This window comes from Triticum aestivum, chromosome 2B, assembly GCF_018294505.1.
Source record: "Triticum aestivum cultivar Chinese Spring chromosome 2B, IWGSC CS RefSeq v2.1, whole genome shotgun sequence".
Classification (NCBI taxonomy): domain Eukaryota; kingdom Viridiplantae; phylum Streptophyta; class Magnoliopsida; order Poales; family Poaceae; genus Triticum; species Triticum aestivum.
This window is the reverse complement of record NC_057798.1, coordinates 134,280,146-134,352,234: the sequence shown is the minus strand read 5'-3', so window position 1 is coordinate 134,352,234 and position 72,089 is coordinate 134,280,146.

Here is a 72,089-nt window from a genome sequence, read left to right as displayed (position 1 = left end):
ACACTTAGAGGGTTAGTCTTCATTGATAGAAGAAAAACGTTACTTTGTGTGTTGCACATCAAATCATCAATTTTGCATAAGTGTTAGGATGAGTGTCCTTTTCAAAGAACATTCGAAGATTCTAGGATATTTAGCTCACACCTCAACTTGCTAAATCTCTTCTCATCCAAGGGCTTAGTGAAGATATCGTCTAGCTGTTCTTCAGTCTGTACATGCTCAATAGGGATGTCGCCCTTCCACACATGATCACGAAGAATATGATGACGAATATGGATGTGATTTGTCTTCGAGAGCTGAACTGGGTTGTGAGCAATCTTGATTGAACTCTCATTTTCACAGTAGAGAGGCACATTCTTCATGTTGACACCGTAGTCCTTGAGAGTTTGCTTCATCCACAGCAATTGAGCACAGCAAGAACCATCAGCAATGTACTCAGCTTCAGTTGTAGATAGTGATACGCAGTTCTGTTTCTTCAAGGACCAACAGACCAAAGATCATCCGGGGAAATGGCATGTGCCAGATGTTGACTTGCGGTCCACATGATCACCAGCATAGTCAGAGTATAAATATCCAATGAGATCAAAAGCCGAGCCCTTGGGGTACCATAATCCAAGTTTTGGTGTGTGAGCTAGATATTAAAGAATATGCTTCACAGCCTTGTGGTGTGATTCCTTCGGTGTAGCTTGAAATCGGGCACACATGCAAAAACTAAGCATAATATCTGGCCTAGATGCACATAGGTACAATAAAGAGCCAATCATGGAGCGGTATACCTTTTGATCAAAGTTGATACCATTTTCATCAGTGCATAGATGGCCACTTGTGGGCATTGGAATTTTGACCCCTTTGCAATCTTGCATGCCGAATTTCCTCAATACATCTTTGGGGTATTTCTCCTGAGATATGAAAATGCCATTGCGTTGTTGACGAATTTGAAGACCTAAAATGAATTTGAATTCTCCCATCATAGACATTTGATATTCTTCACTCATCATATAGGCAAATTCATCACTATAAAATTGGTCAGTACAGCCAAAGACAATATCACCAACATATATTTGGCACACAAACAATTCATCATCATAAGTCTTAGTGAAAAGAGTTGGGTCGAGTGAACCGGGTTTGAAGCCTTTCTTCATGAGGAATTCCTTCAAACTATCATACCACGCCCGAGGGGCCTGCTTGAGGCCATACAGGGCCTTGTTGAGTCTGAAGACTATGTCAGGATATTTTGGATCTTCAAAACCTGGGGGTTAAGCAACATATACTTCTTCCTCAAGCTTACCATTGAGGAATGCACTTTTCACATACATTTGATATAAAGTGATATTATGATGGTTAGCATAAGCAAGTAATATGCGAATAGCCTCCAGTCTAGCAACAAGTGCAAAAGTTTCATCGAAATCAATTCCTTCAACCTGTGTGTAGCCTTGAGCTACAAGCTGTGCCTTATTCCTCACAACAAGGCCATTTTCATCTTGCTTGTTGCGGTAGATCCACTTTGTGCCAATGATGTTGTGCTTGCAAGGATCTGGACGATTGACCAGTTCCCAGACATTATTGAGCTCGAACTGATGTAATTCTTCCTGCATAGCTTGAATCCACTCAGGCTCCAGAAATGATTCATCTACCTTAGTGGGCTCTGTGATAGAGACAAAAGCAAAGTGCCCACAAAAGTTAGACAAATGTGAAGCTTTTGAGCATGTGAGAGGACCTGGTGCTTCAATGTCATCGATGATTCTCTCAACTTGCACTTTGTTTGCAACGCGGGGATGAGCGGGTTGTCGTTGAGGAATTTGATCCGCATTTTCTTCAGGACCATTTTCCTTAGCACCATTTTCTTCAGGTGCTCCAGCTCGACGTTCTTCACGTTCTGGAATGAATTCTTCAGCAGATTCTTCGGTAGGAATGATATCCTCAGTAGCCTTGAACTTGATAGAATCCTCAGGTGCTGGTTCATCTATCACAGAAGGTAGGTGCTCTCTTTGCGAGCCATTAGTTTCATCAAACTGCACATCTACAGTTTCAACAACTTTGTGAAGAACGGTGTTGAAGACTCTGTAGGTGTGCGAGTCCTTTTCGTAACCAAGCATAAAACCCTCATGTGCTTTCGGTGAAATTTAGAACTGTGATGAGGATCTCTAATCCAACATTTAGCACCGAAGACTTCGAAATAACTCACATTGGGCTTTTTGTCAGTGAGGAGTTCATAAGCAGTCTTCTTGAAGAATTTGTGAAGATATACTTTGCTGATGATGTGGCACGCAGTATCAATTGCATCAATCCAGAAACGATGAGGCAACTTGTATTCATCAAGCATAGTGTGAGCCATCTCAGCAAGAGTTCTATTCTTGCGCTCCATGACGCCATTCTGCCGAGGAGTATAAGGAGCCAATAACTCATGAGTAATACCAAGTTCATCAAGATAGCCATCAAGCCCGGAATTCTTGAACTCGGTCCCATTGTCACTTCTGATGTGCTTGATCTTCACACCAAAGTTGGTTGAAGCCCTCGAGGAAAATCGTTTGAAGACTTCCTGCACCTCATATTTGTAAGTCTCAATGTGTACCCATGTGTAACCAGAATAATCATCAACAATAACAAAGCCATATAGAGATGCATCATTTGAAACTGGAGAATAATGATTAGGACCAAAGAGATCCATGTGAAGCAATTCAAATGGTCGAGTGGTAGTCATGATAGTCTTCGCTAGATGTTTGGCCTTGGTCATCTTTCCAGCTTCACAGGCTCCGCATAAATGATCCTTGAGGAATTTGACATTCTCAACGCCAATGACATGCTTCTTCTTCGCAAGCGTGTCCAGATTCCTCATGCCAGCATGACCAAGTTGTTGATGCCATAGCCAGCCTTCTGAAGCTTTTGCAAGTAGGCATACGGCCAGTTGTGGTCCTTTGGAGAAATCAACAATGTACAAGTCTCCTCTCCTAAAGCCTTCGAAGACTTTCGAATGGTCAGCTTCCAAGATCACAACACAACGATATTTGCCAAAGACAACAACCATATCGAGATCCCAAAGCATTGTGACAGACATGAGGTCGTATCCTAAGGACTTGACAAGCATGGCTTTGTCCATGTGTTGATCCTTTGAGATCACAACCTTACCTAGACCCAATACCTGACTTTTACCTTTGTCAGCAAAGATGATATGCTTCAGATGCGATGGTGATAAGGGAGCATCCATCAATAGATTCTTGTCACCAGTCATGTGATTCGTACATCCACTATCGAGGACCCACTCATTGGCTTTGGGTTGATCATCCTACAGATGAATTAGTGCAACTTATGAACTCATATACTTCATCAGTGAAGAATATGACATCAATATCATCAAGTAGTAGAATAGATAAAACAGTATGAGGACGCGAGAAATGAAAGTTCATTTCTTCTTGATTAGCCTGCGTCCTTTTAGGCATCTTTCAGGTGTCCAGCAAATTCTTCAGATGTTTCAAGTACGTCTGGAGACCTGACCCTGCATAAGAGATTAGTTCCTTTTCTTCACCACCCACATCTGAAGGGGTGGCAAATAATTCATCACTCTGCGAGCTCCATATGAGAAAGGTGGCATAGAAGTCAGTCCATTTCATTTCACATAAGAGGAGTTAGGATAAGCAAATGAATAAGCAGAGAAATTCTTCAAGGACTTATGAACATAATGGTTAGAAGAATAATGCTCATATTCATAGCACTTAGCTCTTCCCTACGAAACAGAGGAGTTAGCACGATGATGATCATATGAGGACTTTGATCCTTTTGAGGAATTTGATCCACACGAGGAATTTTGTCCGTATGAGGATTTGGATCCATATGAAGAATTTGGTCCATATGAAGAATTTGATCTGGGGTTCCTATTCTTCACATGTGGTGTCATGAGGACATTCACCTGAAGACTTTCAAGGCACCTTTTGGGAACCCAGATTTTCTTCATAGGAGAACTGTTCCTGCAGTTAGTGCCAACATATCTAGCAAATACTTCACAATTCTGATTTTTGAACAGTTTATAGTTGGAGTCAAATGACTCATCAGAAGACTAAGGAGATTCGCATGTAAAGCCAGATAAATTGGATGGATCAACTGGAGGGCCCTTTGCAGCAACCCATCAGGTTTTGGGGTACTGCTCAGACTTCCAATATGTTCCATCAGCAATGAGTTTCCTCTCAAAGGCAATACCCTCTTTCCTAGGGTTCCTGTTGAGGATCTGCTTTTTAAGCACGTCACAAAGAATCTGATGCCCTTTGAGGCTTTTGTACATCCCTGTCATGTACAATTCCTTCAGCCTTGCATCATCAGTGATACTAGCAATGTCCTCAGATGAGGAATTAGTGATAGCAGAGACAGGTGAAGAATTTGTAGCATTAGAAGCATTTGAACATTTAGGTGAAGAATTAGCAGTTTCACGTTAAATGCACTTCAAACATGGAGGAACAAATTCTTCCTGAGTAGCGCTGATTTGTTGAGCAAGTAATGAATCGCGCTACTTCTGAAGATCTTCATAACTCACTCTTAGCTTCTCAAGATCTTGCTTTCTTTGAAGAAATTCATAAGAAAGCTTCTCTGATCAGACAAGAGAGTGTTATGATGACCTTGAAGGTTGTCAAACTTAGACTGAAGTCTCTGAAGATTTTCAGTCAAGGTTTGAGAGCGATCCATTTCTTCACCCAACATATCATCACTCTTGTCTAGCATGTTTTGTACCTTTTCAATAGCCTTTTGTTGTTTCACAGCAATCTTAGCAAGTTTAGAGTAGCTAGGCTTGAGGTTTTCATCAGATTCATCCTCACTACATTCAGAGGAGGAATATTTAGTTACCTTGGCACCCTTTGCCATGAAGCAATAGGTGGGAGCGTAGTCATCATTGCCTTCATCAGCCTTGTTGGTGATACCTTTTTCTTCAGAGTTGAAGATAGACTTGCTGACGAATGCAGTAGCAAGATCTAGGCTTGCCGCACCAGACTCGGACTCCTCGGATGCCTTCTCTTCCTCATGTTCCTCAGATTTAGCCTTAGAGTCCATTTCCTTGCCAATGAATGCTCGAGCCTTCTTGGAGCTGCGCTTCTTGTGAGATGAAGATTTTGAGAATTTTGATGATGAAGACTTTGAAGATTTCTTATTCTTCTTGGCATCATCAGAACTGTAATCCTTGTACTTCTTCTTCTTTAATTCATTATCCCACTGAGGACAATCTTGAATGTAGTGACCTGGTTTCTTGCATTTGTGGCATAGCCTCTTCTTGTAGTCACTGGATGAGGAATCATTACTCCTTGAGGATCTGCCAAAGCGACCACGTCTTGAGAACTTCTGAAATTTCTTCACGAGCAGTGCTAGTTCCTAGCTCAGTTCATCAGGATCGCCAAGGCTGCTGCCAGAGTCTTCATCTTCAGACTCAGAGACTGCCTTGGCTTTCAGAGCACATGGTTTGCCATAGCTCGAACCATAGAGATCTCTCTTCTCAGCATGCTAGAACTCATGAGTGTTTAGCCTCTCGAGGATATCAGCGGGATCAAGTGACTTATAATCAGCACACTCTTGAATTATCAGTGCGAGAGTATCAAATGAAGAATCAGGAGATCTCAGCAATTTCTTCACCACCTCATGATCGGTGATGTCCGTGGCACCAAGTGCTTGAAGCTCATTTGAGATGTCAGTTAGGCGATCCAAGGTTTGTTGAACATTTTCATTGTCGAGTCTTTTGAAGCAGTTGAAGAGATTGCGGAGAATGTCAACACGAGAGTCACGTTGAGTTGAGACTCCTTCATTTACTTTGGACAACCTATCCCAGATAAGCTTAGCAGTTTCCAAAGCACTCACCCTTCCATACTGCCCTTTACTCAGATGGCCACATATGATGTTCTTTGCTTGAGAATCGAGTTGCTTGAATCTCTTCACATCAGTAGCATTCTGAGAAGGTGTGACTTAGGGAACACCATTTTCCACAACATACCAGAGATTGTTATCAATTTCCTCAAGATGCATTCGCATCTTATTCTTCCAGTAGGGGTAGTCCGTTCCATCAAAGGTAGGACACCCAGCAGAGACCTTGATCATACCTGCGGTCGACATAACTAAAACTCCAGGCGGTTAAACCAAAATCACACAGAACAAGGGAGTACCTTGCTCTATTACCAATTGAAAATGCGTTATATCGACTAGAGGGGGGGTGAATAGGCGATTTTTATGAATTCTTCACTGAGGAATTTGCTGGTGAGGAAATTCCTTAGTGAAGAACTACTTGCAGCGGAATAAGTATTCAGAAGTAAACATAACAGAACACAAGCACAGTCATCATGATGAAATGAAGACAAGCACAGAGTACAGAAAGCGTAAGCACAGGATAACACAGTATGAAGACGGACAGACTGAAGAAATTGAACTGAGGAAATTCAGAAAGTCTTCAGTCAAAGTCTTCAAATAGATATGAACAAGCACACAACAAGTGAAATGAGTAATTGAAAGAGTTGAGGAAATAGAACCAGTAAGCTTGGTGAAGACAATGATTTGGTAGACCAATTCCAATTGTTGTCTTAGTTGTACATCTGGTTGGAGCGGCTAGGTATTTAAACCAAAGGACACACAGTCCCGGACACACAGTCCTCGCCGTATTCTCTGTCACATCCCTGGTCCTGTTATGCACTAGGCTAGACCTTCGTGTGAGCATCATGTTTTAATTCAAATGAAATTTGAATTGAGGAATTTTCAAAAGCCTCAGAAGACCTCTAAAAATAACCATCATTTAAATCTCATCAAATGAGTCCAAAGAAATGTTCCTGTTACTCTGTGAAAATATTTGTAAGAGGTATAATTCAAACCAATATTTCTGGAATCACAGAACTATTTATTATTGGGCCTTTGACTTAAACCGATGACATATTTGAGTTGCATCTATTTCTATTTTATAAGAAATAAAGTTCAAATATTTTTGTAAGTTGCCTGTGACCTTGGACTAGTTCCTGAGCTCACATACAATTTACAAAAAGTTTTAAAAAATGATTTGATATTTTAAATCAAATCAAAACCAATTGCAGAAAATAGAAAACAGAAACAAATAAAAGAAAGAGAGACACTCACCTGACAACCTACTGTGCGGCCCAGCACTGTAGCCTGTGCTGGCCCATCCCACCTCCACCTCCCCTGTCGTCTTCCTCCCCAGGCCAGTAGACAGAGCGCGTGCTCGCCGTGCGTGCACACGCGCCCGAGCCACCTCCTTCCTGGCTGCCTGCGTCCCCAATGCCCTGGATGCCTCCATGCGTCGCCACGCATCACCCCGGACCCTCTTGCCCACTTCCTCGTCTTCATCCCCTCCTCTCTCTCGCTCTGCACCTCGTGCCCGAGCGCCACCATCGCCACCGACGCCGTTCGCCGCGGCCACCGGCCACCCCTCGCCCTGCCGCTAGGCTCAGGAGCTCCGCCTCGACCCCCTCTTCCTCCCCACCGATCCACGCCCCTCCAGAAGCCCTGCAGCGTTGTCCTCAAGCTCATCTTCAACCTTCGGCCGCCGTCAACCTCATCGTCGATTCGCCGCCAATCGTGCTTCCCCGAGCTCGCTGACCTTCCTTGCATGATCCCCGTGAGCCCCTGAACCGATTCCCCCTCTCCTTTGCCCTGTAATGCCGCTGTAGCCGTGCTAACCACCAGGGCCGAGAGCCACCGCCGCCGTGGTTCCTCACCGCCGTGGTCAGAGCCACTGTGGCTCGAAGCCGGGCACACCACCGTGCTCCACACTTCCCCAGGAGCACGCAGCACCCACCAGTTCCTCCCGTAGTGCACCATAGCATCGAATCGGTCGGCGCCCGAACTCCTGCCGCCACGGAAGCGGACACCGCCGTCGATTTAGGTCGTCTCCGGTGACCCCTCTAGCACCAGCCGATGCGGACGAGGCCCAGGGTTCCAACGGTGCAATCCACGCCCCGAACCGTGGCCCGTGCTGCGTTTCCGGACTACGCCGCCGTCTCGGGCCTTGCCGGCGTCATGTCGCTAGTGGGTTTGACCCATTTGACCATGTGGGCCCCGCCCCTGGTCAAACCTAGATTAGGAGTTAATCTAATATTAATTTATTTAGTTAAGCTAATTACACTGACATGCGGGACCCACTGTCAGGTTTGACCAGACCGTGCCCCGTTGACCGCTGACGTCACACTGACGTCAGGATGACGTAGTAAGTCATTTTCTGGATTTAAAATAATTCAGGAAATTCCAGAAAATAGCAAAAACTTCTAAAATTCATATAAAATCAACTTGAAATTATATATGAAAAATGATCAGAAAAATCCAATCTATCCATCTGTACCATTTTCATGCATGTTAGAACAACTTGAAGCTGCTGTTTACAACAATTTGAATTAATGGCATTTGAAATGTCATATATGGAGTTTGAATTTGAATCTTGGATTCAAACCAACTCCATTTAATCTGCTGCTAGTTGCATTAGCCCAAAACACATTCTTATTGCCATGTCATAGCATGCATCATATTGTGCATTGCATTGATTGTGTTTCTTCTTGTTTGTCGGTGCTTGTCCCCTCTCAGTAAGACGTGTACCGACGATGTGATCGATGACACCAATGAAGAAATATGTTATCTTCAGAAGTGCCAGGCAAGCAAAACCCCCTTGTTCATTCCGATACAATCCTACTCTCTCGCCCTGCTCTCTTTTATTGCATTAGGACAACAACGAGTCATTTGTTACTTGCTGCGGTAGCTGAACCCCTTTATCCTCTGCATGACCTGTCATTGCCACAGTAAATAGATGAAACCCACTGGTATGAGTAGGAGTTGTTTGAGCCCTATTGTGCCTACTCATTCATGTTTGTTTGTCATGCCTGCTACTGCTTAGAGTTGAGTCAGGTCTGATTCATCGGGAATGAATCAGAGGTGTGTGAACATGTCCTACTGTGTGTGAGTTAAGTGTGTGAACACGATTTGGTAAAAGGTATCGGTGAGAGGCCAAGTAGGAGTACATGGTGGGTTGTCTCATTGAAGCCGTCCTCAGGAACTGAGTTCTGTGTTTGTGATCCATGATTCAGCTACTACCATGCATTGGGCCCTGAAATATGACCCCGCTTGACTTCTTATTCACCCTAGTCCTCTGTCCAGGAGTTGCAAGTAGTTTCTGGTGTTTGTAGCTTACTAGAGGCCATGGAGAGCGCTGACCGTAGGGGTGGGCTGTGATGCGGTAGGTACGTGGCACGGTGTACCGGATGCCCGTTAGGTGTCTCAGGAACCCTGTTCACATCGTTTGGGGCTGTGAGAGAAACCCCGGCTGGATCTCCTCATGGATGGAACCCGAATAGGCGATAAACCTGGACTAGAGAATTCAATGTTGAGGTAGGTCGTGGTCTACACCCACGTCGGCTTTCGCTTGAAGTCTGCCGAGCACATGTCGTGTGCAGACGCTAAGTGGTGGAAACATGTATGAAGAAGTACACCCCTGCAGGGTTAACATCATCTATTCGAATAGCCTTGTCCGCGGTAAAGGACTTCTGGGTTGCTTATATCAGTTCATAGACAAGTGAAAGTGGATACCCTAAAATATGCAAGATAAGCGTGAGTTCTATGGACGGCGTTCTCGTAGGAAGACGGGAGCGGATCCATAGTGGTGTATTGATATGGTGAATATGTGGACTCGTGTGCGCCACCTCAAAAGAGTTACTTGCAGTCGTAGTTCAGGATAGCCACCGAGTCAAAGCTGGCTTGCTGCAGTTAAACCCCACCATCCCCTTTGTTGATAATGATGCATATGTAGTTAGTTCTGATGTAAGTCTTGCTGGGTACATTTGTACTCACGTTTGCCTATTTTATGTTTTTGTAGAGAGACTTCAGTCTCACTAGTAGTTTCGCGTGGACTTCCACGTTTAGCTTGTTACCTCAGCTACGATCTTGTGCCCTCGGCAGGATCTGGTAGATAGTCAGGCTTCTCAGCCTTTTTCATTTATAGATGTCTGTACTCAAACATGATAGCTTCCGCTTGTGCTTTGACTTGTATGCTCTGAATGTTGGGTCATGAGACCCCCGTTTGTAATATCTCGCTCCTCAGAGCCTAATGAATAAATACTTGAGTCGTAGAGCCATGTTGTGATGCCATGTTGTATTTGCACATATCGAGCATATTGTGTGTATGTTATTGAAATGCTTGGTATGTGTGGGATCTGACTATCTAGTTGTTTATCCTTAGTAGCCTCTCTTACCGGGAAATGTCTCCTAGTGTTTCCAATGGTAGCTTGCTACTGCTCTGGAACACTTAGGCTGGCCGGCATGTGTCCTTCTTCGTTCCTGTGTCTGTCCCTTCGGGGAAATGTCACACGATGAATACCGGAGTCCTGTTAGCCCACTACAGCCCGGTTCACCGGAGTCCTGCTAGCCCAGTGCTACAGCCTGGATTCACTCGCTGATGACCGACACGTTCGATGCTGGGTCATGGATGCCTGTCCTTGTAAGCTTGTGCCACTTTGGGTTTACGACTAGCCATGTCAGCCCGGGCTCCTTATCATATGGATGCTAGCGACACTATCATATACGTGTGCCAAAAGGCGCAAACGGTCCCGGGCAAAGGTAAGGCGACACCCATGGGAATACCGTGCGTGAGGCCGCAAAGTGATATGAGGTGTTACATGCTAGATCGATGTGGCATTGAGTCGGGGTCCTGACATTCTCCTTGAGCTAAAGTCACACAGACCTCGCCCAATCACTCGTGGTAAGTCTTCAGGTGACTTCCGAACCTTCACAAACTTGGTCACTCGGCGATCCACAATTCCTCAGGAAACAAGCATCGGATCCACCCAGGATCAATCTCTTCAGTGATGCTCAATCACTTTGGGTTTGAAGGTGTTTAGGTTTGGGTTTTCCTCACTTGATGATTTTCGCTCAAAGTCCTTGGAGGATGGGATGCTCTCAAATGACAAGTGTTAGTTTCTCTCGGAGTAGCCAACCAGCTAGTGGTTGTAGGGGGAGCCTATTTATAGCCTAGGGAGCAGCCCGACATGATAAAACATAAATGCCCTTCAATAATATGACCGTTAGGTGGGTAGATATTTTGGGACAGCTGGCGCGTAGCACAACAATGGTCAAAATTTTGACTCTCAAATTCCTCAGGGCTATCATGCTCCTCACTGTGTAGGGAATCCGAAATGGCAAATTCCTAACTCCTCAGTCAGAACAAATTCCTCAGCAACCAGAAGAACTTCGTCTCTGTTACTGAAGAAATTGACTGATCTGTATGAGATTTCCAATGGCTTCACTCGAAGGGATTGGTAGGTGTAGGATTTTGAGTTGAGCATCACATGGAAATTTTTCCTTAGTATTTCCTTGCCCCCCTTTAACAGTACTGTGTTTCCTATGACTCAAGAAAGAGAAAATGAAACTATAAAAACAAAAGTCCTCACACTTCATGTTCCTCGAATGATTGCTAAGTCTTCAAGGTCCCACCAATTTCTTCACTTTCAAAGTCTTCAGAAAGTCTTCAGAAATCCAAAGTCTTCACTCGAAGAACTTCAATTTTAGGGGCCGACTTTATCTGTAAATATCAAACTCCGCATAGACATATAGACCTGTGTACACTCACAAACGCATCAGTCCCTTAACCTATAAGTCTTCAATACACCAAAATCACTAAGGGGCACTAGATGCACTTACAGCTATTGAAGAGGCTATTCTGCATCGTCCCTCGCAATCAGGAGGGATCAATATATAAAGTGGGCAGAGCCGAAATATGGCGCATCGCTGGGACCGGATACTTGTCCGGGACTCCGAAGAAGACATCCGAAGACTGGCCTTCGGAGTGGTTTTATACAGATGACATCCCCTTCCGGACCCTATTCGAATGGGTCTTCCTGAGTTTGCTAATTCCCCACTGACGAAATGCCACAACTGGCATCCCCGGAGCCCCCAGGAGGAAGATAGCAAAGAGGTCCTTTATCTGATGGGCAGGATAAAAACACTGGCCAAATCTGGATTGACAATAATCAAGGTTATGTCAATATGCATAATGCGGGGGGTGCAGCCACTCCAGTACCGGGGGAATCCTATGTGGCACTTCAATGGAGAAGACGACGCCACCCGCTGTAGTCGTAAAGGTCCGGACTCCGCCACCGCTCTGGCGAAAATATTGTCCGATTTGTATAAAGGAGAAGACGAGGAGTTCACCCGCATTAATCCACGGGATGGATTTTCCATGTACAACCCCCTAGATGGGTGAGCTGCTATCCTTTACTCAACTCTGTTCATTCCCGCATTCTTTCATCATGGATATTTGCCTTGCTAATTCATAGCAGGAACTACGAAAAGCTGTGAGGGAGGTCCACAGCCCGCCTCCATAGCCAGAGGACCACAACCGGGCCCTTGACCCTGGACTTGAAGAAGATCCGGACATATTTGTGGAGCTCGTCGACGGGATGTTTTACCAGTTAAGCTGTGACGGTGCCTTGGTGGCTATCATAGCTGATTATCCAGGCCTACTCCCTGCATCACATGTAAGTAAAACTGGAGTGCTAACTTCCAAGAAGGATCCCTTCTTTACGCCTTACCCACTGCACATGTATTGCGCTTTATAGGGAAGGCCATCGGGGCGCCGTGCCGAACCCGCGGAGTCTCGCCAACAAGGGGCACCAAAGCCGGGTAGGCTTAAAAGGAAGGCGGTCAGGACCTAAACACCGTCGCAGAGGTATGATTAAAAACCTGCTCCAGGATTATCATCTTTAAAATATAACAATGTCCATGGTCCCCTGGTAGAAAAAGCGCTTGTCGGACTGTGTCTGGAGAGCCTTCCGGCCACGCCTCCACCAGCCGGACTCCAGAGCCGGACTCAGGGGTGGAGGCTAACACGGGGACAACGCTGAATGGTCCTCCTACAGAGGATGCGGATAGAATATCCGCTACAAATTTCAAAGGGGAGAGCGCCATGAATCATAGGCGCCGATGAGCCGTACTTCGCGACCCTAATTTCTCCGAAGAGGAGTTCAATGCCTTCAACTCAAGAGATGCGTACATCCGAGCTGCTCAAGGTGGTCTTGCTAGAGCCACGAACCAGTATTTAAAGGATATACAGGTAAGAAAATCTGATAATTATGTATATCAGTAGCCCCCGAGACTTGAAACAGTTGGCACAATTGATTTAAGGATCATTTTATGCATAGGTTCTTACATAGAAGAACACCAATTTGTCCCAAGAGCTGGAGGAGTGCAAAGCCAAGCTAAGGGTCGCAGTTGCCGGAATGGAGGAATCTAAGAAGGCCTCATCTGGTAATACTTGTCTCAAAAAGAATGTAATTACATGTACCAGTTAGTATTCGGCATGCTTGTGAATCTAACAATATATCCTGCAGATAATCTCGTAGGGAATCCGGGGATCGTACAAGAGGATGAGCAACCAGCTAAACGACAGCTAGAGGCTGGCGAGCGTGTGTTGACGCGGGTTAGGCGGGAGAAAAACGATCTCCAAGACGCCAATACCCGGCTGGGCGTTGAATTAATAGATGTTCGGGTCCAGCTTGCTGACTCTGTGAAGGAGAATAAGAGGCTCCGACGCGGCATTTTTAGTAAGTGCTTGAACAAACTTTTATTCATTTTGGCGAAGAAACGGGCTAACAGAGTTATGTCTGTAGGTATGCTGATAGGTCGTCCCGAAGAGGAAATGCTTGGATCTGCAGGCGATCTTCTGTAAGATCTCTCACAACTGCACGAACAAGTTCGGCAGGTGATGCAGGGTATTGCCTAGGCCATGTGGCCATCCGTCTCCCTGCCAGGAGGCATGGGGGAGCTTGTAGAGATGCTCAAGGGAGCGTGACAACACTTCCGATTAGGAAGATATCGGCCTGCCGACAAGGTGCGAGGGTAGCCTATGCCATGGTGAATACGCGGTACACCAAGGTTGACCCGAATCACATGGCCGAGGTCGGACCTGTAGGGTTAGATGGGAAAGAGATCCCCATTAGTCTGGTATATGACCAGGTAGGATTAGCCGCAAAGTATTCCCAACAGGATTGTAGGATAGACAGCCTGTTGGATGGTATAGAAGAAGAATTTAGCCAGTCTAAGTGACTGTGTACTTCAAATGACATATTTTGTCCCTAGCTGGATTGTAAATCATTTGTCATGGTGTACCTTTTCGCTTCGACCTCTGGACCCGACAGTCCAGAGTGTATCCGAATACCTTCTCAGTTATGTAAACTGGGGTATGCGTGGAAACCAGGCGTAGGGGTCATAAGTGCTTGAACAGACAAGTACCCAACTAGTTATGTTATATTACATGGATAGTAAGAAACATCTTCCAGGGAGAATAGTTCCATTAAGGTTTCCTTTCCCTGGGTACGCATGCATTAATGTGCGTGTCCAAACTGCGAATAGAGACGCGGGGTATGAAACATCTGGGGGTTTATATTGTAAATATGTAAGAAACATCTTTTGTTCACAGACCGAATATTCCCTTAAGAACGCTAGCTTTCAGCTTCACCCAGTCTGAGGTACACGTCCGGCTGACCCGGTAGTAACAATCGCAGAGGTGCTCCCCTTATGCCCTAGCCAAACTAACGGGAACGTAGGGCATAAACAGAGGAGCCAGGCAACCCAGCTTGGCCAAAACTTAAGTCATATCGATGCATATATTGGCGAAAAAAGGGTACATATGGAAAAAGGACACATATGTAGTGGGCATAAAGCCCGGAGATAATTATATTAAGCTTCTGTATAAGAATCCCCCAGGTATAATAAGCACACGTAGCGCATCAAGGTTGTGTAGTCAATGCACACTTGAAGCCTTTAAGGCCATAAAAAAAGAAAGAAAGAGAGAGAGAAAGAAGATACAAATTTAAAAAAGAAAGGCAGATGTAAGGAAATGAACACAGTGTTCGGCACTAGGCGTAGAATCTTCGATGTCTGGCCGTGTTCCATGGGTTTGGCTCGAGTCGATTATCAGATGCATCACGCAGACGGTATGCTCCTCCGGTGAAAACTTTATCAATGCTGAAGGGACCCTCCCACTTGAGCTTGAGCTTGTCATTTTTCTTCTTCGGCAGGCGTAGAATGAGTTTGCCAATGTTATAAGTTTTGGCCCATACTTCTATGCTTTGATACCTTCGAGCCTATTGCTGATAGAATGCAGAACGGGCTTTTGCGACATCGCGCTCCTCCTCCAGGGCATCTAAATTGTCCTGCCGATCAAGCTCGGCTTCTCTCTCTTCGTACATACGCACTCAAGGTGAGTCATGAATGATATCGTAGGGCAATACCGCCTCTGTGCCGTACACCATAAAAAATGGTGTGTATCCGGTAGTGCGATTCGGCGTGGTCCGCAGCCCCCATAGTACGGAGTCGAGCTCCTCGACCCAGTGCGTGTCTGATTCCTTCAAGGATCGCACTAGTCTGGGTTTGATGCCGCTCATAATAAGACCATTTCCTCGTCCGACTTGACCATTTATTTGGGGGTGATAGACGGAGGCATAATCGAGCTTAATGCCCATGTTGCCGCACCAAGTTTTCACCTCATCGGCTATGAAATTGGAGCCATTATCGGTGATGATGTTGTGGGGGACACCGTAACGGTGTACGACCCCTGATATGAAGTCTATCATTGGTCCGGATTCGGCCGTTTTAATTGGTTTGGCTTCTATCCATTTGGTGAATTTATCCACCATGACCAACAAGTATTTTTTATTATGACTTCCTCCTTTAAGGGGTCCAACCATATCGAGCCCCCATACCACAAAGGGCCAAGTTATGGGGATTGTTTGGAGAGTGGTAGGTGGCATATGGCTTTGGTTTGCAAAAAGCTGGCAACCAACGCAATGTTGGACGAGGTCCTGTGCGTCTGCTGGGGCCGTCGGCCAGTAGAAACCTGTACAGAAGGCCTTGCTTACAAGGTCCACGGCTGCGGCGTGGTGGCCGCCAAGTCCAGCATGAATTTCGGCCAAGAGCTGTCGCCCTTCCACTTCAGAGATGCACCTTTGGAGCACTCCGGTTGCGCTTTTCTTATAAAGCTCTCCCTCATGGACCTTGTAGGCTTTAGAGAGCCGCACAATGCAACGTGCCTCGTTTTGGTCCTTGGGGAGTTCTTGCCTATTTAGGTAGGCTAGGAATGGTTCTGTCCATGGGGCGATGACAGCCATGATCATGTGGGCCGAAGGTGTTATTTTGGTGGCAGAGCCTCTGATTATGTTAGTGTGTTCGGGATCTAGGGTTTTGGTCGGATCCGGACTCGTATTGTCGGTCTCCCCTTGCCACACCACGGATAGCTTGAAAAGCCTTTCCAAGAAGATATTAGGCGGGACGGGGTCGCGTTTAGCGCTGATGCGGGCGAGGATATCTGTCGCTTGATTGTTTTCTCGGACCACATGATGGCATTCTAGCCGCTTGAACCGGGCTGACATTTTGAGGATGGTATTGCGGTAAGCCGCCATTTTCGGGTCCTTGGTGTCAAAGTCTCCCTTTATTTGAGATATTGTGAGGTTCGAACCCCCCCCGCACCTCTAGGCGTTGAATGCCCATGGTGACCACCATACGAAGACTGTGCAACAGAGCCTCGTATTCGGCTGCATTGTTGGAGTCTATGTATAGTATTTGTAGTACGTATTGGACTATATCTCCGGTGGGGGATGTCAGGACAACACCCGCTCCCAGACCAGCCAGCATCTTAGAGCCGTCAATGTGCATGATCCAATTGGAGTGTGCGCCGTACTCTTTAGGGAGTTCGTCTTCTGTCCATTCGGCGATGAAGTCAGCCAGTACTTGCGAGTTAATGGCTCATTGTGTTTTATATATGATGTCGAACGGGAGGATCTCGGTAGCCCACTTAGCAATCCGGCCCGTGGCATCGCGGTTATTTATTATATCGTTGGGTGGTACTTCAGAGGCCACCGTGATTGAACACTCTTGAAAGTAGTGTCATAGTTTCCGAGATGCCATGAAGACCGCGTATGTTATCTTTTGATAATATGGGTACCGTGACTTGCATGGTGTGAGGACAGTGGATACATAGTATACCAGCTTTTGAAGCGGGAATTTATGTCCATCCTCCTCTTGTCCGACGACGAGCACTGCACTTACAACTTGGTGCATTGCAGCTATATATAACATCATGGGTTCACCGATGTTTGGTGCAGCCAGAACTGGATTGCTGGCCAAGAGGGCCTCTATTTCTTCCAGTCCGGCCGTAGCCGCATCCGTCCACTCAAAGTGTTTGGTGCGTCAAAGAAGGCGATAGAGAGGTAGTGCCTTTTCTCCCAATCAGGAGATAAAGCGGCTTAAGGCAGCCACGCATCCAGTTAACTTCTGGATTTGCTTGAGGTCTGTTGGGGTAGCCAACTGTGATAGAGCTCGGATTTTAGCCGAATTTGCTTCAATTCCACTATTGGAAACGATGAAGCCCAGGAGTTTTCCGGCAAGGATGCCGAAAACGCATTTTTCCGGGTTGAGCTTGATGTCATATGTTCGGAGATTGTAGAACATAAGCCTCAGATCGTCTATTAAAGACTCGACGTGTCTAGTTTTGATGACCACGTCGTCTACATATGCCTCAACTGTTTTGCCGATTTGTGTTTCCAGGCATGTCTGAATCATGCGTTGATAGGTTGCACCGGCGTTTTTGAGCCCAAAAGGCATGGTGTTAAAACAGAAGGGGCCGTATGGAGTGATGAATGCCGTTACGGCTTGATCGGATTCCGCCATCTTGATTTGATGGTATCCGGAGTATGCGTCGAGGAAGCACAATGAGTCGTGTCCTACGGTAGCATCGATGATTCGATCGATGCGGGGGGGAGGGAAGGGATCCTTGGGGCAAGCCTTATGGAGGTCCTTGAAATCGACACATAGGCGCCAGGATTTGTCCTTCTTTGGTATCATCACCAGGTTTGCTAGCCAGTCCGGGTGTATTATTTCTCTGATGAATCCGGCTTCCAGTAACTTGGCTAGCTCCTCTCCCATGGCTTATTGTTTGGGTTCTGAAAAGCATCGCAGAGTCTGCTTGACCAGCTTATATCCCTTTAGTATGTTTAGGCTATGCTCGGCCAGCCTGCGTGGGATACCTGGCATGTCTGAAGGATGCCAGGCGAAGATGTCCCAATTCTCGCGCAAGAATTCTCGTAGTGCCGCGTCTATTGTGGGGTTCAGCTGTGCCCCGATGGATGTTGTTTTTGTAGAGTCCGTTGGGTGGACTTGGGATTTGACTATTTCGTCCGCTGGTTTGAAAGAGGTGGACTTGGATCGTTTGTCGAGTAGTACGTCGTCCCTATCCACTGTAGAGCACAACGCAGTTAGTTCTTCGGCCGCGAGGGCTTCGGATAATGCCTCAAGGGCTAGGGTGGCGGTTTTATTTTTAGCACGAAGTGCTATGTCCGGATCACTGGCTAGAGTGATGATTCCATTGGGTCTGGGCATCTTGAGCTTCATGTACCCGTAATGGGGTATAGCTTGGAAGCTCGTGAATGCATCCCGCCCTAAAAGGGCGTGGTATCCGCTACTGAACGGGGCCACTTGGAATGTGATTTCTTCAGACCTATAATTCTCCGGTGTGCCGAATACCACATCTAGTATGATTTTTCCCACACATCGTGCCTCCCGAATAGGGATAATTCCCCTAAATGTCGTGCTGCTTTGCTCAATGCGGCTCTTGTCTATTTCCATTTGGTTGAGAGTTTCCTCATAGATGAGGTTTAATCCGCTGCCACCGTCCATGAGCACTTTAGTAAGCCGGAAGCCATCCACAATTGGAGTAAGGACCAAAGTGGCTGGTGCTCGGACTGTTCGGAATTGAGGTTCATCACTGGCATTGAAGGTTATGGCCATGTCATTCCGTGGATTTATTCCTGCAACATGGCAGACTTCGGTGAGGCTGCGGAGTGCTCTCTTACGCCTGTTATTTGTGACGAAAGTCTTGAAGACTGTCAATACTGTATTGTTGTTTTCTGCGGGATGATGCTCTGCGGTATTGTTAACGAGGAGATCCTCGCCGCTCTTGGCCACCTGCCGAAGTATCCAACATGCTCTAAGGCTCTGTGTTGGTATAGTATCCGGTGTGGTGTGAATTTTGCATGGCCCATTGAGCCATCCCTCCAATATGGTTCCACGCCCTGTAATGGGCTTTGGTTTCTTTGTAATTGGATCGGGTGACTTCCGAGTGTGCACCCTTTTAGTTCGGACGAGGGGTTTAGTGAGAGCCGGAGGATCCCAGAATTTTGTTTGGGTTTTCCAGGCACTTTCCATCGCACAGTACTTCTGTACTATGGCCGCCAAGTCGGCGAAGTGTGCTATGTCACGGCGACTTATGGCATTGAGGATTCCCTTGTCCGTGCAATTTTTGCAAAAGAATGAGATTGTGTCTTCCTCGCGATTGTCCTTGACCTTGCGCATTACAAGGAGGAATCTGGCCCAAAAGTGATGTACTATCTCTTGGAGCTCTTCTCTAATGTCGGAAAGATCGCTTGTATCTGGGTGGGTGGGTAGATTTAAGTCCAAACCCTGACCCAATCTGAGACCCAGTAGCAGAGGAGCTTCCGAACTTAGCAGTTCGGGTTCCGAGATGTCGCCCAATTTTTCTAGCCTCCTGTCCGATTCTAAGTTTGGAGCCTGGGTCACGTCCTCCTATAGACGGGTATCCGGCTCGGAGAGCTCGGGAATCCGGACATAGTTCGTCCTCAAAATAGAGGAAGAATTGTTGCATTGCTCCTCCACCACCGCTACCTGATGGGTGACCGGCGAAGAGTTAATCTCCCTTTGGTCGGGTTTAAGCCCGATTTGATCATAGTCCATAGCGACTCCCAAGGCGGTGATGCGATCCAAGAGTTCGTTCAGGGAGGAGAGCTCCATTGGATCCATCTGTTCGGTGAATTCCAAGCTGACATGGAGGCCATTTTTGATGACCCGAGAAGTCATCATCAGGGCAGCGGCCGAATGGGCGGTCGTGACGATGCCGCCTAGTCGGAGAGTTTGGCCTAAAGCCAGGGCTCCCCCAGAGGTGATGTTGTCCTTGATAACAAGGCGAGCCATCAAGCCTTACCATGACGGCATAGTGGAACTCTCAATGAAAGCACCAATGTCGGTGTCAAAACCGGCCAATCTCGGGTAGGGGGTCCCGAACTGTGCATCTAAGGCTAATGGTAACAGGAGGCGGGGGACACAATGTTTACCCAGGTTCGGGCCCTCTCGATGGAGGTAATACCCTACTTCCTGCTTGATTGATCTTGATGATATGAGTATTACAAGAGTTGATCTACCACGAGATCGTAGAGGATAAACCCTAGAAGCTAACCTATGATTATGATTGTTGTTGTCCTATGGACTAAACCCTTCGGTTTATATAGACACCGGAGGGGGCTAGGGTTACACAGAGTCAGTTACAGAGAAGGATATCTACATATCCGAATTGCCAAGCTTGCCTTCCACACAAAGGAGAGTCCCACCCGGACACGGGACGAAGTCTTCAATCTTGTATCTTCATAGTCTAATAGTTCGGCTGTCCGAGGACCCCCTAATCCAGGACTCCCTCACCAAGATCGACCCGAATCACATGGCTCGGGTCGGACCTGTAGGGTCAAATGGAGTAGAAATTCCCGTTAGTTTGGTATATGACCAGGTTCAAGTAGCCGCTAAGTATTCCCAGCAGGATTGTTGGCTAGATAGCTTGTTAGATGGTATAGAAGAAGAAGTGTGTGAGTCCAAGTGACTATGTACTTCATTTGACAAATTAATGTCTCTAGCAGAATTGTAAAAACGCTTGTCATGGCGGACCTTTTTGCTTCAACCTCTGGACCCGAAGGTGCGGAGTGCTTCCGAATACCCGCTCGGTAATGCAAACCGGGGTACGCGCGGAAGCCAGGCGTAGGGGTCATAGTTGCTTGAACGGACAAGTATCCGTCTAGTTATGTTATATTACATTTTGATTGTAAGAAACATCTTCCAGAGAGAATAGTTCCATTAAGGGTTCCTTTCCCTGGGTACGCATGCATTAATGTGCATGTCCGAACTATGTTTGAAAAATCATAGCATACATAACATCTAGGGGTTCATAAAGTGACAAGGAAAAAACATCTTTAGTCCGCCGACCGAATATTCCATTAAGAACGCTAGCTTTCGGCTTCACACAGTCTGAGTTACACATCCGGGTGACCCGGCAGTAACAATCGCAGAGGTGCTCCCTTTATGCCCTAGCTGAACTAATGGGGACATAGGGCATAAGCACGGGAGCCAGGCAACCCAGCTTGGCCAAAACTTAATTCATATCGATGCATATAATGGCGAAGAAAAGGTACATACATGGAAAAGACACATATGTGGTTTGCTAGATGCTTGGAAAATAATAGTAATAAGCTTCTGTACAAGAAGCCCCCATGTATAATTGGCATACATATTAAGGATTGTATGCATTAATGGTGTGCAGTTTTACCCGTACAAGAGCTTTACAACTTAAAAAAATGAAAAGAGAGAAAAAATAAATAAAGGGAGGAACAAGGGAGGAAGGAGACGTACGAAGACTCTAGCGCTAGGCAAAGAATCTTTGGAGTCTGGCCACGTTCCATGGGTTTGGCTCCAGGCGGTTATCTGATGCATCACGCAGGCGGTACGCTCCTCTGGTGAGAACTTCGTCGATGATGAAGGGACCCTCCCAATTGGGCTTGAGTTTGTCCTTTTTCTTCTCCGATAAGCGTAGAACGAGTTCACCAACATTATAAGTCTTGGCTCGTACTTCTCTGCTTTGATATCTGCGAGCCTGTTGTTGATAGAATGCGGAACGAGTTTTAGCGATGTCGCGCTCCTCCTCCAGGGAATCTAAGTTGTCTTGCCGATCCAGCTTGGCTTCTCTCTCTTCATACATGCGCACTCGAGGTGAGTCATGAATAATGTCGCAGGGTAGCCAGCCTCTGCGTCGTACACCATGAAAAAGGGTGTATATCGGGTGGAACGATTGGGTGTGGTCCGCAGCCCCCAGAGTATGGAGTCAAGCTCCTCGACCCAGTGCTTGTCTAATTCTTTCAAAGACCGCACTAACCTGGGTTTGATGCCGCTCATGATAAGACCGTTAGCTCGTTCGACTTGACCATTGGTTTACGGGTGGTATACGGAGGCGTAATCAAGCTTGATGCCCAGATTCTCAAACCAATCTTTCACCTCATCGGTTGTGAAATTGGAGCCGTTGTCAGCGGTAATGCTGTGCGGAACACCATAATGGTGGACAATTACGGATATAAAATCTATCATTGGCCTGGCTTCGGCCGTTTTCACTGGTTTGGCCTCTATCCACTTAGTGAATTTATCCACCATGACCAACAGGTATTTTTTCTTATGGCTTCCTCCTTTATGGGGTCCGACCATATCAAGCCCCTAGACCGCAAAAGGTCGTGTGATGGGCATTGTTTGTAGAGCGGTGGGTGGCATATGGCTATGGTTGGCGAAAAGTTGGCATTTGACGCAATGTTGGATGAGGTCCTGCGCGTCTACTCGGGCCGTTGGACAATAGAAACCTGTACGGAAGGCCTTACTTACGAGGGCCCGAGCCACGACATGGTGACCGCCGAGACCGGCATGAATTTTAGCCAAGAGTTGTCGTCCCTCCTCCTCGGAGATACATCTTTGAAGTACTCCGGTAGCGCTTTTCTTATAGAGTTGTCCCTCGTGAACCTTGTAGGCTTTAGATCGCCGTACAATGCAGCGTGCCTCGTTCTGATCCTCCGGGAGTTCTTGCCTACTGAGGTAGGCCAAGAAGGGTTCGGTCCATGGGGCGATCACCACCATGATGTGATGGGCCGATTGTGTAATTTCAGTGGCTAAGCCCCTGATTATGTCAGTGTGTTCGGAATCTGGAGTTGTCTTCGGATCCGGATTGGTATTGCCGCTCCCCCCTACCCCACCACAGATGGTTTGAAGAGTCGTTCCAGAAATATGTTGGGTGGGACAGGGTCGCGTTTAGCACCAACGCAAGCAAGGACATCCGCCGCTTGATTGCTTTCTCGAGCCACATGGTGGAACTCGAGCCCCTCGAACCGAGCCGACATTGTGAGGACAGTGTTACAGTAAGCTGCCATCTTTGGATCTTTGGCATCGAAATCTCCATTTATTTGAGAAATTGCGAGGTTTGAATCCACGCGCACTTCCAGGCGGTGAATGCCCATGGAGACGGCCATCCGAAGACCATGCAATAAGGCTTCATATTCGGCTGCTCTGTTGGAGTCCGTGAATAATAGTTGTAGGACGTACTGAACAGTATCTCCGGTAGGGGATGTTAGGACAACACCTGCCCCTAGGCCTGCCAGCATTTTGGAGCCGTCGAAGTGCATGATCCAGTTGGAGCATTTTGGAGCCGTCGATGTGCATGATCCATTCGGCGACGAAGTCGGCCAATACTTGGGATTTAATGGCCCTACGTGGTTTGTATGATATGTCGAACGGAAGGAGCTCAATGGCCACTTGGCAATCCAGCCCATAGTGTCGCGGTTGTTTATTATGTCGTTGAGAGGTACTTCAGAGGCCACCTTAATTGAACACTCTTGAAAGTAGTGTCGTAGCTTCCGGGAGGCCATAAAAACTGTCGGTGTTCTGGGAACGGGGGTCCCCAGACTTGCCTGCCTGCAGCCTGCAGCGTGGCTCAAGCAATGGCCCAGTGCGGCCCATCTTCATCAACTCAAGCTCAAGACCCTCGCGAGGGCCAAGCCTCGCGGGGCGGATGATAGGGAGCTTCCTCGGGAGTATCCTCGTCAGGCTAGCTCGCGAGGAGGCGGCGAGATCAAGGTAGGGGTACCTCGTGAGGTGCCCGTGACGCAGGCCATGACGATCGAGGCCAGGCAGGCGCCGGCCTGTGCAGTGTCCTTGTTTCCCCTTTGGTGCGAAGGGAGCAAGCACAGGCCAAGGCATCAGGCAAAGGCTACCATTTCGGTGCAACAAGACCAAGACCAGCGAAATGGCAGGATGGAGGTCCCCGTGGAGCCCAGGACGGCGTCATCGTCAGAGTCTTTGGCAGGCGAGGACCAACTTTAGTCAGGTTAAGTGTACTAGATGTTCCCCTTCAAAATGTCCAATTGTTAGCACCCTTCCCGCTCAATATTTCGGAAGAGGACCAGGGCCTCATACTCTATATATAGGGCTAGCCACCATAGTATAGAGGCATCTGGAATCAACCCCTCCAAAGGGACAACACCACCACAAGAACATCCCTCGCGAGGCTGTTCTTCCCTTGTACTGTTCCTCATCAGCCCCAGAGGCAATCCACCACACCACAAACTAGAGTAGGGTATTACACCACAACGGTGGCCCGAACTAGTATAAACCTTGCGTCTCTTGTGTTGTTCATCGTGTAGCCTAGATCCTTTGGCGAGGTGACTAGACGCGAGTTGGTAGAGGAGAGATCTTCGCGTGCACCCCAGAGTTCGAACCTCAAGGGTCTGCCGGAACCCACAATCCGACATTTGGCGCGCTAGGTAGGGGTGCGCCGGAATCGCGTCTTCCGCCGTCTTGCATTTCGTCGTCCGCCGCATCCATGTCTGATGCTCGCCGAGCCCGCGCTGAACGCCGGGCTGCTCTTGTGGCCCATGTCGCCCAGACGGCCCCCGTCGGCGGGCCTCCCCATCGTTCCCCGTCGCCTGCCGCCCACGCTGCCACCGGCCCGGCAGGGAACGAGCAGCAGGCGCCGTTGCTGCATCCCTCGGTGCGGCGGGAAGGCCGCACCACTACCCCGTCGCTGATTCTAGCGGGCTCGTCGTTGCACGCTCGTTGCACACCCGCGGACGTGCACGCCGCGTTGCTCCTGGTACGTGAGCTCCTGCACTACCGCCCCGTCGACGACCTCTACGACGAGTGGCTTGCCCGCATCACCGAGCTCGTCGGCGCCGCAGGGGGCTCCCCAGTGCCATCCCTCTCGCTGCATCGCCCTCCGTCCTGTGCAGGCAACACAGCTCCGGAGGCTCCTCTGCCGCCTCCCCCTCAAGAAGGCGCACTGGCCCCAAGGTGCGCGGCCCCTGGACGGGACCCGCCACGTCCAGCGCCCGTGCAACAAGAAAAGAGCTGCCAAGAGATCCCTCACTCTCAAGAAGCTGCTCGCGCACTCCCTGCACCGGCACGTCATGACAGTGCTCCTGCTCCAGCGCGCCAAGACCCCATGCTGCTCCTGGCGGCAGCGCGCGGGGACCTCCAAGATCAAGCCCTTCGTCACCAAATGCCCCCTGTGGCCACTGCAGGCTGCCGCGCTTTGACCGCCGAGCTGCGCAGCGTGGCCTGGCCAGGCAAGTTGAAGCCAGATCTGCCTCCATGCTATGACGGCACTGCTAACTCCGCGAAGTTCCTCTAGCTCTACGAGTTGGGCATCGAGACAGCCAACGGGGACGAAAAGGTCACAGCGAACTGGTTTCCCATGGTGCTCAAGGATGGCGCATGTACATGGCTCCTCAACCTGCCTCCCAGCATGATCTCCTCTTGGGACGAGATGTGCACTCGCTTCATCGCCAACTCCAGGGCACTCGTGACCGGCCCCCGGCCATGAGTAACTTGCGCCGCATCAAGCAACAGCCAGGAGAGACCCTGCAAAAGTACATCCAGCGCTTCAACAACGCCCTCCTCAAGATCCCCAGGGTGACTGAGGAGGCCATCAACTCAGCCTTCTCCGATGGCATTCGAGACATCAAGATGAAGGAAGAGCTAGCAATCCACGAGGGCATGTGCACCTCTCTAGAGCTGTTCAACTTGGCGACCAAGTGCGCCAGGGCCGAGGAAGGACGCCTCTCCCTCCTTGAGCTTCCAGTTGCTGATCCGGAAGAGAAGAAGCCCAAGGTCAAGGATGTGAAGCGCAAAGGAGCGGTTGTGCTCACAGCTGTGCCAGATACCAAGCGAGGCAGGGATCAGCTGGAGTCGTCCAAGGGCAGCTGGTACCGCGTGTACCACGACCTCCACACCCACAACACCAATGAATGCCAGGAGCTCATGGCTGGGCCAGATGAACGTATCGGCCGGCGCCCCGAGCGCAATGATCGGGGCTATGGCCGAGGAGGAGGAAGAGGTGGAGGACGATGGGAAGACCATGGCCCTCGCCAAGGGTGGCGTGACCGACCTCGCGAGGACCGCTGGCAGGACCAGCGTCACGAGGGAGGTTCGAGGGATCAGCCTCGCAAGGATTGCCCACAAGGAAATGCAGACCTCCCTCCGCTGCCGCCACCGCCAAGGAGGAATGAAGACCAGCATCAGGACGAGGAAGCTGGGGCTTTCCAGGAGCCGCGCGCAATTTCTTGCATCCTAGGCGGAGCTCAAGCCCCGGCCTCTCAGTGCATCTTCAAGCAGTTTGCTTGTGAGGTGAATGCAGTCCTCCCAAAAACCGAAGCCTCGCGCCCTCTTAGGTGGTCCACATGTGCCATCAAGTTCAATTCAACGGATCAACTCAAGTGCGCAGCAACAGCTGGTGTCCTCCCGATGCTCTGCTCCCTAGTCATCATCAATGTGCAGGTCACCGGGACCCTCATCGATGGTGGAGCAGGACTCAACATTCTGTCTGTCGAAACTTTCAACAATCACCAATTGTCGTATGACCAGCTTCAGCCAACCAAGCCCTTCTCAGGAGTCTCTGATGGTTCTACCACCCCAACAGGGCAGGTCCACCTCCCTGTCACCTTTGGACAGTGCAAAAACTACTACACTGAGCTCATCGACTTCGACGTCGCCCACATTCGCCTGCCCTACAATGCCATCCTTGTATATCCGGCCCTGGCCAAGTTTATGGCGTGACTCACCATGGCTACAATGTCCTCAAGATGCCAGCAAGCGGTGGAGTCATCACAGTCCCCTGTGAGGAGAAGGATGCAGTGTGTTCTCTCGAGTGTGCCTTCCAGGCCGTGGAGGTGTGTTTCAAAGCACGTTTCCCTCAGGATGGTGCAAAGCAAGGAAGGCCAAACCCTCAGGAGTTCATCGCAACAAACACTCAGGAGCTGCAGGAGTCAAGAATAATGCGCGACAGCCGCCGCTTACCCGCCGTAGCTCTCCATCCAGGCGAGGATGGTGGGCCGCATGTCTGCATCGACGTACCAGGGCTCAACCGAGCCGCATCTCAGGAGCGCCTCTGGCCCTCGCGTGTGGGACGTTGCGAGGTCCCCCCACAGCTACCTTCGCATGCCTCTCGGTCTGCCGAATGCGGTCACCGCTCACCAGTGCCTGCTGAGGAGCATTCTGGAGGCTCAGGAGGTCAGGCATTGCGCAGTCCTGACGGAGATGGAGATGGTCCATGAAGAGCTGCCGGCGCCCCCGGAGCCTCCCGAGGCTCTGGGTCCTGGGGGCTCGTGAGGATTGGTTACGCACCATGCTCCGTTCACTACCTCAACATTCCTCCACCTCCAACGGTATCAGGTGACACCTTTCAAGTTCCATTTCAGCTGGGAGCGCCCCCAGGGCTGCAACATTCCCAGGCCGCGTGGGTCCGTCCCTGCGGCATGTATCTCTTTTGTTCATGTCCTTAGGTTACCTTGTTGGGGGCACCCCTCGGGCTGCATCATCCCCAAGCCACTCGGGCCTGGCCCAGTGACGTGTATCGCTCTAGCATCTATCCAGGTCATGTATTTGGCCCGCCATGATTATTACCTGATGCCTCCGACGGTGCCCTTTTTCCTTCATGCTAACTAATTGCACGCTAAAAGGGGCACCTGAGCATCATGACTGACGGGTTGTTACTGGATCTCCAGCCCTCACCTCCCGGCCTTGTCCACAATATCGCGACCTGGCATACCAGCAACGGCTGAGCTCGCTCAAGGGCCGGGACCTGAGAATGTAGAGCGTTGGCATCTAATCAATCTTGCAGGAACACACTACAAACAAGGCCAGAGCCAGGCGCAACCCGCCTTGAGGTAGGGCCCCGTGATCCCCGCGCGGCTCACGGGTGCCCAGATACACCTCGTCAAGCCCTACCGTGTTTGCCACATGTCAGGGCGGGGTTGTACACAATCCGGTGGCTCCTCCCAGAGGGGGGCTCCCTCCCATGTACCAGTGGAAGCACCATGCTCCGCGCTGGCTGACGACACTGCCGAGGGGCGGCTATGCCCGTACACATACGAAAGCGTTATGCTCCACGCTGGTGATAAACAATTGAGGGCGGCCCACGGCCGCATCAACCTCAGGGAGTCCAGAGCTTAGTGTCCGGCCCCACCATAACGCCTCCCCTCGGGAGCGCCACACGAGCGGGCTGGACACGGGGGCTATATCCAGGCCACGCCCGAGCGCACGCCACCCAGCCAGGCCCCGCAGGCCTGGTTCATCGCGTGCCACTCCCCGAGCAGAGCCAAGGTACGAAGACCGTTTGAGCGTCAAGGGGGACTCCTGAGCATCGCGACTCAGGAGCCTAACTAACCATGTAGCCCCTCACTCCTTAGTCCCATCCTGGTTTCCGGTCGAGGCTAACGGCGGCTGAGGTATGCACGGGGCCGGGCCCTGCCGACGTAGAACGATGAATCCACTCCTATGTCTCCCTTTCCTACTTGTTGTTCGCGCGTCATGGGGGACTCCTGAGCATCATGACTCTGGAGCCTAACTGGTCACGTAGCCCCTCACTCCTTGGTCCCGTCCTAGTTTCCGGTCGGGGAAAACGGCGGCTGAGGTATGCGCAGGGCCGGGCTCTATCGATGTAGAACACAAGCAAATAGGAAGGAGGAACGCAAATCCTAAGGAATTCAAAGGCAAATATTACAGTCCATAGGTTGTTTTCACAATGTCAAACACAAGTTCAAATGCCTCCACGAGGCACGATGCATGTTGCAGGAATCAAAACAGGACCCAAGCCATGGAGGAATCACTTTCCGGCGGCGCTGTCACTGGTGGCGGGGTCGCGCTGGGTGGCTCCACCTCCTGAGGCAGCGGAGCTAGCAGCATCTTGCCCAGGCCTGGTGCTGAAGGTGCGGAACCTCGCCAGCAAGGCCTCAGCTCGACCCTTCATAGCCTCGGCAGCAGTAGCGGCAAGCTCAACGCTCACGAGTTCTAGCAGGTTGTTGAGGTCGACGCTGGGGTCGTGAAGGTAGACGTGGCTAAGGACACGCGTTAGCGCCACAGAAGAAAGGACACGCGCCTCGGCCTCGGCCATGGGGCCAAGGCCGTCTGCGACGTCTTCGAGTGCACGGACCAGGAAGGGAAGCAGCTCAGCGGGGTCGTCCTCTGCGCCAGCCAGCGGCTTCTCTAAGCCACCATCATAAAGTGTCTTCAGTGCAGCGCAAGCCCTCTCCTCCAGCCTCGTGAAGGCCACCCGATCCTCAGCCAGAACCTTTGCCTTACCATCCAGCTCGATCCTCTCCGCCTTCAGCGCCTGCTCCAGCTTCTCCAACCGGCCACGACGCTCATCAAGCTCGACATCCCGGTCCCTGACGGCCGCTTCTCGAGTCTTCATCTACTTCTCCTTCTCCTGACAGTCGCGGACCTCCTTGGCAAGCTTGTCGCGCAGGCTTTGCAGCTCGTCCTCCAGCATCTTGCAGCAGCCCCGGGCATCAACAGTGTCACCTAAGACAGCGTCGCGAGTGGCCTTGGCTTGGGAGGTGGCCTGCTTCTCCTCATCGAAGGCCGTCGTGGCCTGGCTCAGCACCGCTCGGAAGGAGGCGTCAGAGCGGACCCAGCTAGAGGCCAACTCCAGGCGCCCGGCCACCAAGCGGGGGTCGGCGCCCCAGAGGTCTTCTCGCAGCCGGTCCAGGTTGGCAGCAGCACGATCCAAGATGGTGGAAGGATTCGGAGAAACGGCAGTCGGTGGAGTAGGAGGAGAAGACGGCAGCGTGATCACAACATCAGGCATTGGGGCCTTCTGAGCCTCGGTGGCCTCGACGACAGCGTCAAGGGCGTACGTCTCTGGAGTCACCAGGGCCACGGGGGTTCGATCCATGCCAGTACGCACCTCCTGGCCTCGCAAGGATGACCGGGCAGGGGAGGCTCGAGCCTCGCTGCCTCCTTTTCCCGTAGACGAAGGCACAACCGTGGCAGGCGGGCTTGCCCCAAGCAGGGTCGCCGAGGCCCCTTTTAACCTTTTCGCCGCAGGCGCCGTCCTAGCCAAAGGATGCGGATGTCAAGCCTTGGCAATAGAAACAGGAAGCTAAACATGAATCAGACACTTACTAGTCGTCGTTCATGGATTCGAGCAGCCTCCGACTGAACTTGAAGCCCGAGAGCCTACTGCTGGGGTCAGCCTCGGGAGGCCCGGAAGCAGAGGGCGCGTCAGAAGAGTTGGAGCTGGCTTCAGGCCGCCTTGGAGCCAGAGCAGACCCGCGGGGAACCAGCCCAGTCCTGTCCTTCCTCGGGACCAAGGGCGAGCTCTCCCTGCCTTGCCTGTCGCCGGCCTCGTCGTCATCCGGCATGGAGCGGAGGGCGCGGGACCTGCGCCGAGGGAAGGACTCCCCCGACTCTCTGTCGGTTGCCTCAGAGTCGGACTCTTCTTCCTCCTCCTTTTCTTCCTCCTCCTCTTCTTCCTCCTCCCTGCAAGAGTCATCAAAAGACACATTCACCATCGCCAGCGCCGCTAGATCCTCGGGAGCTTCCGCAGGCACTAGCCCCTCCCTATTGAAGGTGGGCATGGAGTTCACCACCTGCTCCCAGTCATCATGAAGGAACAGGGGGACAGGAGCACCCTCCAGTCTCGCCACGTCTCCTCCAACCAAGGAGTGGAGGGCCACGTCCAGATCTTCATCGGCCAGGGCCGCGGAGCTCATGCGGAGGGCGGCATCTGCTTCCCCGAGCCTCCACAATGGGAGTGAGTGTTCCCGAAGCGGAGCCACCCCGTGCTCCAGGAACTCCCTCAGGAGCATAGCCCCGGTCAGCTTCGCCGTCACCAGGTTGCCTGGCCTCAGGTCTGCGTTCATCCTCTTCAGCACCGCCTTCGTAAGGGGGTCGACAAGCTCTGCACAAGACCACACGTCAATGGCCTTGGACTAACCCGTGGGCAGCACCAGTCGAGGGTGGACGCCCCCAGCATCCACCATGACCCACTTTCTCCGAAAGCCCTCGATCCGCTTCCCGGGCTTTGATATGGCATTGGAGTTGGAGTATGCGATGAAGCTCGCGTAGGCGGTGATATGGGCACCAGAAACCCGGAGGGAAAATTAATGGCGCAGCAGAGCCACTGAGGGCATCACTCCAACATGAACCTCACAGTAGTAGGCAAAAATCGCCAGAAGGAGAACAGAGTTGGGGTGGAGGTGAAGAGCTTGCAAGTTGTATTGGCGAAGAACAGCAAGGAAGAACTCAGAAAATGGAGGCACCAGACCGGCGATGATGGCACTCACGAAGAGCGGATAGAAGGTGCACCCCTTGTCCTTAGGCTGGGCGGAGCCGATCCTGAGCGCAGCCGCCCCCTCGTTGCCCTGTGCCACCATCATCTGGCGCGTGAGGGCGAGATTCTTCTCCGACATGTTCAGGGGTTCCAAAGCCGGTGAGTACCCAGCCCCGGCCGGAGTCTTGCGAGGCGCCATGGCTTGCCGAAGGTGAGGGATTGAGGCAGATCTAGAGGATTTCAGAAGCAAGGAGGAGGAGGGTGAGAAAGTGGATCTGGAGCAATGACTGACGAAGGCGAAGAAAGTAAGCCTGGCCAGGGACTGCCCTTTTGTCAGACAGACAATTGCCGAGGCGTCGTGGGGAAGCGGAGACGCCCACGTCCAATCAACCGCCATGCGGCACCCAAGACCGCAGGGTGTTGGGGCCCACGGCGCTTCACACTTGCCCCTTCACTTCTCTGCTAAGCCAAGTCCGGGCGCGCCTTGGGCCCAGGGGCTACTGTCGGCGTTCTGGGAACGGAGGTCCCCAGACTTGCCTGCCTGCGGCCTGCGGCGTGGCTCAAGCAATGGCCCAGTGCGGCCCATCTTCATCAACTCAAGCTCAACACCCTCGCGAGGGCCAAGCCTCGCGGGGCGGATGACAGGGAGCTTCCTCGGGAGTAGCCTCTTCAGGCTAGCTCGCGAGGAGGCAGAGAGATCAAGGTAGGGGTACCTCGTGAGGTGCCCGTGACGCAAGCCGTGATGATCGAGGCCAGGCGGGCGCCGGCCTGCGCAGTGTCCTTGTTTCCCCTTTGGTGCAAAGGGAGCAAGCACAGGCCAAGGCGTTAGGCAAAGGCTACCATTTCGGTGCAGCAACACCAAGACTAGTGGAACGGCAGGATGGAGGTCACCGTGGAGCCTAGGACGGCGTCATCGTCAGAGTCTTTGGCAGGCGAGGACCAACTTTAGTCAGGATAAGTGTACTAGATGTTCCCCTTCAAAATGGCCAATTGTTGGCGCCCTTCCCGCTCAATATTTGGGAAGAGGACCAGGGCCTCTTACTCTATATATAGGGCTAGCCACCATAGTATAGAGGCATCTGGAATCGACCCCTCCAAAGGGACAACACCACCACAAGAACATCCCCCGTGAGGCTGTTCTTCCCTTGTACTGTTCCTCATCAGCCCCAGAGGCAATCCACCACACCACAAACTAGAGTAGGGTATTACACCACAAAAGTGGCCCGAACTAGTATAAACCTTGCGTCTCTTGTGCTGTTCATCGTGTAGCCTAGATCCTTGGGCGAGGTGACGAGACACGAGTTGGTAGAGGAGAGATCTTCGTGTGCACCCCAGTGTTCGAACCTCAAGGGTCTGCCGGAACCCACAATCCGACAAAAACTGCATGTGCTATTTTTTGGTAATGAGGGTACCGGGATTTGCATGGTGTGAGGACGGTCGATACATAGTATACTGGCTTCTGGAGTGGGAATTTGTGTCCGTCCGCCTCTCGTTCGACGATGAGCACCACGCTCATGACTTCGTGTGTGGCCGATATGTATAATAACATGGGTTCGCCGACATTTGGCGCGGCCAGGATTGGGTTGCTTGCCAGAAAAGTCTTTATTTCTTCCAATCCAGCTTTTGTCGCATCTGTCCATATGAAGTGTCCGGTGCGCCGGAGAAGGCGATACAGTGGCAATGCCTTTTCTCCTAATCTGCAGATAAAGCGGCTTAAAGCTGCCACACATCCGGATAATTTTTGGACTTGTTTAAGGTCGGGGTAGCCAACTGTGACAAAGCTCGGATTTTAGCTAGGTTTGCCTCAATTCCTCTATTGGAAATGATGAAGCCCAGAAGTTTTCCAGCGGGAACGTCGAAAACACACTTTTGCGGATTGAGCTCGATGTCATATGTTCGGAGGTTGTCAAATGTGAGACGCAGATTGTCTATTAAGGACTCAACGTGCTTGGTTTTGATGACTACGTCATCCATGTATGCTTCAACTGTCTTGCCGATTTGTTTCTCCAGGCATGTTTGAATCATGCCTTGATAGGTGGCACCAGCATTTTTGAGCCCGAAAGGCATAGTGTTGAAGCAGAAAGGCCCATATGGGCTGATAAATGCCATTGCGGCTTGGTTGGACTCCTTCATCATGATTTGATGGTATCCGGAGTATGCGTCGAGGAAACATAGTGAGTCGTGTCCTGCGGTAGCATCGATGATCTGATCAATGCAGGGAGGGGAAAGGGATTCTTAGGGCAAGCCGTGTTGAGGTCTTTGAAATTGACGCATGGATGCCAGGATTTATCCTTCTTTGGTACCATCACCAGGTTTGCTAGCCAGTCCGGGTGTTTTATCTCTCTGATGAATCCAGCCTCGAGTAACTTGGCTAGCTCCTCTCCCATGGCTTGTCGTTTGGGTTCGGAAAAGCGTCATAATGTTTGCTTGACCGTCTTGTATCACTTCAGTATGTTTAGGCTATGTTCGGCCAGCCTGCGTGGGACTCCTGGCATATCAGAAGGGTGCCAGGCGAATATGTCCCAATTTTTTCATAGGAACACCCACAGTCCGGCGTCGACCATGGGGTCCAGCTGTGCCCCGATGGATGTTGTCTTCGGGGAGTCTGTTGTGTGGACCTGGAATTTGACTATTTCGTCTGCTGGTTTGAAGGACGTGGATTTGGATCACTTATTAAGTATCACGTCATCCCTATCCACTTTGGAGCGTAGTGCTGTTAATTCTTCGGCCTCGAGGGCTTCAAACAATGCCTTGAGGGCCAAGGCGGCGGTTTTGTTTTTGGCGCAGAGTGCTATGTCCGGATCACTGGCGAGAGTGATGATTGCATTAGGCCCAGGCATCTTGAGCTTCATGTACCCATAATGGGGTATGGCTTGGAAGCTTGCAAATGCATCTCGCCCTAGAAGGGCGTGATATCCGTTGTTAAAAGGGGCCACTTGAAAAGTTATCTCTTCGGACTGATAGTTCTCTGGCGTGCCGAATACCACATCAAGTGTGATTTTTCCCACACACCGTGCCCCCCTGACTGGAAATAATTCCTTGGAAGGTCATGCTGCTTTGCTCAATGCGGCTCCTGTCTATTTCCATTTTGTTGAGAATTTCCACGTAAATGATGTTTAGTCCACTGCCGCCGTCCATGAGCACTTTGGTAAGCCGATAGCCATCCACAATTGGACTGAGGACCAGTGTGGCAGGTGCTCGGACTATTCTGAATTTTGGTTCATCACTGGCATCAAAAGTTATAGCTGTGTCATTCTAGGGGTTTATTGCTGCAACTTGGCAGACTTCGGGGAGGTTGCGGAGTGCCCTTTTGCGCTTATTGTTTGAGGTGAAAGTCTCGAAAACTATCAGCATTGTAGGGATGGTGTCCTCCGTGGGATGTTGCTCTGCGGTATTTTTGTTGAGGAGATCCTCGCGGCTCTTGGCCACCTGCTGGAGTATCAAACATGCTCTAAGGCTGTGGGTTGGTACGATATCTGGTGTTGTGTGTATCTTGCTTGGCCCATCGAGCCATCCCTCCAGGATGGTTCGGCGCCCTGTAATGGGCTTTGATTTTTTTTGTTGTTGGATTAGGCGACCAACGAGGGTGCATCCTTTTTGTCCGGATGAGGGGTTTAGTGGAGACCGGTGGCTCCCAAGAAGCTGCCTGAGTTTTCCAGGCGCTTTCCATTGTGCAGTACTTCTGTACTATGGTTGCCAAGTCAGTGAAGTGCGTGACGGTGATTGATTGCATTGAGGATTCCCTCGTCCGTGCACTTTTTGCAAAATAATGATATTGTGTCTTCATCACGGCAGTCTTTGATCATGTCCTTGAGAAGGAGGAATCTGGCCCAAAAGTGATGGACCGTTTCCCGGGACTGCTGTCTGATGTGGGTAAGATCGATTATATATGGGTGGGTGGTATTATTTAAGTCCGAACCCCGACCGAATCTAGGATCCGGAGCTTGGGAAAATTCCGAGCTTAACAGTTCGGGCTCCGGGATATCAACCAATTTTTCTGGCCCACAGTCCAATTCTAAGTTCGGAGTACGGGGCAAGCTTTCCGCGGGTGAGTATCCGGCTTTGTGATCTCGGAGATCTGAACATAGTTCATCCTCAACATGGGGGAAGAGTTATCGCACTGCTCCTCCAATGCCGCTATAAGATGGGTGGTCGGTGGAGATTCAATTTCTCTCTAATCAGATTTAATCCCAATCTGATCGTAGTCCGTAGCAACTCCCAAGGCGGCAATGTGATCCAGGAGTTCATTTAAAGACGACAACTCCATCGGATCCATCTGTCCAGAGTATTCTGAGCTGACGTGAAGGCAATTTTTGATGACACGGGAAGTCATCGTCGGCCTGATGGCCGGACGGGCGACCATGGTGAAGCCGCCCAATCGGAGGGTCTAGCCTGAGGGCAAGGCTCCCCCGGAGGTGATGTTGTCCTTGATGACAAGGCGAGCCATCAAGCCTATCTTCGACGTCACAGTGGAACTCTAAATGAAAGCACCAATGTCGGTGTCAAAACCGGCGGATCTCGGGTAGGGGGTCCCGAACTGTGCGTCTAAGGCTAATGGTAATAGGAAGTGGGGGACACAATGTTTACCCAGGTTCGGGCCCTCTCTATGGAGGAAATAGCCTACTTCCTACTTGATTGATCTTGATCAATATGAGTATTACGAGAGTTGATCTACCACGAGATCGTAATGGCTAAACCCTAAAAGTCTAGCCTATAGAGATATGATTGTTATCACGTAAACCCTAGAAGTCTAAACCCTCCAGTTTATATAGACACTGGGGGCTAGGGTTGTACAAGGTCGGTTACAAAGAAAGGAATCTACATATTAAATTGCCAAGCTTGCCTTCCACGCCAAGGAGAGTCCCCTCCAGACACGGGACAAAGTCGTCTATCTTGTACATTCATAGTCCAACAGTCCGGCAACAGTATATAGTCTGGCTGTCCGAGGACCCCCTAATCCAGGACTCCCTCAACGACCATAGTAGACCGAAGCAAATAAGAAGAAGCGGTCTATACGAGCTAGTAATAAGAATAGACTGTTTTTGATATACGTGAAGTAGTAGTACTTGAATTACTAGAATTCACTGATCAATCTAGGGTACCGTGCTGCAAAACTAGTAGTCAATTTGGTTAGTAGCACATTACGTCTATGCACCTTTTGAAAAGGATTATTAGGAACTGCCAGCGGCCAACGAAGAGCTGAGTTAAAAAGGAAAAAATAATTAAATCTTCTTGTTTATGTGCTGCCATGGAGCTAAGTCCTTAGTAGGGTTTAAGGTAAGGGGACCCTCTTTCCACCTACTTATTCCTACTATGTGCCGAGGGCCTCTCAAATCTGATTGCACATGAGGAGGAGGCAGGAAACCTAAAAGGGGTTCATGTGTGTCGTGATTCACCTTTTATTTCACATTTACTATTTGCTAATGACTCTTTGATCTTGATGAGAGCTGACTCAGAAAATGCAAACACTCCTAAAAGAATACAGATGGTGAGTGCAGCAAAATCATCAATTTACTTCAGCCCCAATACTGATGTGGACAGTAAAGTGGAAGTATGTCAAATTTTGGATATCATGACGGAATCACTCTCGGATAAATACTTGGGTCTCCCCTCCATGATTGGGGTGGACCGAGTGGACTTTTTTAAGCACATCATTGAGAGGATCCAGAAGATGATCAATGGATGGAAGGAGAGGACCCTATCCTATGGTGGTAAAGAAGCATTAATCAAAGGGGTGGCCCAAGCCATCCCTACGTATGCGATGAGTGTTTTCAAATTCCTGAAAAAAAATTGCAAGGGGATCACTGATGCTATTTCGCATTACTGGTGGGGTGACAGGGAAAACCAGCGTAAGATGCATTGGTTCGCTTGGTGGAAGATGTGCATTCCCAAGGATAGAGGGGGTATGGGCTTTCGCGATATTCATAGCTCTAATTTGGCACTCCTAGCTAAACAGGTTTGGAGGCTTATTGAGCACCACGATTCCTTGTGTGCAAGGGTGCTCCGTTCAAAATACTACCCAATGGGGGAATTGCTAAATTATGATCTCAAGAAGGGGGCCTCTTTCGTTTGGCAAAGCATATGGGCAGGGGCCCAAACTTTCAAGAAAGGGTGTATATGGAGGGTTGGTAACGGCTTGAAGTTGAATATTTAGGAAGACTGCTGGATTCCCAATAGTTCCTCAAGGAAAATTGTGATGCCCCAAGGAAACAGAGTTCTAACACAAGTTAATGAACTCATCGACCCAGCCTCCGGGGAGTGGGACGAACATCTTATCAAAGATAATTTTTGGCCCATTGACGCTGATCGGATCTTACAGATCCCTTTGCACCAGGGAGATACGGAGGACTATGTAGCATGGCATTTGACAAGGTCGGGAAACTTCAGTGTATGCTCGGCGTACTACAAGCAATGGGAAGACTCGTATGTCAGCAGCAATCCTAGCTCTATCACAAGTGCTTCAGGTTACCATCCTGTTTGGAGGAAACTATGTAACCTAAAAGTGCCAAGTAAAGTGAAAATCTTCTTATGGCGGGCACTACACAATGCCATCCCTTGCTTTGGAGTACTTGCTGATCGGCACATCTCTACATCTGCCTAAGGCCCAGTCTGTAGGATACGTGTGGAGGATGTGGCACATGCGATCTTTGGTTGCTCCAGAGCCCGGACGATCTGGTCACGGCTTGACCTACTTGAAATGATATGGAACGCTACCTTGCCGGGCAGATCGGGAACAGAGATATTGGAATTTCTTCTGTGTGATTCAGCAAACCAATGGAGTTATTATGATATAGTTGAACTATCAGAGATGATTGTGGTGACCGCTTGGTATATTTGGTGGCAGAGGAGACAAGTGGAGAAGGGAGAGGAGGTGCAGAACCCAGAACGATCAGCACAAGCGATACGAGATGTTGCTATAAACATTGTTCGAGCAACAACGCCAAAGGCAGTTGTTCCAAGGATGAATATCTGGAAGAGACCTTCATGTGGCCAGCTAGTTCTGAATACAGATGCGTCTTTCATAGAAGACAATTATTCTGGATCTTGTGGTGCAGTTATCCGGGACGGCGCCGGTTTCTTTATTGCGACCTCCACGGCGAAGCTGGAGCATGTAGGTGACGTTGAATCAGCAGAGGCGGCATCTCTTCTTGAGGGCTTGAAGCTAGCTCGGTCAGTGGGAGGTAACTCCATCATCGCCCGGGCGGATAACATCACAATTGTGGAGGCAAATGGCAAACAATACTGGACATTCTATGGTGGCTGGCCCCATATTAGACGACTGTCGGCAAATATGCGCAGATTTCAGGAAGGTTCTTTTTGAATTTTGTAGCAGAGAATCAAACATGGTAGCTCATAGGCTAGCTCAGCATGGTCGGGATGATCCACCGTATTTGTGGTTGGACGTCCCACCTGGTTTTATTTTGAATCTACTTGCGGATGATGTAAGCATTATTTAAGAGTTAATAAAGCTGGCCGTAAGGCCTTCCCCTAAAAAAAGTCCTTAGTAGGGTACTACTTCCGCACTATCTCTTCGGCTGGGTCACCTGTTCGTTAGATTGAGTCCGGATCCGGTGTACCGCCAGGCAGCGGACATGAACATAGGACGTACTGCAATCTATATACATACAACAATACAAACCTAATAGAAAACATAATGACACAATAATTTGTATTGTACGTAATTATTAGGAAGAATAGCACCTGAGGATTTATGAAGCAATCAGCGAATGAGGTAGCAATCAGATCCAAGTCAATATGGCGTGGTAGGTCTAACATCCCATGTGAGTATTACCAAGTGCTAGTATAGTACTACTTTTCAGACAGGGATCAAGTCAATCTCGCGTGAAAAAGGTGCATGGAGACAGACCAAAGGTTAGATGTGTAGCTGACCTCCATACTTAATAAAATAATAAAGGAAAAAGGGAAGGATTGATCTCCTTGTGGTTGCTGCGTAGGTGAGTTCCTGTCGGCCTCGGTGTATCAGGTGTTCCTGATCTCCTCGGCTACAACTCCGAACTTATCCAACCGTTGATTTTCTTTTTGCTTCACTTTAGAGAGCCTGCAAATTGATCAGCATGCGAGCACTTCTCCGGTAGAAGCAAACCTCGGATCCTATGTACTGCCGAACATGGACGCCGCCGCTATTTTTTTTTTGATGCAGATGTAACTACAGGCAAAGTAGTACGACACGGCAACAATGATTTGCAAAAGACTCATCTACATGAAACCACTCTTATTGAAAAAATATCACCTGATCATCCCATCGATCCATGACAAACACCCAGCAGGCTCTCAATGAAAGCACCAATGTCAGTTCTGTATCCGGCATATCTTGTATTAGGGGTCCTAAGCTAGGCGTCTTGGAGCGATGGTAACACAGACACATGATTTTACACAGGTTCGGGCTCTCTCGAAGATATAATACCCTACATCCTGCTTTTGAATGTATTCATATTGGGGGATAGTATAGAGTACATGCATCTGCCACGAGATTGTTCTAATGAATATTAGATTGTCTATTGACTAGCCTGGCCTCGACTTATATAACACACCAGAGGCCTAGGGTTTAGGAGAGTCCTCGTCTTGGGCGCCAAGTCTTGTGGGATCTCCCTCATATGCGGCATGGGTTGCACGAAGTGTCCCATGAGTAAACCGCCCTGGGGGTCCTCGGCCCGATCCAGCTGGTCGGGAGACGACGTGGTGAGTGCCCCCTACTCAAGGACACCCTTAGTCATAGCCGCAGCAGTCGCTGAGTTCATCACCTGTTGCGTACCGGCCATGAAGATAGCAGCCCTGGCCGGTGGCTAATAGGGGTCTGGAATACTGTCACCATCAGAACAGCCCCACAGCCTGCCTCATGTAGCTGATACATTGAATAGATTTCACCGGTTGAGGACTCATCATCTGAACAGATGGCCGTCTCTCCACTAGACACAGATCCCTCCTCGAGATTGTAGGATCGAAAGTATGTCTAGAGGGGGGGGGTGATTAGACTACTTGACAAATAAAAACTTAACCTTTTCCCAATTTTAGTCTTTGGCAGATTTTAGCAAACTTAGCACAGGTCAAGCAATCTTAACACAATTCAAGCAAGCATGCAAAGAGTATATAAGCAGCGGAAAATAAAGCACGCAACTTGTAAGAACGTAAAGGGAAGGGTTTGGAGAATTCAAACGCAATTTGGAGACACGGTGATTTTTGAGCCGTGGTTCCGATAGGTGGTGCTATTGTACATCCACGTTGATGGAGACTTCAACCCACGAAGGGTAACGGTTGCACGAGTCCACGGAGGGCTCCACCCAAGAAGCATGAGAGTTTGGAGCGTGACTCAAAGACTCGAGAGTCCGAGCTTGCCTCGGCTCTCGAAAGTGCCAAGACTACCAAGGCCGATGCCCATAAGTCCCTTTAGGAGATTGAGTTGGTGAGGAAGATAGCGGCGGGTAAGGCATTTTTCATGCAAAGCAAGCATGTGAATGTAAATTACGTGTTACTTACCCGAATTCGGAGCTCTCCAGGGGCGTTTGCAGATCTGCCTCGCAGCGTGTCTGATGCCGCCGCATTCTACCGAGCCAAGGAGGGGAGCTCAATGGAGAAGGTCTTCTGGTCTCAGTATGCTGAGGCCGGCCATCCGGTGCCCCCTAGCGACCAGCTGAAGCAGCTGGTCGAGCTCCACAAGGTGTCCGAGCAGGCCATGAAGGGCCTCATAGTCCGGCTGTGGCCTAGAGAGGCCATGCCTGGGAGCTACTTCAGCCTCGTGCGATAGTTGGTGGATGCGTGGCCCTGGGTGGAGGCTATCAAGCGCTCCGCCTGTTTTGAAGGTGCTCGTCGGGCCCTTGCCCGCGCAAAGGTGCATTGGGGCAAGCTGGATGCGGAGAAGCTAATCACTGACGCGCCACCAGCGGGCAAGGAATATCGTACGCCCGAAATGTACTATAGGACTGTCCTGAAGGGTGCCCGCAAGATTGCGGATGAGTGCCCCAGGGATGTAATTATTGAGTAAATTCGCAATGTGTTATCATGTGCGCTGAAAACTTTGTTCATATGCGCTTAGCAACGCTTGTTAATTTAAAGTATTACCTTCTGTGCGGCTGTTTATTAAATCTGAGAGATGGCAAGTCGTCGGCTTCAGCCGCCATGCCACGAGTGCTGGGGTGTTCGGGATAAACTTGAGCACTCTTGTTCCCATTTTTGGGTCCATCTAGGGAGGCGCTCAACACACCGAACAAGGCAACCGGACTTATAGTGCTTGAACACTCTCACTTAGCCATAGAATTCTATAATTTTAAATTTCGGCGAAGCCCCTAGTATTCGGAAGACCGAATTAGGGGCGCTATCCACGCCTTCGTCGGACATTATCCGGAACTTCGCTCGAAGCGGTGTAGGTCTTTAAGGACCCGAAAGGACCTCTCGAACAGCGACCAGTCTCTCGCCTTATGATGACAGTCAGTTTTAGCTTTCTCCACTGAGGCGTTAACCCGGCTCAACCGGGGCGCAATCGCAGTGGTTCTCCTAGTGCTACCTTAGCCGATAGAACGGAACGTAAGGTGCCAAACATGGGAGCTGGGAAAACCCAACTATTGACCCAAGACATGATTCGGAGCCGATTCATATAATGCTATAAGTTCGGGGTGCCGCACATGTGAAAGTGTTCAGACTTTATCACACCATAATGCGGGGAACATAAGCCCCTGGTGTATTTGGTCGTACCAAAATGTACGGATGCAACATGTCGTAAATGAACATATATATATATAAGGTAATGCAATTATGGGCAAAAAGTGCTGCATTTTATTCGAGAAGATCTGCTATGAGTGCAGAATGATACAAATAGTGCGGAAAGCAAGGGATTGGACGAATTAAAGGCGTCTCCCTCCAGGGGTAGGCCGCGAAATGGTGTATTTAACAAATTTAATGCTCGTAATGGAGACCACCTGAGTGTTCGTCGCGGCGTTTGTCCCTCCCTGGCTGTTGCATCATGAGTTCGGCAGGTTCACCACCGGACAGAGTTCTGTATAAAAAAGAGAGAAATAAAAGATAAAAAGAGCCACACTTGGGAGCCCCTGGTGTGGTCGAACCGCACTCTGGGTCTATTGTGGTTGTGCCTCTCCCCCTATGCCCATGGTATCTCCAGGGCGTAATTATGTACGGGGAGAGTTTGTCTTACAATTGTGCGAGTGCTGGGGTTGAGGCCGCATTGCTACGCGTGCTCGGAACGTGCCAGGTAGTCTTGGTTGATGTTGCTCCGGGTGCGTTTGGCCATGTCCGGTCGTTTAACAGCCAGACTCTGAAATTGCCTTAAAAGGCTGCTCTATACTTCTGCCGCGAGAGCCGCTGTATGTTCCTCCGTGCGGAGGGAGCGTTCCGTGTTTCCATTGACCGTGATGACTCCACGAGGGCCTGGCATCTTGAGCTTAAGGTATGCATAATGCGGCACCGCGTTGAATGCGAACGCGGTTCGTCCGAGCAGAGCGTGATCGCCACTGCGGAACGGGACTATGTCGAAGATTAACTCCTCGCTTCGGAAATTATCCGGGGATCCGAAGACCACTTCCAGTGTGACTGAGCCTGTACAACTGGCCTCGACACCTGGTATGACGCCTTTGAAGGTTGTCTTTGTAGGTTTAATCCTTGAAGGGTCTATGCCCATCTTGCACACCGTATCCTGATAAAGCAGGTTCAGGCTACTGCCACCGTCCATCAGGACTCTTGTGAGGTGAAATCCATCGACGATTGGGTCTAAAACCAATGCGGCGAATCCGCCGTGGCGGATACTGGTCGGATGGTCTCTTCGATCGAAAGTGATCGGGCAAGAAGACCATGGGTTGAATTTTGGGGCGACTGGCTCCATCGCGTATACATCCCTTAGTGCACGCTTCCGCTCCCTCTTGGGTATATGCGTTGCGTATATCATGTTTACCGTCCGAACTTGAGGGGGAATCCCTTTTGTCCTCTGTTGTTCGGCGGCCGGGTCTCCTCCTCGTCATTGCTGTGTAGCCCCTTGTCATTGTATTCGGCGATTAATTTGCGTGCCTTCTTGAATACCCAACAATCTCTGTTGGTGTGGTTAGCTGGCTTTTCGGGGGTTCCATGTATTTGACAGGAGCGGTCGAGTATTCGGTCCAAAGTGGACGGGCCCGGAGTGGTTCTTTTGAATGGCTTCTTCCGTTGACCGGGCTTGGAGCCTCGGAATCCGGCGTTGACTGCCGTATCCTCATTGCTGTCGCCGTTAATGCGGCGTTTGTTTTTGTTTCGACGCAACCTGCCATTGCGGTCCTTGGTATCCGGACTGCCAGCGTTTTTGCTGAGGTTGTTGCTGCGAGCTAGCCAGCTATCCTCTCCCACACAGAAGAGGGTCATCAGTGATGTAAGGGCTGCCATGGATTTCAGCTTTTCCTGTCCTAGGTGCCGGGCCAGCCACTCGTCGCGGATGTTATGTTTGAAGGCCGCGAGGGCCTCTGCATCCGGACAGTCGACGATTTGATTTTTCTTTGTTAAGAACCGTGTCCAGAATTGCCTGGCCGATTCGTCTGGCTGCTGGATTATGTGGCTTAGGTCATCTGCGTCTGGTGGTTGCACATATGTGCCCTGGAAGTTGTCGAGGAATGTTGCTTCCAGGTCTTCCCAGCATCCAATTAACTCTGCGGGCAGGCTGTTAAGCCAATGCCGAGCTGGTCCTTTAAGCTTGAGCGGGAGATATTTGATGGCATGAAGATCGTCGCCGCAGGCCATATGTATATGGAGGAGATAATCCTCAATCCAAACCGCGGGGTCTATTGTGCCATCGTAGGATTCGATATTAACGGGTTTAAACCCTTCACGGATTTGATGATCCATTACTTCGTCAATGAAGCATAGTGGGTGTGCGGCGCCTTTGTATTGAGCAATATCGCGACGTAGCTCGAGAGAGCGTTGTCTGCTGTGTTCGGCCCGGCCGGAGTAGTTGTATCCGGCGCGACGGTATTCGTCGTGGGTCTTGGGGCGCCCACGTGATCCATAGATAGATCTGGATTGTCTTGCCTTGTCCTCCAATATATCCCGCAAGTCCGGCGCATTCCCCCATGGCTTTATGCTTTTTGAGCGATGTCGGGGTATGGTTTTGGTGGAGGCCTTGCATGCCTCTCTGTCGCGGCCACGAGGTGGTCGGTCTGCCGTATTGTGCGCTGGTGATGCAGGTTTGTATGCTTCCTCCTCTAGTCGGGGGAGCAACTTGCATTTTGGGTAACTTTTGGAGGGGCGTTCGAGTTTGTACTCTTCGGCCGCGAGGACCTCGGTCCATCTGTTGGCCGGTAGGTCTTTATCAGCTTGAAGCCGTTGCTGCTTTTTCTTTAGGCTGTTTGCCGTGGCCATTAGCCTGCGTCTGAAATGCTCTTGTTCGACGGGATCCTCAGGCACGACAAATTGGTCGTCGTTGAGGCTTGCCTCGTCTCCGGAGGGAGGTAAGTAATTATCATCCTCGACCTCTTCGTCTGCCGCCCTCTCGTGAGGGCTTGCTTCTGCCTCCTCCTGCGCTGGATCGTGCTGGAGGGGGTTGTCTTCGGCACTTTCCGGGGTGTTATTATCTCCAGTGTCGGAATCTCCATTCTTGCTGTGGTGGGATTTAGAGCGGCGCCGCTGACGTCGGCACTTTGGTTGTTTCTTTAAGGAATCGGCCTCCGTTGCTTCTTCGTCGTCCCCATATTTTGGGGTGTCCACCATGTATATGTCGTATGACGAGGTGGTCTTCCAGTGTCCTGTAGGCACTGGTTCTTGATAGTCTCCGGCATCGTCGTCCATACCGTCGATGTGTTTGGAGTCGTAGTCGAGTACATCGGTTATATCGTCGACGGTGGCTACGAAGTGGGTGGTGGGTGGGCCCTGAATTTCTTCGTCGTCCGCATCCCAACCATCCTGGCCGTAGTTCGGCCAGGGCTCTCCGGATAGTGAGAGATGCTTCAGCAAATTTAAGATATCGCCGAAGGGTGATTGCTGAAAGATGTCCGCAGCGGTGAATTCCATGATCGGCGCCCAGTCGGATTCGACTGGCCGGGGCGCAGGAGGTTCGGAGTCCGGCAGGGAGTCTGGCACCTCGGAGTCATGAGCTTTATGCGGGACAAGGTAAGTGTTCGGCTCTATCGCCGTAGAAGTTGCAGCTCCCGAGGCGGTGTCCAGCCATCCGTCCTCGATCTGAGCGATCGGCTCCGGACTATGGGTCAGAGCGGATTCGTGTGCGGCCTCCAAGGTGCTGTCCGGCGGCAGAGTTAGGTCATGCCCATCGTGGCAGCGCGGCATGCTCGGCTGTGGCTCAGATCCATCGAAGATAAAGTCCCCGCGGATATCGGCCGTGAAGTTTAGGCTTCCAAACCTGACCTGACGGCCAGGGGCGTAGCTTTCGATCTGCTCCAGATGGCAAGTGAGTTGGCCCGCAGTGCGAAGCCGCCGAATACGAAGATCTGTCCGGGGAGAAAAGTCTCACCCAGGACTGCGTCATTGTCGATTGAAGAGGCCATCAATCCTATCGGTGACGACACAGAGGAACTCTCAATGAAAGCACCAATGCCGGTGTCAAAACCGGCGGATCTCGGGTAGGGGGTCCCGAACTGTGCTTCTAGGCGGATGGTAACAGGATACAGGGGACACGATGTTTTACCCAGGTTCGGGCCCTCTTGATGGAGGTAAAACCCTACGTCCTACTTGATTGATATTGATATTGTGGATGTTTACAAGAGTGGATCTACCACGAGATCAAGGAGGCTAAACCCTAGAAGCTAGCCTATGGTATGATTGTAATGGTTGTTGTTGTTGTCCTACGGACTAGAGCCATCCGGTTTATATAGACACCGGAGAGGGCTAGGGTTACATAGAGTCGGTTACAATGGTAGGAGATCTACGTATCCGTATTGCCAAGCTTTCCTTCCACGCCAAGGAAAGTCCCATCCGGACACGGGGCGAAGTCTTCAATCTTGTATCTTCATAGTCTTGGAGTCCGGTCGATGATGATAGTCCGGCCGATGATAGTTCGGCTGATGATGGTAGTCCGGCTATCCGGACACCCCCTAATCCAGGACTCCCTCAGTGATGCACACACAAAATGATGTCTATGAAATCATTAGGTTACCTTGTCCCTTGTCTTACCAACAAGAGGGTTTGTGACTCCATGAACTAGTGTCAAATGTGAAAGTTGATTGCACTTGTCCTTGCCAAAATGATATGAGTGAAGTATGTTGGTGGAGTCACCCTCAAGAACTCTCTAGTTCTTCTTCTTCGGGATCCACACCATATTGACGGGGATCCTTGGAGTTGTAGTCATACTTGATGAATTAGAACTTGACGTAGTCTTGGGAACCCACTTGACCAAGGCCTTGGGAGCTTCTTCAAGTGCATCAATCTCCTATTGAAGCTCATCCTTGCCTTTTTGCTTCTGGTCTTGTGGTGGAAGATCATCTTGAGATTGTGTCCCTTTGAAGGAAGTAGGGTCATACTTCTCTTGTTGAGGAACAAACTTCATCTTGGGGTATTGATCTTCTTCCCACTCAACTCCATTGGCATTGAACTTTCGTTCAAAACCAACTCCTTCGTTCTTTCGGTGCCTTCCTTGCTTGCGTACAATTTCTTCGAATTGCTTACTTACGGCAAGGCTCTTGTAAACACCTTTCTCTATAATTCCCTTCAATAAGCTATTTTCTTGCTCAAGTGTAACTTGGCTAAGAGAATCATTAGTGGAATCAAGAGAACTACTAGAAGCAACAACATTGCATTTAACATGATTATTGTTACTACTAGAGTAAGAATCCTTCTTGTTATTATTACTAGACTTGACTTGAGGCATGTAAGTAGATAAGAGTAAACGCTTGGCTTTGTAAGAAGAACTTTTCTTGCGAAGATCATCATTGATTGCCTTTAAGAACTCATGCTCTTGCTCAAGGTTGAGCTTTTCAAAGCGTAACTTCTCATGAGTCCTCAAAAATTCTCGATGATCCCCTAAGATAGTTTCATGAACTAACTTAAGAGTGTTTAGTTATTTAGTTAGGATCTCAATCTTCTCCTTATCATTGTCATTCGTTTTATCTTGATTAGCATGATTAATTGACGATTCATCATAGTATTCATCACTAGAGTTGTCAATAAGTAAATCATCATCACCTAGCAAGTCATCTTCATCACTATTGAAATCAACATACTCGGGGTGTGTTACCTTTGGGCCTTTAGCCATGAAGCATCTTCCAAGTCCCTCATTTGGTGAATCAAATATGTCATAGGAGTTGGTTGACACAAGTGCTAGACCGGCAACAACTTCATCTTGAGTATGTTTGCAGTCAGAGTGATAGCTTCTCTCGGAGTGATGTTCAGAGTCAGAACCAGATACCCATTCACCAACATGAGCTTGATGTCTTTGTTTTGTGTAGCTCCTTGATGACTTGTCCTTCCTTTCCGAATCCTTGCTTCTCCGGGATGTTCTTCGTTCATAACGAACATCTCTACTCCTTCTCTCTCTTGGCGGTGATTCTTCTCTTCTACTTATCATCTTAGGTGATTCTTCTCTTCTTTTGTAGGGAGTCTGGGTCTTCCACAGTTGTAGCAATTGCGCTCTCGACTAGAAGATCTTTTATCATTGTAGGACCTTGACTTGGAACTTCTTTCCTTTCTTGTACTCTTATAGAATTTGTTGAAGTTCTTCACCATTAGGCTCAATTCTTCATTGAAGGTTTGTTTCTCACTTGATGATGTGGGAGCTTCACATGAGGCTTTGTAAGCACCACTTGACTTGTTGTGCAGCTCCTCCTTATCCTTGAGTGACATCTCATGAGCAACAATTCTTCCAATGATCTCCGTCGGCTTGAGATTCTTGTAATTGGGCATCATTTGGGTCAATGTGCATACGGTATCATATTTTCCATCCAAGGCTCTTAGGATCTTCTTGATGATGAATTTGTCGGTCATCTCTTCACTTCCTAAGCCTGCAATCTCATTTGTGATGAGAGCAAGCCTAGAGTACATTTTAGCGAGGCCTTCACCATCCTTCATCTTGAACTTGTCAAGTTGACTTTGAAGCACATCCAACTTGGATTCCTTGACGGAGTCGGTACCTTCATGCATGTCAATCAAATTGTCCCAAATTTCCTTTGCATTCTCACGACGGCTGATTTTGTTGAATTCTTCGGGGCACAATCCATTGAAGAGGATATCACAAGCTTGAGTGTTGTATTGCAGCATCTTCAACTCATTCGCACTAGCTTCACGGTTCGGTTCTCTCCCATCAAAGAATTCACCTTGCAAGCCAATACACACAATAGCCCATACGGCGGGGTTATGTCCAAGAATATGCATTTTCATCTTATGCTTCCAACTAGCAAAATTAGTACCATCAAAGTAAGGACCTCTACGGTGGTAGTTTCCCTTGCTAGACGCCATACTCTCCTAGGTTGTGAAACCAAGGCTATGACCACCAAAAGCTATGGAAATCAAAGCAAATGGAGACCAAGGCTCTGATACCACTTCTATGATCGAAAGTATGTCTAGAGGGGCGTGATTAGACTACTTGACCAAATAAAAACTTAACCTTTTCCCAATTTTAATCTTTGGCAGATTTTAGCAAACTTAGCACAAGTCAAGCAATCTTAACACAATTCAAGCAAGCATGCAAAGAGTATATAAGCAGCGGAAAATAAAGCATGCAACTTGCAAGAATATAAAGGGAAGGGTTTGGGGAATTCAAATGCAATTTGGAGACACGGTGATTTTTGAGTCGTGGTTCCGATAGGTGGCACTATCGTACATCCACGTTGATGGAGACTTCAACCCACGAAGGGTAACGGCTGCGCGAGTCCACGGAGGGCTCCACCCAAGAAGGGTCCCCGAAGAAGCAACCTTGTCTATCCCACCATGGCCGATGCCCACGAAGGACTTGCCTCACTAGCGGTAGATCTTCATGAAGTAGGTGATCTCCTTGCCCTTACAAACTCCTTGGTTCAACTCCACAATCTTGTCGGAGGCTCCCAAGTGACACCTAGCCAATCTAGGAGACACCACTCTCCAAGAAGTAACAAATGGTGTGTTGATGATGAACTCCTTGCTCTTGTGCTTCAAATGATAGTATCCCCAACACTCAACTCTATCTCACAGGATATGGATTTGGTGGAAAGAAGATTTGAGTGGAAAGCAACTTGGGGAAGGCTAGAGATCAAGATTCATATGGTAGGAATGGAATATCTTGGTCTCAACACATGAGTAGGTGGTTCTCTCTCAGAAATGGTAAGTTGGAAGTGTAGGTTTGTTCTGATGGCTCTCTCCACGAGTGAAGAGGAGGTGGAGGGGTATATATAGCCTCCACACAAAATCTAACAATTACACACAATTTACCAATCTCGGTGGGACCGAATTGAGAAACTCGGTCTGACCGATTCAGTAAACCTAGTGACCGTTAGGGTTTTCAGTGTGACCGACATGCAACTCGGTAGGACCGATATGGTTAGGGTTAGGGCATAACGTATCTCGGTGAGATCAATTACACAAACTCGGTGAGACCGATTTTGGTAATAAGCTAACCAGAAACTTGGTGAGGTAAACTCGATGGAACCGGTCCGCTCATTTCGGTGAGACCGAAATGTTACGAAAGGGAAACAGAGAGTTTACATTGCAATCTCAGTGGGTCCGATCGCTCATCTCGGTGTGACGGAAACGTTACGAAGGGAAACAGAGAGATTACAATCCTATCTCAGTGAGACCGAGATCTCTATCGGTGAGACCGATTTTCCTAAAGTTTGTGGCAGTGGCTATGACATCTGAACTCAGTGGCGCCGGATAGAAAGAATCGGTGGGGCCGAGATAGACTTTTAGGTTTAGGTCAAATGTGGATGTGGGAAAGTAGTTGAGGGTTTTGGAGCATATCACTAAGCACTTTAAGCAAGAACCTCATTAAGCAACACCTCATCCCTCCTTGATAGTATTGGCTTTTCCTATAGACTCAGTGTGATCTTGGATCACTAAAATATAAAATGTAGAGTCTTGAGCTTTGAGCTTGAGCCAATCCTTTTATCCTTAGTATTTTGAGGGGTCCACTTTTCTCATCCATGCCATGCCATTCATTGAGCTTTCCTGAAATATTTGTCTTGGAATAGTGTTAGCTCAATGAGCTATATGTTGTTAGGAATTACCAAACCCACCTAGGGATAGTTGCACTTTCAGAGATCTGCCCCATGAATAAAACCAATGAAGGCGTGCTTCACGGCGGGTTGAACCTTGGCGGGTCGTGCGCGCCGAGCCGTCTCGATGGTGTTGATGCAGGCGTCTGGCTCATGCTCTGTCTCACCGATCTTGCCGATGAAGACATGAATTCCACCAAAGGGAACCCGATACCCATACTCGATTGAATTGGCCTCGGGGCCCCAGCCTGCATCGTCGATGTAGATTTTGCTGCGGCGAATCTTGATCATCCGGCCCATGGCGTATCCCTTGATCCCTGAGAATCCGCCCTTCAAGAACTCGAAACCACCGTGCACTGGGCCCATGGTGGGTGCCAACTGTCATGGATTTATCACGGCAGATGTCCAAGCAAAAAGGACTTAGGTGTGGAGCCATCGCAACTAGGTTAGCTTGAAGGGGTGAGCGGGACAAAGGACACAAGGAGTTTACCAAGATTCGGCCCCTCTCAATGAGGTAAAATCCTACGTCCTTCTTCGAGTTGGATTACTTGAGTTTCCATTACAAGGGAGCGAATACGCCTGACCTAGTTCTTGACTTATTCTTTCTAGAGTCAACCCCTCGCCGGGTCTCACCTTTATATACAGGTTGATGCCTTGCGGCTAACAGAGTCCCGGCCGACTCACACAACGTAACCAGCTTGGTTTCTAACCAAACTTGCCTTACAGAGCAAGTTAACCTTGAACGGCTCATACCTTCGTGTCTTGAATTACCTCTAGGTCTTGGGCCTCCAATAAGCTTTGCTTTATGAACCACCATCTTTAGGGCTTCTTGGACCTTTTGGGCCTTCTTCACTATAAGCCGCCAAAGGTATAAGCCGGCCCCTCCTAGGCAGGTCATACCTTAGGGTTATATCCCCAACATGTTCCTTGGTTCTGTATATCCAGTCCAAGTGACCACAACGTCTTTAGCATTTTCTTCAACAGGCTTGGTGGGACTTGGCGGCTTAGTGCTGGACGGGTCAACACCTACCGGATCCATTATGACATCGTGAGTCTCTGGTGGCGGGTCATCAGCAGCAGCTTTAGGAGTTTGATGAGAAGCTTATGATATTGTTTGTGTCTCCGGCTCAGTGACCTTGTGGTCTTCGGCTGGCTTGTTCATCTTCAAATTCTTGCTTGGTTTGGCTATAACGCTAAAAGTGAGACACATGAGGATGTTAATATATCAGTTCAAGAATGTTATATCAAAGAAGTTAAATGTTTTCACCCAGGGGCAATTTTGAAGAGAGGTATCTGAGTTCCAGTAGAGTCACCGGAGGATGAGTGAGAGGTTCCATGATAATTTGAGTCAGAAGGATTAAGTGGTTGATGGATAAGACCCGCCTTTGGAAAGGAGAAGATTGAACTCTGAAGCACCTCTTTTCAGTGTTTGCGAGGGGCCGACATGTTGGGTAAGCCGGCAGAGAGTTCTCCGCCTCAACTGTTCCGGGTTGTGCATCGAGCTGTTGGGGAACGTAGTAGAAATTCAAAATTTTCCTACGTGTCACCAAGATCTATCTATGGAGAAACCAGCAATGAGGGGAAGGAGAGTGCATCTGCATACCCTTGTAGATCGCTAAGCGGAAGCGTTCAAGAGAATGGGGTTGAAGGAGTGGTACTCGTCGTGATCCAAATCACCTGAGATCCTAGTGCCGAACGGACGGCACCTCCGCGTTCAACACACGTACAGCCCGGTGACGTCTCCCATGCCTTCATGCACAAAGGAGAGAGGGAGAGGTTGAGGAAGACTCCATCCTGCAGCAGCACAATGGCGTGGTGGTGATGGAGGAGCGTGGCAATCCTGCAGGGCTTCGCCAAGCACCGCGGGAGATGAGTACTTGGGAGAGGGGGAGGGCTGCACCAGAACATGTGATGCGGCTGCCCTCCCACCCCTCCACTATTTATAGGTGGGGGGAAGAGGGGGCCGGACCCCCTAGATCCCATCTAGGGTTGGGGGCGGCGGCCAAGGGGGGAGGAGTGCCTCCCAAGTCAAGTGGAGGCCTCCCCCTTTAGGGTTTTCCCCTCCCATGCGCATGGGCCTTGGGGGGGCTGGTGCCCCTGGCCCATTATGGCTAGGGCGCCCCCCTACAGCCCATGCTACTGTATTGGACGTGGTGGAACAATTTCCGAACCTCCGGACCCCTCCGGAATCCTCCGGAACCTTCTGGAAGCTTCCCTGTACAATACCGAAAAAACCCGAACTTTTTCCGGAACCCGAACAACAACTTTCGATATATAAATCTTTACCTCCGGACCATTCCGGAACTCATCGTGAAGTCCGGGATCTCATCCGGGACTCCGAACAACATTCGGTAACCACATACAAACTTCCTTTATAACCCTAGCGTCATCGAACCTTAAGTGTGTAGACCCTACGGGTTCGGGAACCATGCAGACATGACCGAGACAACTCTCCGGCCAATAACCAACAGCGGGATCTGGATACCCATGTTGGCTCCCACATGTTCCACGATGATCTCATCGGATGAACCACGATGTCAAGGACTCAATCAATCCCGTATACAATTCCCTTTGTCTAACGGTATTGCACTTGCCCGAGATTCGATCATCGGTATGCCGATACCTTGTTCAATCTCGTTACCGGCAAGTCTCTTTACTCGTTCCGTAACACATCATCCCGTGATCAACCCCTTGGTCACATTGTGCACATTACGATGATGTCCTACCGAGTGGGCCCAGAGATACCTCTCCGTTTACACGGAGTGACAAATCCCAGTCTCGATTCGTGCCAACCCAACAGACACTTTCGGAGATACCTGTAGTGCACCTTTATAGCCACCCAGTTACGTTGTGACGTTTGGTACACCCAAAGCATTCCTACGGTATCCGGGAGTTGCACAATCTCATGGTCTAAGGAAATGATACTTGACATTAGAAAAGCTTTAGCATACGAACTACGATCTGTGTGCTAGGCTTAGGATTGGGTCTTGTCCATCACATCATTCTCCTAATGATGTGATCCCTTATCAACGACATCCAATGTCCATGGTCAGGAAATCATAACCATGTATTGATCAACGAGCTAGTCAACTAGAGGCTTACTAGGGACATGGTGTTGTCTATGTATCCACACATGTATTTGAGTTTCCTATCAATACAATTATAGCATGGATAATAAACGATTATCATGAACAAGGAAATATAATAATAACTAATTTATTATTGCCTCTAGGGCATATTTCCAACAGTCTCCCACTTGCACTAGAGTCAATAATCTAGTTCACATCGCCATGTGATTAACACTCACAGGTCACATCACCATGTGACCAACATCCAAAGAGTTTACTAGTGTCAGTAAACTAGTTCACATCATTATGTGATTAAGACTCAATGAGTTCTGGGGTTTGATCATGTTTTTCTTGTGAGAGAAGTTTTAGTCAACGGGTCTGCAACATTCAGATCCGTATGTACTTCGCAAATCTCTATGTCATATTGTAAATTGTGCTTCCACGCTCCACTTGGAGCTATTCCAAATGGTTGTTCCACTATACGTATCCGGCTTCTCTACTCAGAGCTATCCGGATAGGTGTTAAGCTTGCATCGACGCAACTCTTTACGTCGAACTCTTTATCACCTCCATAACCGAGAAACATATCCTTATTCTTCTAAGGATAATTTTGAACGCTATCTGGTGATCTACTCCTTGATCACCTTTGTACCCTCTTGCCAGATATGTAGCAAGGCACACATCAGGTGCGGTACACAACATAGCATACTATAGAGCCTACGTCTAAAGCATAGGGGACGACCTTCGTCCTTTCTCTCTTTTCTGCCATGGTCGAGCTTTAAGTCTTAACTTCATACCTTACAACTCAGGCAAGAACTCCTTCTTTGACTGATCCATCTTGAACACCTTCAAGATCACGTCAAGGTATGTGCTCATTTGAAAGTACCATTAAGTGGTTTTTGATCTATCCTTATAGATCTTGATGCCCAATGTTCAAGTAGCTTAATCCAGGTTTTCCATTGAAAAACACTTTTCAAATAACCCTATATGCTTTTCAGAAATTCTACATCATTTTTGATCAACAATATGTCAACAACATATACTTATCAGAAATTCTATAGTGCTCCCACTAACTTCTTTGGAAATACAAGTTTCTCATAAACTTTGTATAAACCCAAAATCTTTGATCATCTTATCAAAGTGCATATTCCAACTCTGAGACGCTTACTCCAGTCCTTAGAAGGATTGCTGGAGCCAGCATACCTTTTAGCATCCTTAGGATCGAAAAAACTTTCTGATTGTATCACATACAACCTTTCCATACGAAGACTGGTAAGGAAACTCGTTTTGACATCCATCTGCCAGATTTCATAAATGCAGCTAATGCTAACATGAATCCGACGGACTTAAGCATCACTACGGATGAGAAAATCTCATCGTAGTCAACTCCTTGAACTTGTGAAAAACTCTTCGCCACAAGTCGAGCTTCATAGACGGTAACATTACCGTCCACGTCCGTCTTCTTCTTAAAGATCCATTTATCTCAATGGCTTGCCGATCATTGGGCAAGTCCACCAAATTCCATGCTTTGTTCTGATACATGGATCCTTTCTCGGATTTCATGGCTTCCAACCATTTGTCGGAATTTGGGCCCACCATCACCTCTCCATAGCTCGTAGGTTCATTGTTGTCTAGCAACATGACCTTCAAGACAGGATTACTGTACCACTCTGAAGTAGTACACATCCTTGTCACCCTACAAGGTACGGTAGTGACTTGATCCGAAACTTCATGATCACTATCATAAGCTTCTACTTCAATTGGTGTAGGCGCCATAGGAACAACTTTCTATGCCCTGCTACACACTAGTTGAAGTGACGGTTCAATAACCTCATCAAGTCTCCACCATCCTCCCACTCAATTCTCGAGAAAAACCTTTCCTCGAGAAAGGACCCGATTCAAGAAACAATCCCTATTGCTTTCGGATTTGAATTAGGAGGTATACCCAACTGTTTTGGGTGTCCTATGAAGATGCATTTTATCCGCTTTGGGTTCGAGCTTATCAACCTGAAACTTTTTCACATAAGCGTCGCAGCCGCAAACTTTTAAGAAACGACACCTTAGGTTTCTCCAAACCATAGTTCAAACGGTGTCGTCTCAACGGAATTACGTGGTGCCCTATTGAAGTGAGTGCGGTTGTCTCTAATGCATAACCCATGAACGATAGTGGTAATTCGATAAGAGACATCATGGTACGCACCATATCCAATAGGGTGCAACTACGATGTTCGTACACACCATTACACTATGGTGTTCCAGGCGGTATTAATTGTGAAACAATTTCCACAATGTCTTAATTGCGTGCCAAAGCTCGTAACTCAGATACTCATCTCTATGATCATATCATAGACATTTTATCCTCTTGTCACGATGATCTTTAACTTCACTCTGAAATTACTTGAACCATTCAATAATTCAGACTTGTGTTTCATCAAGTAAATATACAACATCTACTCGAATCATCTATGAAGTAAGAATATAACGATATTCACTGCATGCCTCAGCACTCATTGGACTGCACACATCAAAAAGTGTTACTTCCAACAAGTTGCTATCTTGTTCCATCTTACTGAAACCGAGGCTTTTCAGTCATCTTGCCCATGTGGTATGATTTGCATATCTCAAGTGATTCAAAATCAAGAGAGTCCAATCGATCCATCTGCATGGAGTTTCTTCATGCATATACACCAATAGACATGGTTCGCATGTCTCAAACTTTTCAAAAACGAGTGAGTCCAAAGATCCATCAACATGGAGCTTCTTCATGCGTTTTATACCAATATGACTTACATGGCAGTGCCACAAGTAAGTGGTACTATCATTACTATCTTATATCTTTTGTCATGAAAATGTGTATCACTACGATCGAGATTCAATAAACCATTCATTTCAGGTGCAAGACCATTGAAGGTATTATTCAAATAAATAGAGTAACCATTATTCTCCTTAAATGAATAACCATATTGTGATAGACCTAATCCAATCATGTCTATGCTCAACATAAACACCAAATGACAATTATTCAGGTTTAATACTAATCTTGATGGTAGAGGGAGCGTGCGATGTTTGATCACATCAAACTTGGAAATACTTCCAACACATATCGTCAGCTCACCTTGAGCTAGTCTCCGTTTATTCCGTAGCTCTTTTATTTCGAGTTACTAACACTTAGCAAATGAACCGGTATCTAATACCCTGGTGCTACTAGGATTACTAGTAAAGTACACAATAACTTAATGTATATCCAATATACTGCTATCGACCTTGCCAGCCTTCTCATCTACCAAGTATCTAGGGTAATCCTGCTCCAGTGGCAGTTCCCCTTATTACAGAAGCACTTAGTCTCGGGTTAGGGTTCAACCTTGGGTTTCTTCACTAAAGCAGCAGCTGATTTCCCGTTTCAAGAAGTATCCCTTCTTGCCCTTGCCCTTCTTGAAACTAGTGGTTTCACCAACCATCAACAATTGATGCTCCATCTTGATTTCTACTTTCGCGGTGTCAAACATCGCGAATACCTCAAAGATCATCATATCTATCCTTGATATGTTATAGTTCATCACGAAGCTCTAGCAGCTTGATAGTATTGGCTTTTCCTATAGACTCAGTGTGATCTTGGATCACTAAAATATAAAATGTAGAGTCTTGAGCTTTGAGCTTGAGCCAATCCTTTTATCCTTAGTATTTTGAGGGGTCCACTTTTCTCATCCATGCCATGCCATTCATTGAGCTTTCCTGAAATATTTGTCTTGGAATAGTGTTAGCTCAATGAGCTATATGTTGTTAGGAATTACCAAACCCACCTAGGGATAGTTGCACTTTCAGAGATCCGCCCCATGAATAAAACCAACGAAGGCATGCTTCACGGCGGGTTTAACCTTGGCGGGTCATGCACGCCGAGCCGTCTCGATGGTGTTGATGCAGGCGTCTGGCTCATGCTCTGGCTCGCCGATCTTGCCGATGAAGACATGAATTCCACCAAAGGGAACCCGATACCCATACTCGATTGAATTGGCCTCGGGACCCCAGCCTGCATCGTCGATGTAGATTTTGCCGCGGCGAATCTTGATCATCCGGCCCATGGCGTATCCCTTGATCCCTGAGAATCCGCCCTTCAAGAACTCGAAACCACCATGCGCTGGGCCCATGGTGGGCGCCCACTGTCATGGATTTATCACGGCAGATGTCCAAGCAAAAAGGACTTAGGTGTGGAGCCATCGAAACTAGGTTAGCTTGAAGGGGTTGAGCGGGACAAAGGACACAAGGAGTTTACCTTGATTCGGCCCCTCTCAATGAGGTAAAAGCCTACGTCCTTCTTCGAGTTGGATTACTTGAGTTTCCATTACAAGGGAGCGAATAGGCCTGACCTAGTTCTTGACTTATTATTTCTAGAGTTAACCCGTCGCCGGGTCTCACCTTTATATACAGGTTGATGCCTTGCGGCTAACAGAGTCCCGGCCGGCTCACACAACGTAACCGGCTTGGTTTCTAACCAAACTTGCCTTACAGAGCAAGTTAACCTTGAACGGCTCACACCTTCGGGTCTTGAACTACCTCTAGGTCTTGGGCCTCCAATAAGCTTTGCTTTATGAACCACCATCTTTAGGGCTTCGTGGACCTTTTGGGCCTTCTTCACTATAAGCCGCCAAAGGTATAAGACGGCCCCTCCTAGGCAGGTCATACCTTAGGGTTATATCCCCAATAGGTTCCTTGGTTCTGTATATCCAGTCCCAGTGACCACAACGTCTTTAGCATTTTCTTCAGCAGGCTTGGTGGGACTTGGCGGCTTAGTGCTGGACGGGTCAACACCTACTGGATCCATTATGACATCGTGAGTCTCTGGTGGCGGGTCATCAGCAGCAGCTTTAGGAGTTTGATGAGAAGCTTATGATATTGTTTGTGTCTCCGGCTCAGTGACCTTGTGGTCTTCGGCCGGCTTGTTCATCTTCAAATTCTTGCTTGGTTTGGCTATAACACTAAAAGGGAGACACATGAGGATTTTAATATATCAGTTCAAGAATGTTATAGCAAAGAAGTTAAATGTTTTCACCCAGGGGCAATTTTGAAGAGAGGTGTCTGAGTTCCAGTAGAGTCACCGGAGGATGAGTGAGAGGTTCCATGATAATTTGAGTCAGAAGGATTAAGTGGTTGACGGATAAGGCCCGCCTTTGGAAAGGAGAAGATTGAACTCTAAAGCACCTCTTTTCAGTGTTTGCGAGGGGCCGACGTGTTGGGTAAGCTGGTAGAGAGTTCTCCGCCTCCACTGTTCCGGGTTGTGCATCGAGCCTCATGTTGTTGTTTCTTCAAAATAAAGTTGGGATATAAATAAGCTAAAGGGTGATTAAACCTTACTTTCCGGGTCACTTGCCAAACGATTTGTCTTGGTAAAGGCTCAACGTCTGCCTGGCTGGTCTCCGCATCGTCCTGAGAGTGTTCAACGTCAATAAGATGTACAAAAAAGGATCCAAGAGAATCGAGTTCTACCTTCAACTCATCCTTTAGTGTAAATAGCTCTGTTGTGTCTGTTTTCTTCTTGGCGGGTTTCTTGGGAGCCTTAGTCTTTGCCTTGTCCTTTTTGGCCGGTTTATCTTGAAGCTTCTTGTTCCAAAAAGGAGAATCGGCCTGAAGAAAGCAAGATGATAAAGCAAGTGAGGATAAGGAGAATAAAATGTATAAGAATAGTAAGTAAAGTAACAATGATTTGAAGCACTTACAGCTGGAGCCGGGTTAAGAATACAGAATGGGCTCAGCCCTGTTTTACTGCAGTTTTCTAAAGTCTCTTTGTCATGGAATTGTCACGTCAGATGTCCTCGTGAAAGGACTTAGTTGCGGAGCCATCGTAACTAGGAAGCTTGAAGGGGTTAATCGGGACAAGGGACACGAGAGGTTTTTATACTAGTTCGGTCCCTTACGGTGAAGGTAAGGCCTACGTCTAGTTGGTTTGGTATTGATGTTTCGATGACCAGGGAGCGAGATACACTATGCCCGGCTCTCGATGAGTTGTTTTCTGCCCTAAACCGCCAGCAGGTCGTCCCCTTATATACACGGGTTGACGCCCTCTGGCTTACAGAGTCCCGACCGGCTTATACACAGTGTCCGGCTCGGTGACTAGTTAAATCTACCTTATGATACAAGTCATGCCATTATGGCGGTTTCCTACAACGGGCCTTAAGTCGCCTGTGGGCTTAAGCCCTTTATTGAACCGCCATCTTCATGCTTGGTTTTGGGCTTCCTTCTGGTAAGTCTTCTTTGCGTAACCCGGCCCCTCCTGGGCGGCTTACACAAATAGTAACATCCCCAACATTAGGCCCCAGATTGATTTGAACCTGTTCATGTCAATCTTAAAATACCTTAAAACATAAATCTTCAGTCCTATAACTATGCAAAAGGATTTCTTTAGCCTGCCCTGACGTCATCTTTTGGATCCGTTTTAACCTGCCGTGATGTCATCTTTTCTTAAATTCCCCCCTTTTTTTATTCCACCATATCCTTCAATGGATCTCTATCTCTATTGACTATTCCGAAGACCGAGGCATCGGGGCCGCGGGATAATAATTCTTATCTCCTCGTTTCTCACGTCATCTCAGTTTTCCTTTCCTTATAAATAGGGCGACCCAGTTCTTCCCATTCTCCTCCTTCCAGTCGTCTCCTTCCTCTCGCTGCTTCTCTATCGCTCGAGCTCTGCCGCCGCCGCTGTCGTAGATCTCATCTTCACCAACTCTGGCCGCCGCATCAACCTGGTTTGTCCAGATAAACACGACGGCCCTCTGTTGTAACCCTGCATCCGTAAGTCTCCTCTTTCCTGCCTCTTAGATCCACATTAAGACCTTTGAGTTCTTGCGTTCTTCGCTATTTAGCAGTTCCCTTTAATAGATTCCATTACCCCCGCTTTTCATGATCTTTAGAGATGGTAGAAACCGATATGGTAGATTTTCCGCACCTACTTTGGACATAGATAGATCCCTTTCTGTTACACAGAGGCCCCATTCAAGCTCTTGAACTTCATCTACATCAGTTTTAGGTCTAGAAAATTTTCTTGTCAGAGCCATTTTTTGATCTCAAATATCAATAGCAGAATATGAAACCTGTTTGTATCACCCGGAAGACTACTTCTGTCAAATACTCTTCCACACAACTGTCCATGTAGCTGGCTTAAATAAATGACACTAAACTGGGAATCTTGCTTGCTTCTCATGACCTTACGAAGTTGGAACTGCTTTTGATATTTGTGGCGGCTTAAATACCGTTGCGTAGTTATCCTTATATCATTAGGCCCCTTCTTAAGCCGCCACCTTAAATAATTAAGATATTTTTCCCGGGTTAAAATTGAACAGGAACTTCTGATTTTGTCGTAGGCCAACTGTTGTCATGGAACCTAAGGCAACCAAGGCCCCTGTGACCTGCAATTGGGTCCCATCCATAGTCACTAATAGTAAACTATCTGAATTCGTGAAGTCTGGCCATCTGCCAAAGAAGGAGGTCATGTCTTATCGTACCCCTGACCCTTCTGAAGAGAGGCCTCAACCCAAAGAAGGGGAGGTAATAATTTTTACGGATCATATGAACCGGGGATTTGCTCCTCCCGGCTCAAAATTCTTCAGGGAGGTTTTCAATTTCTTTGATCTTAGACCTCAAGACATTGGACCCAATTCCATGTCAAATATTTGCAATTTCCAAGTCTTCTGCGAGGTGTACTTGGGAGAGGAGCCAAGTCTGCTATTGTTCAGGGAACGTTTCTACTTGAACCGGCAGAATGAACGTGCCAATGGGCCTAGTCTAAGCTTGGCGGTATTTCAATTCAGCGGCGGAGAGAGTGCCTTTTTCCTTACGCTGAGCTACCGAGCCATCCAAAAGATTGGAACCAGACGTGGTTCTATTGTCAGGATACTTCACCAGCCGATGAGAGCCCTCTGGCCGGCTTCCGTGCCCTGCGCCTTGAGTCCAACCATCCGCTAGCGGATAAACTGTCGGCCGTTGAGCGTCTGCCTCTCAATCCCACCATCAAGAAGATCAAAGCTCTCTTGGGAAACGGTTTAAATGGCATCGATCTGGTCCGACTCTAGGTCACTTGGCGAGTACTTCCATTAAGCCGTCGTTCCGGCTTAATGTGTACTTACACAGGAGAAAAGGATGACCCGCTACACCATAGTCCTGACGACTTACCAGATGATGTGGTGGATGTGACGACCCAGTCGCTGCTGAAGGAGGGAACTGTAACCAGTAACGCCTTCGGCTTACTTCCCTTTTGCAAGAAGAACCCGGCCCCTGCAGTAAGTTATCAATCTTAATAAATATCCTTTGCTATGTATACCTTTTTTTGTACTCATAATTCCTTATCCTTTTCCACAGGCCGATGATAACTTCTGGAAGGTCAAATATGACCATGAGACTGCCAAACAAGCCAAGACGACCAAGAAAACCGAAAGGAAAGCCGCCAAGACGGGAACCTCAAAGAAGAAGAAACCCAGCGCCTCCGACTTACTCAAACTGGATGATACTTCTTCGGATGATGAAGAGGTGATATTTAAATTTTCTTAATTCCCTTGTCATTACCTGACTGACATTTTATCCCTTCAGGAGGACACGGGGAACAGTCAAGCAGCTGATGAAGAGGTAACTATAATCTCCTCCGACTCAGAGCCTTTGCCAAAGCAAAAGATCCGAAGGGTGACCCGGAAAGTAAGATTTTCACATCCTCTTGCTTATCAAGATCCTCAATTTCTTTTGAAGCAACAACAGCTTGAGAACCGGAGGCAGACCCGGAATAACAAGGATGCAGAACTCTCCTCTGGCTTACCTGACGTAACCAGGAAGCGTCGGGCTGAGGTTATCTCTGATTTATGTTCTGTTTTACCTTTAGCGGGCTTAATTCGCCAACCTCTCAATTCGGCTGACTCCAATTATCAGGATACCTCTCCTTCTTTCGGCGAATCCATGCAATCAAACATGCCGGCTTTCAAAACTGCTCCCGGGTAATGTAACCTTATGTACCTTGAGCTTTACTTTACCCATGCTTTAGTATTCATCGTTCTGCCTTTGTTAACAGCATGCAAGTGAAACCCAGCAAGAGGGCAAAGAAGAATAAGCCATCCCAAGACCCGATTGTAACTGAACCGGTGATTACTACATTTGCTCCAGACAGCTCTACCCATTAGTCGCCTGAACCGGCCTCTAACATTCCAATGCCAACTTCTGACCCGCCTGCTGAAGATACTCTCAACAGCTCCGATAACCCGGAAGCTCCTAGCCTGGTCAAGACGTCTGAACTGGAAGTTGAGTTTGTGAAAAGTCAGTTTGTTGAACCTGGGCGGCCTACTGTCCTCGCCAAATGTTCTGCCAAAGAAAAACTTGTCGAACACCGAAAGGCCAAGCAGGATATTACTGATTATACTCACTTAAGCATTGGTGATATAGTATCGGGCTATCTGAATCAAGTGCATAATATCCGTGACCTGGAAATTGACATGGTAAAACAAATATAGCACAAATAGGAGGTATAACTTATGCCTTTTTCTTGAATCTTATTTACTGTACCAGCCCCCAAGTCTACTGCGTATGAATAAATATGATGTAGACTTAGAAATCTGCTTACAGTTAGTTTGCCCAGTTTTAAAGAGAATATATTTAACCCGGTTGTGACATGATAGCTTAAATTTACGACACACATTACCCCCCAAGTGTCAAGTATCTTTACTTGTAAAGTGCTTGAGACTTAATATGTGTGACCCGGCATGGGCGGTTTGAAAAATTCTTCAGCATACATTAGCCCCCAAGTGTCAAGAACCTTTGCTTGCAAAGTACTTGGGACTTTAATATTATCTTACCATGATTCTTACCATAACCCGGTATCAATGCAGGCCACTATAAGTCAATTTGAGTCAAAGCTTGCTGTCCTGAAGAGCCGGCTAGAAACTCAAGAACTTGGAACTCAAAAGGCCAATTCCAAATTTGAATTCACTGTCTCTGAAAATGAGAAGCTGAAGAAAAGTTTTGAATCAGAGAAGAAAGCCTGGGCTGATGAGAAGGCTTCTCTGGTGACTCGGGCCGAGACGGCAAAAACATCTCTTGCAGAGGCAACAACTGAACTGTCCGACTTAAAACGGCAGATATCTCGAATGGTCTTAGCCATCTTTGGTAAGTTACTGTGCAAAACCTCAAACATTGTAATCTTCCAATGACTATTTTAATAGTTACCTCCGGCTTACTGCTATGCTTGTGCACACACAGGCCCCAGGAGTACCAACCTTAAGAAAAACATGTTGATCAAGCTTAAGGCGGTTTACACCCTAGTGGAACAGCTATACTCCGGGTCACAACGTGCCTTAGACGTTGTAGCCTTATCAAACACCACTCCCCACCTTTTGCAAGACGTGCTGAAGCATCTCGCTGTGGTACCTCAGCGAATTCAGTATTTAAGGCGGGCATCCGCCAGAGCCGGGGCCGTAGCCGCATTGAGTTGGGCAAAAGCATGGCTTCCAGAGCTAGACCCGGCCGAGCTTGCTCTTGGATATCCCAGTCGGAAGGAGGACGGTATTGTATTTGATGATCATGACTTCATCGCCTGTGTGTTATACGTCTCGTGGCAACCCTTATTGGGAACGATACCGACCTCACTAAGTATTCTCCGGGCTATGATAGTGAGAACCGGAGAATTCCAAACATTCCATATGATGAAGTCAGCCTGATCCCCCCTACTCGTAAGCATACTTTTGCCCCTGAAGTGGACCCAGCCGGTTTAATAGATGATGAGGCTGACTTTGAAGCTTTGAGCGGCATTGACTGGGCCTCGTCAACTTTCCAGGACAAAACAGCCGACGGAGAGGCGGAGAAGGATAACTCGGAGTCTTCAAGCCCACCGAAGGAGTAAAGCGTCATGTGTTTTACAAAAAACAATCCTTCATTTGTTCAGACTCGGGGAGTCTTGTAATAGGGTAGAAAAACTTCTCAATGTTTGTCATGCCTTCGCGCATATTCCTAGCGCTTAACATTTTCGTAAGCCGTCGTTCCTATATACTTCTGGCTTATGTTGATCATTTATGCCCTTGGCGTTTTAAATTTGCTTACCTTATCCTGCACATAAAAACAAGCAAAAATTCCCTTGGCGGTTTATTGCGCCGGGGGTCCCATAAAGCATTGACAACCCAGAATATCAACCAAAGATACCATATACGAGCCGGTTTACGACTATAGTTGTTAAACATAACCATGATAACATACCTGCGATCCCCTTGATAATATTTCCTGCTGATATGATGCTCACCTGGTACTTAACAACCTGGTGTGACCAATATTAAACCGGAAAAGATAAAAAACATCTCATAATGCCTTTCCCAAGGTCTCAGGATAGTCAAAATAATTTATGCTTATAATGGATAATAACCAACATTTACAGGCTTCTGATTCGAATATGATCAGTAAACCGTTCCAAAGGGGTTAAGCTAAGATTCGGATACGATCATATAGCCCCCAGTGGCTTTGGCGATGCCGATCAAGTGGGTATCGACAGCTATGTTCTCTTTGGTTCGAATACGACCCATGTGTGAACAAGAAGCCCCCAAGTGACCGTAAGAGTTGTTTAATGACGCTGTTTCGAATACGATCCATGTCAGACCCAAAGGGGTTAAGCTATGATTCAAGTATGATCAAGAAGCCCCCAGGTGGGTTTGGCAGTATGCCGATCAAGAGGGTATCGACAGTTATGTTCTCTTTGGTTCGAATACGACCTATGTTTGAACAGGAAGCCCCCAAGTGATCATGGCTAGATTCAGATATGTTCATAAGCCGGACCAAAGGAAAAGCTGGATTCAGATATGATCCGCTCCCTGTTGGTTGTTTCCACCATCTGACAAAAAAGACATATAGAATTTTGAGGGTAAAGAAAAAAGGACAGAGGTCCTGCTTTATTGCTTTATATAATATATACATCGTCAAAATATATACATTTTGAGATTCGGTGGCTTAAGTATAGTAAGGCCGAAGATGGGCTATATTCCATGGCCGGCGGGTCTCCACCTCCGATTTACGTGAGTCCTTGTGCTCTCGAACATCAATGAGGTAATATGACCCATTGTTCAGATTCTTGCTGACCACAAAGGGTCCTTCCCAAGGAGGGGATAGTTTGTGCATATCAGACTGATCCTGGATGAGCCGGAACTCTAAGTTGCCTTCTTGAAAGGTTCTGCTTCTGACCCGGCGACTGTGATAGCGACGAAGCTCTTGCTGGTAAATTGCTGAGCGGGCTATTGCCAAGTCTCGCTCCTCATCCAACAAGTCAAGTGCCTCTTGACGAGCTTTTCATTATCATCCTCAGTGTAAGCCGCCACACAGGGCGAATCATGCCGGATATCACTTGGCAGGACTGCCTCTGCTCCATAGATCATGAAGAAAGGTGTATAACCTGTGGATCTGTTAGGCATAGTGTTGATGCTCCACAACACAAAGGGTAACTCCTCCACCCAACAACCCGGAGTCCTCTGTAAGGGGACCAAGAGCCGTGGTTTGATACCCCACAGGATCTCCTGATTAGCTCTTTCTACTTGACCATTGGATTGAGGATGAGCAACAGCCGAAACGTCAAGCCGGATATGCTCTCGTTGACAGAACTCCTCCATGGCACTCTTGGATAGATTAGTGCCATTATCTGTTATAATGCTGTGTGGGAAACCAAAACGAAAGATCACCCTTTTCATGAACTGAACCGATGTGGCCGCATCACACTTACTGACCGGCTCCGCCTCAATCCACTTTCTAAACTTATCCACTGCCACCAGGAGATGTGTCTTTTTGTCCTTAGACCTTTTGAAAGGTCCCACCATGTCAAGCCCCCAGACTGCAAACGGCCAGGTAATTGGGATCATCCTCAATTCTTGAGCTGGCACATGAGTACATCGTGAGAACTTCTGACAACCGTCACATTTACTGACCAGATCCTGCGCATAAGCATGAGCCATGAGCCAGTAGAAACCATGATGGAAAGCCTTGGCCACAAGAGATTTTGAGCCGGCATGATGACCACAATCTCCTTCATTTATCTCAGGAAGTATCTCTTGTCCCTCTGCAGGTGACACACAGCATTGAAACGCCCCTGTTACACTGCAATGATGCAATTCACCATCAACAATCGTCATGGATTTGGATCGCCTGACAATTTGTCTTGCCAAAGTCTCATCCTCCGGTAACTCTCCCCGGGTCATATAGGCCAAATACGGCACGGTCCAATCCGGGATGACATGAAGAGCCGCCACCAGCTGTGCCTCCGGGTCTGGCACCGCTAGTTCTTCCTCAGTAGGCACCTTGACAGAAGGGTTATGCAGAATATCAAGAAAGACGTTAGGTGGCACCGGCTTACGTTGAGATCCCAGTCGGCTCAGAGCATCAGCCGCCTCATTCTTCCTTGGATCAATGTGCTCCACTTGATAGCCCTTAAAATGCCCAGCCACAGCATCTATCTCACGATGATAAGCCGCCATGAGAGGATCCTTGGAGTCCCACTTGCCTGACACCTGTTGGGCCACAAGATTTGAGTCGCCCAGACACCTTACCCGGCTTAAGTTCATCGCTTTGGCCATCCGGAGACCATGGAGTAAGGCCTCGTACTCAGCCGCATTGTTAGTACATGGAAACATAAGCCGGAGTACATAACAAAATATGTCACCTCGAGGGGAAGTTAAAACAACTCTAGCCCCCGAGCCTTTTAGCTGTCTGGACCCGTCAAAGTGAATAGTCCAATATGTGTTATCTGGCTTCTCCTTGTTGGGGAACATTGCAAAAAATAAAAAATTTCCTACGGTTTCACCAAGATCCATCTAAGAGTTCATCTAGCAACGAGTGATAATAGTGCATCTACATACCTTTGTAGATCACGAGCGGAAGCGTTCAAGAGAACGGGGTTGAGGGAGTCGTACTCGTCGTGATCCAAATCACCAATGACCAAGTGCGGAACGGACAGCACCTCCGCGTTCAACACACGTACGGAGCGGCTGATGTCTCCTCCTTCTTGATCTAGCAAGGGGGAAGGAGAGGTTGATGAAGATCCAGCACCACGACGGCGTGGTGGTGGATCCAGCATGGTTCCGGCAGAGCTTCGCCGAGCTTCTGCGAGAGGGAGAGGTGTAGCAGGGGAGAGGGAGGCGCCAAGACTTCAGGGTGCGGCTGCCCTCCCTCCCCCCTTTATATAGGCCCCATGGGGGGTGCCAGCCCTAGGAGATGACATCTCCAAGGGGGGCGGCCAAGGGGGGTGGAGTGCCCCCCAAGGCAAGTGGAGGCGCCCCCCCACCCTAGGGTTTACGACCCTAGCAACAGGGGGGGCCAAGGGGGGGTGCACCAGCCCACCAGGGGCTGGTCCCCTCCCCACTTCAGCCCACGGGGACCTCCGGGATAGGTGGCCCCACCCGATGGACCCCTGGGACCCTTCCGATGGTCCCGGTACAATACCGGTGACCCCCGAAACTCTCCGGATGGCCGAAACTGCACTTCCTATATATAATTCTTTACCTACGGACTTTTCCGGAACTCCTCGTGACGTCCGAGATCTCATCCAGGACTCCGAACAACTTTCGGTTTGCTGCATACTCATATTCATACAACCCTAGCGTCACCGAACCTTAAGTGTGTATACCCTACGGGTTCGGGAGACATGTAGACATGACCGAGACGGCTCTCCGGTCAATAACCAACAGCGGGATCTGGATACCCATGTTGGCTCCCACATACTCCTCAGTGATCTCATCAGATGAACCACGATGTCGAGGATTTAAGCAACCCCGTATACAATTCCCTTTGTCAATCGGTACATTACTTGCCCGAGATTCGATCGTCGGTATCCCAATACCTTGTTCAATCTCGTTACCGGCAAGTCACTTTACTCATACCGTAATGCATGATCCCGTGACCAGACACTTGGTCACTTTGAGCTCATTATGATGATGCATTACCGAGTGGGCCCAGAGATACCTGTAGTGCATCTTTATAGTCACCGAGTTACGTTGTGATGTTTTGTACACCCAAAGCACTCCTACGGTATCTGGGAGTTACACGATCTCATGGTCTAAGGAAAAGATACTTGACATTCGAAAAGCTCTAGCAAAACGAACTACACAATCTTGTTTTATGCTTAGGATTGGGTCTTGTCCATCACATCATTCTCCTAATGATGTGATCCCGTTATCAATGACATCTAATGTCCATAGTCAGGAAACCATGACTATCTGTTGATCAACGAGCTAGTCAACTAGAGGCTCACTAGGGACATATTGTGGTCTATGTATTCACACGTGTATTATGATTTCCGGATAATACAATTATAGCATGAATAAAAGACAATTATCATGAACAAGGAAATATAATAATAATCCTTTTATTATTGCCTCTAGGGCATATTTCCAATAGTCTCCCACTTGCACTAGAGTCAATAATCTAGTTACATTGTGATGAATCGAACACCCATAGAGTTCTGGTATTGATCATGTTTTTATCGCGGAAGAGGTTTAGTCAACGGATCTGCGACATTCAGATATGTATGTAGTTTGCAAATATCTATGTCTCCATCTTGAACATTTTCATGGATGGAGTTGAAACAACGCTTGATGTGCCTGGTCTTCTTGTGAAACCTGGGCTCCTTAGCAAGGGCAATAGCTCCAGTGTTGTCACGGAAGAGAGTGATTCGCCCCGACGCATTGGGTATGACTCCTAGGTCGGTGATGAACTCCTTCATCCATATTGCTTCATGCGCTGCCTCCGAGGCTGTGATGTACTCCGCTTCACATGTAGATCCCGCCACGACGCTCTGCTTGCAACTGCACCAGCTTACTGCTCCATGATTCAACATATACACGTATCCAGTTTGTGATTTAGAGTCATCCAGATCTGTGTCGAAGCTAGCGTCGACGTAACCCTTTACGACGAGCTCTTCGTCACCTCCATAGACGAGAAACATGTCCTTTGTCCTTTTCAGGTACTTAAGTATATTCTTGACCACTGTCCAGTGTTCCTTGCTGGGATTACTTTGGTACCTTCCTACCAAACTTACGGCAAGGTTTACATCAGGTCTGGTACACATCATGGCATACTTAATAGATCTTATGGCTGAGGCATAGGGGATGACACTCATCTCTTCTTTATCTTTTGCCGTGGTCGGGCATTGAGCCGAGCTCAATCTCACACCTTGCAATACAGGCAAGAACCCTTTCTTGGACTGATCCATTTTGAACTTCTTCAATATCTTATCAAGGTATGTGATTTGTGAAAGACCTATGAGGCATCTCAATCTATCCCTATAGATCTTGATGCCTAATATGTAAGCAGCTTCCTCAAGGTCCTTCATTGAAAAACACTTATTCAAGTAGGCCTTAATGCTGTCCAAAAGTTCTATATCATTTCCCATCAAAAGTATGTCATCTAAATATAATATGAGAAATGCTATAGAGCTCCCACTCACTTTCTTGTAAACGCAGGCTTCTCCATAAGTCTGCATAAACCCAAACGCTTTGATCATCTCATCAAAGCGAATGTTCCAACTCCGAGATGCTTGCACCAGCCCATAAATGGATCGCTGGAGCTTGCATACTTTGTTAGCATTCTTAGGATCGACAAAACCCTCTGGCTGCATCATATACAGTTCTTCCTTAAGATGGCCGTTAAGGAATGCCGTTTTGATGTCCATCTGCCATATCTCATAATTATAGTATGCGGCAATTGCTAACATGATTCGGACAGACTTTAACTTCGCTACGTGAGAGAAAGTCTCATCGTAGTCAACCCCTTGAACTTGCAGATAACCCTTAGCGACAAGTCGAGCTTTATAGATGGTAACATTACCATCCGCGTTCGTCTTCTTCTTAAAGATCCATTTGTTTTCTCTCGCTCGCCGATCATCGGGCAAGTCTGTCAAAGTCCATACTTTGTTTTCATACATGGACTATATCTCGGATTGCATGGCTTCAAGCCATTTGTTGGAATCTGGGCCCGCCATCGCTTCTTCATAGTTCGAAGGTTCACCGTTGTCTAACAACATTATTTCCAGGACAGGGTTGCCATACCACTCTGGTGTGGAACGTGTCCTTGTGGACCTACGAAGTTCAGTAGCAACTTGATCCGAAGTACCTTGATCATCATCATTAATTTCCTCTCCAGTCGGTGTAGGCACCACAGGAACATTTTCCTGAGCTGCACTACTTTCCGGTTCAAGAGGTAGTACTTCATCGAGTTCTACTTTCCTCCCACTTGCTTCTTTCGAGATAAACTCTTTTTCCAGAAAGGATCCGTTCTTGGCAACAAATACCTTGCCGTCGGATATTAGGTAGAAGGTATACTCAATGGTTTCCTTAGGGTATCCTATGAAGACGCATTTTTCCGACTTGGGTTCGAGCTTTTCAGGTTGAAGTTTCTTGACATACGCATCGCATCCCCAAACTTTTAGAAACGACAGTTTAGGTTTCTTCCCAAACCATAGTTCATACGGTGTCGTCTCAACGGATTTAGATGGAGCCCTATTTAAAGTGAATGTAGCTGTCTCTAGAGCGTATCCCCAAAATGATAGCGGTAAATCGGTAAGAGACATCATAGATCGCACCATATCCAATAGAGTGCGATTACGACATTTGGACACACAGTTACGCTGAGGTATTCCAGGCGGCGTGAGTTGTGAAACGATTCCACATTTTCTTAAGTGCGTACCAAATTCGTGACTTAATTATTCTCCTCCACAATTTGATCGTAAGAATTTTATCTTTCGGTCACGTTGATTCTCTACCTCATTCTGAAATTCCTTGAACTTTTCAAAGGTCTCGGACTTGTGTTTCATCAAGTAGACATACCCATATCTACTCAAGTCATCAGTGAGAGTGAGAACATAAAGATATCCTCCGTGAGCCTCAACGCTCATTGGACCGCACACATCGGTATGTATGATTTCCAATAAGTTGGTTGCTCGCTCCATTGTTCCAGAGAACGGAGTCTTGGTCATTTTTCCCATGAGGCATGGTTCGCATGTGTCAAATGATTCATAATCGAGAGACTCTAGAAGTCCATCAGCATGGAGCTTCTTCATGCGCTTGACACCAATGTGACCAAGGCGGCAGTGCCACAAGTATGTGGGACTATCGTTATCAACTTTACATCTTTTGGTATTCACACTATGAATATGTGTAACATTACGTTCGACATTCATTAAGAATAAACCATTGACCATCGGGGCATGACCATAAAACATATCTCTCATATAAATAGAACAACCATTATTCTCGGATTTAAATGAGTAGCCATCTCACATTAAACGAGATCCAGATAGAATGTTCATGCTCAAACTTGGCACTAAATAACAATTATTGAGGTTTAAAACTAATCCCTTAGGTAAATGTAGAGGTAGCGTGCCGACGGCGATCACATCGACCTTGGAACCATTCCGGACGTGCATCATCACCTCGTCCTTCGCCAGTCTCCGCTTATTCCGCAGCTCCTGCTGTGAGTTACAAATATGAGCAACGGCACAGGTATCAAATACCCAGGAGTTACTACGAGTACTGGTAAGGTACACATCAATTACATGTATATCAAGTATACCTTTAGTGTTGCCGGCCTTCTTGTCTGCTAAGTATTTGGGGCAGTTCCGCTTCCAGTGACCCTTCCCTTTGCAATAAAAGCACTCAGTCTCAGGCTTGGGTCCATTCCTTGACTTCTTCCCGGCAACTGGCTTACCGGGCACGGCAACATCTTTGCC